Source organism: Pseudophryne corroboree, unplaced genomic scaffold (genome assembly GCF_028390025.1).
Source record: "Pseudophryne corroboree isolate aPseCor3 unplaced genomic scaffold, aPseCor3.hap2 scaffold_1920, whole genome shotgun sequence".
Lineage (NCBI taxonomy): Eukaryota > Metazoa > Chordata > Amphibia > Anura > Myobatrachidae > Pseudophryne > Pseudophryne corroboree.
Window position 1 is genome coordinate 23969 of NW_026968560.1, and position 61009 is coordinate 84977.

A 61009-nucleotide genomic window follows, 5' to 3' on the forward strand; every position below is an offset into this window, starting at 1 on the left:
CTGTGTCTCTTGTCAGTTTTGTAACACCCTGCATCTACTGCTGCCCCTCTTCATCTCGCATGCTCGCATTGGCGAGCAATGCTCTGCCTGTGTGAGCAATTGACCCCGGTGTCTGCGCACTCTCCTCACTACAGCCGCCTCAATGTCTTCTCATACAGGCAGCAAGTTGTCGGTTTGCGGGAGCCGGCGTAGCTGCAGTGGGAGTGTGTACAACATTGAGGCTACTTCTGCAGAACTTAAACACTGGATCCCCAGATAAGTTACCTCTGGCACCGGTTTTACTCCCAATATATCATAGCTGCTTATAAATGGGAAATACGGCACTATTCCTCTTTCATCCTATTTGTATTGTATAACAGAAACAAGTTGAAGTCTTGTGCATGACTTTGGCTTATTAGGTCAATAGATTGCACTGGGCTCATTACCAACAGTAGATTCATTGTCCAACATTGCTCTGCCAAAGTCCTGTATGTGACCTTCTACATGAGCAGCTCTGCATGTTACCTGATGCATTATTTCCATTCTATATGTTTAGTGGCCGTTTTACATGTGTGATAGCTCCATGCTGTTTCTGTTGTATAATCCCTTTGTATCATGTCCTTTGCAGCATCGACAAAATCTCCAAGGTCACCTGCCCGGTACTCATCATCCATGGGACTAAAGATGCGGTTGTGGACTTCTGCCATGGGCTGACAATGTATGAGCGCTGCCCAACTGCTGTAAAGCCTCTCTGGGTGGAAGGAGGAGGGCACACGGATTTACATAAGCACAGGCAATATCTAGTGAGACTCCAGAAATTCATCTCTCAGGAGCTGCCCAATATATGAATCCACCACCGCCCCTGTACAAGTACCATCTAATCCGGGGGACTGAGACCTCTCGATGGCACATTCCACCTAGGTGCATTATAGATCCATCAGATCCATCAGTCAAAGATATCGACCATGGACTGCAGGGAGCTAACATCCAGGATCTGACATATATATAATGCCTAATGCTCTCTTACAATACACCAATCTGAACTAACTCAAGGGTGTCTGTGTTATTTTTCCATAGCGTTGTCTCATTCAGGAACACAAGCTGTAAGCATGGGGGATATAGCTGCGAATATACAATGATAAATAGGCCCCATAGAAGGTTGCCAAATATCACATAATCTCAGGAGGAGAGGTGTGCTGAGCAACATTATCTGTCCAAGCCACAGGATCCCTCACTGTCCATAGCTGTGTTCTGATGTACGGGTGCAGAACCATTGTGCATAGGAACAGACAGCTCCAATAAAAGAATATGAACTACAGTTAGCTACAGTTGCTAAGGAAAATATCTAGACCTGCCATAGAATAACTGACAGAGATACCACTAGGACTAGTATAAATATGCATCTGTATAACTATATTCATCTGCTGTGCTGCATTTATACAAGTGAGATGACGCACCATATTCATCCTACCAAATGTACATAGACTGGAGTAACAGCAGTTACTAAGCCCTGGAGCAGGCCTCCGCACCCCCACATCTGCCCCACCGTTAGTGCGTGATATCACACTGATGTGCATATTTATGTAACTGCTACCTAATAAGAGTTAGATGGAGGGGGCTGGTGCCAGGGTGATATACTGCTGATATATTAGTATCAGTAAGTGCGGTATCTCTCAGTAGAGGTTTGTAATAAGCGGCCGTGAAATAAATGATCTTCTATTGAGGGCAGAAATTATCACCTGCCTGGAGTATATGGAGATTAAATAAATTCAATAAGTAACTGGGGAGACAGACTCCTGATTAATACAGATACTGTATACTACTGTTATAGATCGGGGTGATAGTCCCCTCCCTGTGTCAGACTATCAGAGGAGAGGCTATTACATTTGGATGGGGGGAGGGATTCAGGGGAAATTTGAGAAAAAATTACTTCACAGAAAGGGTATTGGACAAGTGGACTAGCCTCCCATCAGAGGTGGTAGAGGCTAAGACAGTAGAGCAATTTAGATAGATAGATAGATAGATAGATAGATAGATAGATAGATAGATAGATAGATAACTGTAGATATGAAGATAGATACTGTAGATATGAATATAGATAGAAATTGTAGATATGAAGATAGATAGATAGATAGATAGATAGATAGATAGATAGATAGATAGATAGATAGATAGATAGATAGAAACTGTAAATATGAATATAGATAGAAACTGTAAATATGAAGATAGATAGATAGATAGATAGATAGATAGATAGATAGATAGATAGATAATGTAGATATGAAGATAGATAGATAGATAGATAGATAGATAGATAGATAGATAGATAGATACACAGATACTGTAGATATGAATATAGATAGAAATGGTAGATATGAAGAAAGATAGATAGATAGATAGATAGATAGATAGATAGATAGAGACTGTAGATATGAAGATAGATAGATAGAGATAGATAGATAGATAGATAGATAGATAGATAGATAGATACTGTAGATATGAAGATAGTAAGATAGATAGGATACTGTAGATATGAAGATAGATACTGTAGATATGAAGATAGATAGATAGATAGATACTGTAGATAAGAAGATAGATAGATAACTGTAGATATGAAGATAGATAATGTAGATATGAATATAGATAGAAACTGTAGATATGAAGATAGATAGATAGATAGATAGATAGATAGATAGATAGATAGATAACTGTAGATATGAAGATAGATACTGTAGATATGAATATAGATAAATACTGTAGATAGATACTGTAGACCGGGCCCTTATAATAATATTATGTATATAAAGGTTGAGTGCTATACATGGAATCTATTGTTAATAAGCCCTCTAGGATTGTTTTAAAAATTACAGTGGAACGATGTGAATTGCTGTAATATAACTGGTACTGACTCAGTTATGCTATAGCGTTATATGGAACGTGTAATCATTATGTGCCATGACTAAGGATGGGTGCGTAATATATGGAAGTAGGCGCCAGTGCTCCTACTAACCCTCCCTGCCGTGTTGGAGGGACACGGAGGGCACAGCGCGCGCCACTCCTGTGTCCCTCCTGCATCATCTCCGGCGGCCGCGGGTCTAAAAGAAGAAGTGCCGGTTCGTGAGCCAATCAGAGCTCACGAACGGCACTTCGTTTATTAGACCCGCGGCCGCCGGAGATGATGCAGGAGGGACACAGGAGAGGCGCGCGCTGTGCCCTCCGTGTCCCTCCAACACAAACCAGCGGGGGAGCAGCGGCGGTGGGGGAGGGGGCATATATGGCACTGGGGGGATATGTGGCACTGGGGGTTGGGGGAATCTGGCACTGGGAGCATATCTGGCACTGGGGGGGAATAGCTGGCACTGGGGGCATATGTGGCACTGGGGGGGGGGATATCTGGCACTGGGGGCATATGTGGCACTGAGGGGGAATATCTGGCACTGGGGGCATATGTGGCACTGGGGGGGTATATGTGTACCTGGCACATAGGGGGGGGGGGGGCTATATTGTGCACTGGTGTCATGTGAGTACCTGGCACCGTGGGGTAATATCTGGCACTGGGGACATATGTGGCACTGGGAGCACAGCCCTAGCAACAAGCACTACCCCCTAGCAACGAGCATGACACCCAGTGCATGAAACCCCTGGCAACGAGCATGACACCCGGTGCATGAAACCCCTGGCAACGAGCATGACACCCAGTGCATGAAACACCTGGCAACGAGCATGACACCCAGTGCATGAAACACCTGGCAACGAGCATGACACCCAGTGCATGATACCCCTGGCAACGAGAATGACACCCTGAGCATGAAAACCCCTGGCAACGAGCAGGTAATTTAAAAGTAATTAGAAGCCTTACTGTAGGACTTAATGTGTAATGGGCATTACGGTGTGTGGCATAATGTATCACGGACATTGCGGTGTGTGTCATAATGTGTCACAGGCATTACGGTGTGTGGCATACTGTATCACGGGCATTGTGGTATAATGTCTCAGGGTCATTGCAGTGTGGCATAATGTATAACGGGCATTGCGGTGTGTAGCATAGGGTATAACGGGCATTGCGGTATGTGTCAGGCATTACGGTGTGTTGTATACTATATCACGGGCATTGTGGTATGTGGTATAATGTATCAGGGGCATTGCAGTGTGTAGCATAATGTATAACGGGCATTGCGATTCCTGTCATAATGTGTCAGGCATTACGGTGTGTTGTATACTATATCACGGGCATTGTGGTATGTGGTATAATGTATCAGGGGCATTGCAGTGTGTAGCATAATGTATAACGGGCATTGCGATTCCTGTCATAATGTGTCCGGGGCATTACGGTGTGTGGCATAATGTGTCGGGGGCATTATGGTGTGTGCATATTGTGTCATGTGCATTATTGTGTGTGGCATAATGTCTAAGGGCCATTGCAGTATGTGGCATAATGTATACTGGGCATTACTATAAGGAGGAAAAATTACAAATAATGTAAGGGGCATGAATCAGGATTATTTTTCTTTCCAGTGGTGGCTAACGTCTGGGCGTGCAGGTTGGAAAACTGGGGTATAACGTAGTCTTTTCCTGCAATGCCATGCCCCTTTATGTGAAGCCACGCCCATCCCAACGAAGCCACACACCCTATTTTGCGGCGCGCGACGAAGGCGCGCGCATATTTATAACTTTAATAGTGCCAGTTATGGGGGATGGGGGGGGGGGGCGCCGAAGAATTTTTTGGCTTGGGGGAGAAAAATTTCTAGTTACGCCACTGGTAGGCGCTGGTGCGCTCCTCCGCTGATTACCTGCAATCAGGGAATGGTGGAGAAGTGAGGGGCGCAGGGAGCCATACACACTACATATTTGGCCATAATCACACAGGTGACATTTCATATACAGTATGTGTGTGCTACATTTATTCTATAGATAAACATTATGTACAAACGTTATAGTAATGACCAATACATCTCTAATCTAGTAATATACAGTAACAATGACAGCTGGGTGCTGAGGCTGCAGCCCTGGTCAGGGACAGGTAGTGTCTGTGATGTCACAATGCAGCCCTGGTCAGTGACAGGTAGTGTCTGTGATGTCACAATCGTGTCATAACCTCATATCCACTTGGATGTTACTCAGAGAGAATAGTTGCTTCCCAGACATCAGTGTGAGAAGTCGCGTCTTTATCAGAGCTGTTAAGCTTTTATTTATAATTATTACTATTAGATTAGAATAGCTATATTAAGTATTTTATATAGAACTATTATTATAAGATCACTGCCCAGTGTCCAGAGTGTTAGGACCGGGCCCAACACCCCTCTTTGAGGATGTACGGCCTCTCGTGGAGGAGGCTGTTTTCGATCTTTTGCTGCCCACCTAGGCTGAACTGCATTATTGCCAAACTGGCCTTTCACCCCCCGGAGCCTACGTACACGCTACGTGAGATTGAGGCAGCCCCAGCACAGGACCTGGCGCAGGATGAGCAGGTGGACCCCACAATCTGTCTACCTCCCGTATGTAATCTGCAGCTATCAGAAGGGGCTAACTGGCCACACTCCCAGCAGAAGCTGGACGCTGTAGAGATGTTCCGCTGTACCACCAAGCGGGGGAATAGCCTGGCCTGTATGTACGTCCGCTGCGTCCCTGGGAGCCGCTACACACTCCTCTACTCTCACGACTGTGCTGTTGACCTAGGCAAGATGTGCAGACGCTACCTTGCCCTAGGCTCCAAGATCAAGTGCAATATATTCTCCTACGACTACTCCGGCTATGGGGTGAGCAGCGGAAAGCCAAGCGAGAAGAACGCATATGCAGACATCGAGGCAGCTTGGCTCGCCCTGAGGACCCGGTATGTATGATTGGGGTGTATGAGTCTTCCCCAGCCCCCACACAGCCTCTGCCTGACACCCTGCATGTGGTGTATGGGTGTCCTGTATGTATGTGGGGGATATGCTACAGTAAGGGCTACTATTTACTACGTAGGGTGAATGTATATGCTGTGTATTGTGCTCCTATTAGTTTATATACTCCTCTCCCCGCATGAACTGGTTATACAGTATAAATGTAATCGGTGTATTGGGACTTGCTTACATAAAGACAGTGGGTATATATTGCTGGCATTATAGGGTCTTAGCCAAAGGATGTAACTACTGCAGAAGCAGGGGGTGACACTTTCCTCTGCTCTCCTGCCTCATAGGACGCACTGCCATATGTACTGTGCTGTAAGAGTATGTTGCATTATTGGGCTCCCCATTCTATCTAGCAGCATAGAGGGGTTTCCTTCCAATGTGACTGGACGCTCCCCTCCCCTAGCTCCTTAGTGTTCCTAGCTGACTGGAACTAGGTAAATGTGCATAACCTATGTAGTCCTGTTCCACACATACACTGCCTATCACTCATATAAGTTATCCAGTCATTTACCTAGTTCAGATATCCAGCCTTTATATACAAGTTTCCCATAAGGAACCACAATAGAAGTGATGTAATTGGAGTTTGATAATTTTTCTGCTTTATCTCTACAGATATGGAGTCCCGGCGGAAAATATCATCCTGTATGGAGAGAGCATTGGGACAGCACCGGCAGTTGACCTTGCCACGCGCTACAAATGTGCAGCAGTAATACTGCACGGGGCGCTCATGTCAGGTGTGCGGATGGGCTATCCTAACGCCCGGAGGGCCTACTGTTGGGATGCCTTCACCAAGTAAGACATTGCTGTGTTTTTATATTAAGCTGTAGGTTACTTGTGGGGTTTAGTATGTGCTGGGAGCAAGCAGTACCAGGGTCAGCCCACGTACTGGATAACTGAATTGGCCCCTAGGTGCGCGTTGGCAGGCAAACAACAGGGGTATATCTACTAAATGTCCATTTCCATCAATTTTTATCTGTTGGAGATCCATCTGGATGGATGTTGTGTTCTAAAACACACATTTACTAACACATAATCTTTTTATATATTTTTTTCAATGTTAGTAAATGTGTGTTTTATCCCCCGGAATGCAACATCCATTTAGATTGATTTCTCTCAATTTGAAATTAATAAATATCGAACTTTAGTAAATACACCCCCAGCTCTGTTGGCCCAATCAGTTTGTATGTGTATCCCAGTGGGATGTCTTCAGCATTCCAATGGACGGGGTGCCGGCGGTCATGTGACCGACGCCGGAATGCCAACACCACTTGGTACACAGGCACTGGAATACCGACCACTGAAGGTAAGTATAGTGGAGAGCTTTAGTGTTAGGGCCCGCGGTGATTAGAGTTAGGCACTGGGGGGGTTTAGCCCTAGCTGCCAACCCCCCAAGGGTTATCCCTAGCCACCACCCCCAGGGAGTTAGCCCTAGCTGCCACACCCGGGAGGTTAGGGTAGGGATGAGTAAAAACACTTACCCCCTCCACCGATCTTCAATGTCAGAATGCCGGTGACGGTCATGTGACCACCGGTATCCCAACCACTGGGATAGCATACTGAACCCATCCCATCTTATACCGAATGCTAATCCAATTAGAGTACATGAGTCTTTTCTGATTGGAAAACTAACAGGATAATTCCCTACCAGAAACCTTTCTGGGGGGCTATGGCCCTGTGTCTCTTGTCAGTTTTGTAACACCCTGCATCTACTGCTGCCCCTCTTCATCTCGCATGCTCGCATTGGCGAGCAATGCTCTGCCTGTGTGAGCAATTGACCCCGGTGTCTGCGCACTCTCCTCACTACAGCCGCCTCAATGTCTTCTCATACAGGCAGCAAGTTGTCGGTTTGCGGGAGCCGGCGTAGCTGCAGTGGGAGTGTGTACAACATTGAGGCTACTTCTGCAGAACTTAAACACTGGATCCCCAGATAAGTTACCTCTGGCACCGGTTTTACTCCCAATATATCATAGCTGCTTATAAATGGGAAATACGGCACTATTCCTCTTTCATCCTATTTGTATTGTATAACAGAAACAAGTTGAAGTCTTGTGCATGACTTTGGCTTATTAGGTCAATAGATTGCACTGGGCTCATTACCAACAGTAGATTCATTGTCCAACATTGCTCTGCCAAAGTCCTGTATGTGACCTTCTACATGAGCAGCTCTGCATGTTACCTGATGCATTATTTCCATTCTATATGTTTAGTGGCCGTTTTACATGTGTGATAGCTCCATGCTGTTTCTGTTGTATAATCCCTTTGTATCATGTCCTTTGCAGCATCGACAAAATCTCCAAGGTCACCTGCCCGGTACTCATCATCCATGGGACTAAAGATGCGGTTGTGGACTTCTGCCATGGGCTGACAATGTATGAGCGCTGCCCAACTGCTGTAAAGCCTCTCTGGGTGGAAGGAGGAGGGCACACGGATTTACATAAGCACAGGCAATATCTAGTGAGACTCCAGAAATTCATCTCTCAGGAGCTGCCCAATATATGAATCCACCACCGCCCCTGTACAAGTACCATCTAATCCGGGGGACTGAGACCTCTCGATGGCACATTCCACCTAGGTGCATTATAGATCCATCAGATCCATCAGTCAAAGATATCGACCATGGACTGCAGGGAGCTAACATCCAGGATCTGACATATATATAATGCCTAATGCTCTCTTACAATACACCAATCTGAACTAACTCAAGGGTGTCTGTGTTATTTTTCCATAGCGTTGTCTCATTCAGGAACACAAGCTGTAAGCATGGGGGATATAGCTGCGAATATACAATGATAAATAGGCCCCATAGAAGGTTGCCAAATATCACATAATCTCAGGAGGAGAGGTGTGCTGAGCAACATTATCTGTCCAAGCCACAGGATCCCTCACTGTCCATAGCTGTGTTCTGATGTACGGGTGCAGAACCATTGTGCATAGGAACAGACAGCTCCAATAAAAGAATATGAACTACAGTTAGCTACAGTTGCTAAGGAAAATATCTAGACCTGCCATAGAATTACTGACAGAGATACCACTAGGACTAGTATAAATATGCATCTGTATAACTATATTCATCCAGGGCCGTCTTAACAGTAGTGTGGGCCCCTGGGCACAGCAACGCACTGGGGCCCCTATCCATCCTCCAACAGTAGGGGTGGGGGGTGCTATCAGTGGCAACTTTGATGTCCCGCGGGCGGTACGGGGTGATCTATCTTCCGCTAAGCATGTAGAACCTGGAGCAGTAATTTCTGCTAATTACTCCTTTACTGCACAGATGGGGCGGGAGGGAGAACACTAAACTGTAGAATGGGGCATTGTGCTGGATGAAGTGGCCCTGGTACATGACTTTCAGGGTGGTAGGGGGTGTTTAATACGTAGCGGAGGAGTGGATGGTTGTGCGGCTTAATATTTATCATTTTCTGGTGGGAGGGCAGCTTGCTTGACTGCAGATATCTCAAGTTCCTGGTAATAGATTTCTTAGATTTTAATAGGATAAAAAACTATAGAGACCCACCTTTCAGGAGGTGCTAGGGACTTGTAGATCAGAGTTCAGGAACTAGAGCAGTCCTCCAATGAAAATATAAAACTGCATACCAGGCGTGTGGAGCTGGAGCAGGGACCATCTGCTTGAAGGCGGATATCTCTGGTTCTGGGCATAGTAGGGCCAAGTTGCCATTGTCCGCTGAAAGGGGAGAGTCCCAGCATTTGGAGAATACCCTCGGAAAAACTCTATGTCAGACAGAACCTAAGATATCTGGCTTGGAAGAGCAACTAACAGGCTTGGATGGGGACCACTGCTTTGAAGTCGGATATCTCTGGTTTCCTAGGGCCGATTTTCAAAAATCTGGTACCCCTGGAAAGAGGGGACCCTCAGCTATTAGCCTAGAGCCCTTATACTCATGGGGCCCTTGGGCAAGAGCCCATTGAGCCCATACGAAAAAACGGCCCTGTATTCATCTGCTGTGCTGCATTTATACAAGTGAGATGACGCACCATATTCATCCTACCAAATGTACATAGACTGGAGTAACAGCAGTTACTAAGCCCTGGAGCAGGCCTCCGCACCCCCACATCTGCCCCACCGTTAGTGCGTGATATCACACTGATGTGCATATTTATGTAACTGCTACCTAATAAGAGTTAGATGGAGGGGGCTGGTGCCAGGGTGATATACTGCTGATATATTAGTATCAGTAAGTGCGGTATCTCTCAGTAGAGGTTTGTAATAAGCGGCCGTGAAATAAATGATCTTCTATTGAGGGCAGAAATTATCACCTGCCTGGAGTATATGGAGATTAAATAAATTCAATAAGTAACTGGGGAGACAGACTCCTGATTAATACAGATACTGTATACTACTGTTATAGATCGGGGTGATAGTCCCCTCCCTGTGTCAGACTATCAGAGGAGAGGCTATTACATTTGGATGGGGGGAGGGATTCAGGGGAAATTTGAGAAAAAATTACTTCACAGAAAGGGTATTGGACAAGTGGACTAGCCTCCCATCAGAGGTGGTAGAGGCTAAGACAGTAGAGCAATTTAGATAGATAGATAGATAGATAGATAGATAGATAGATAGATAGATAGATAGATAGATAGATAACTGTAGATATGAAGATAGATACTGTAGATATGAATATAGATAGAAACTGTAGATATGAAGATAGATAGATAGATAGATAGATACTGTAGATATGAAGATAGATAGATAGATAGATAGATAGATAGATAGATAGATAGATAGATAGATAGATCGATAGGATACTGTAGATATGAAGATAGATAGATAGATAGATAAATAGATAGATAGATAGGATACTGTAGATATGAAGATAGATAGATAGATAGATAGATAGATAGATAGATAGATAGATAGATAGATAGAATACTGTAGAACTGTAGATATGAAGATAGATAGATAGATAGATAGATAGATAGATAGATAGATAGATAGATAGATAGAAACTGTAAATATGAATATAGATAGAAACTGTAAATATGAAGATAGATAGATAGATAGATAATGTAGATATGAAGATAGATAGATAGATAGATAGATAGATAGATAGATAGATAGATAGATAGATAGATAGATAGATACACAGATACTGTAGATATGAATATAGATAGAAATGGTAGATATGAAGAAAGATAGATAGATAGATAGATAGATAGATAGATAGATAGATAGATAGATAGAGACTGTAGATATGAAGATAGATAGATAGATAGATAGATAGATAGATAGATAGATAGATAGATAGATAGATAGATAGATAGATACTGTAGATATGAAGATAGTAAGATAGATAGGATACTGTAGATATGAAGATAGATACTGTAGATATGAAGATAGATGATAGATAGATAGATAGATAGATAGATAGATAGATAGATAGATAGATAGATAGATAGATAGATAGATAGATAGATAGATACTGTAGATATGAAGATAGATAGATAGATAGATAGATAGATAGATAGATAGATAGATAGATAGATAGATAGATAGATAGATAGATAGATAGATAGATGATAGATAGATAACTGTAGATATGAAGATAGATAATGTAGATATGAATATAGATAGAAACTGTAGATATGAAGATAGATAGATAGATAGATAGATAGATAACTGTAGATATGAAGATAGATACTGTAGATATGAATATAGATAAATACTGTAGATAGATACTGTAGACCGGGCCCTTATAATAATATTATGTATATAAAGGTTGAGTGCTATACATGGAATCTATTGTTAATAAGCCCTCTAGGATTGTTCTAAAAATTACAGTGGAACGATGTGAATTGCTGTAATATAACTGGTACTGACTCAGTTATGCTATAGCGTTATATGGAACGTGTAATCATTATGTGCCATGACTAAGGATGGATGCGTAATATATGGAAGTAGGCGCTGGTGCGCTCCTCCGCTGATTACCTGCAATCAGGGAATGGTGGAGAAGTGAGGGGCGCAGGGAGCCATACACACTACATATTTGGCCATAATCACACAGGTGACATTTCATATACAGTATGTGTGTGCTACATTTATTCTATAGATAAACATTATGTACAAACGTTATAGTAATGACCAATACATCTCTAATCTAGTAATATACAGTAACAATGACAGCTGGGTGCTGAGGCTGCAGCCCTGGTCAGGGACAGGTAGTGTCTGTGATGTCACAATGCAGCCCTGGTCAGTGACAGGTAGTGTCTGTGATGTCACAATCGTGTCATAACCTCATATCCACTTGGATGTTACTCAGAGAGAATAGTTGCTTCCCAGACATCAGTGTGAGAAGTCGCGTCTTTATCAGAGCTGTTAAGCTTTTATTTATAATTATTACTATTAGATTAGAATAGCTATATTAAGTATTTTATATAGAACTATTATAATAAGATCACTGCCCAGTGTCCAGAGTGTTAGGACCGGGCCCAACACCCCTCTTTGAGGATGTACGGCCTCTCGTGGAGGAGGCTGTTTTCGATCTTTTGCTGCCCACCTAGGCTGAACTGCATTATTGCCAAACTGGCCTTTCACCCCCCGGAGCCTACGTACACGCTACGTGAGATTGAGGCAGCCCCAGCACAGGACCTGGCGCAGGATGAGCAGGTGGACCCCACAATCTGTCTACCTCCCGTATGTAATCTGCAGCTATCAGAAGGGGCTAACTGGCCACACTCCCAGCAGAAGCTGGACGCTGTAGAGATGTTCCGCTGTACCACCAAGCGGGGGAATAGCCTGGCCTGTATGTACGTCCGCTGCGTCCCTGGGAGCCGCTACACACTCCTCTACTCTCACGACTGTGCTGTTGACCTAGGCAAGATGTGCAGACGCTACCTTGCCCTAGGCTCCAAGATCAAGTGCAATATATTCTCCTACGACTACTCCGGCTATGGGGTGAGCAGCGGAAAGCCAAGCGAGAAGAACGCATATGCAGACATCGAGGCAGCTTGGCTCGCCCTGAGGACCCGGTATGTATGATTGGGGTGTATGAGTCTTCCCCAGCCCCCACACAGCCTCTGCCTGACACCCTGCATGTGGTGTATGGGTGTCCTGTATGTATGTGGGGGATATGCTACAGTAAGGGCTACTATTTACTACGTAGGGTGAATGTATATGCTGTGTATTGTGCTCCTATTAGTTTATATACTCCTCTCCCCGCATGAACTGGTTATACAGTATAAATGTAATCGGTGTATTGGGACTTGCTTACATAAAGACAGTGGGTATATATTTCAGGCATTATAGGGTCTTAGCCAAAGGATGTAACTACTGCAGAAGCAGGGGGTGACACTTTCCTCTGCTCTCCTGCCTCATAGGACGCACTGCCATATGTACTGTGCTGTAAGAGTATGTTGCATTATTGGGCTCCCCATTCTATCTAGCAGCATAGAGGGGTTTCCTTCCAATGTGACTGGACGCTCCCCTCCCCTAGCTCCTTAGTGTTCCTAGCTGACTGGAACTAGGTAAATGTGCATAACCTATGTAGTCCTGTTCCACACATACACTGCCTATCACTCATATAAGTTATCCAGTCATTTACCTAGTTCAGATATCCAGCCTTTATATACAAGTTTCCCATAAGGAACCACAATAGAAGTGATGTAATTGGAGTTTGATAATTTTTCTGCTTTATCTCTACAGATATGGAGTCCCGGCGGAAAATATCATCCTGTATGGAGAGAGCATTGGGACAGCACCGGCAGTTGACCTTGCCACGCGCTACAAATGTGCAGCAGTAATACTGCACGGGGCGCTCATGTCAGGTGTGCGGATGGGCTATCCTAACGCCCGGAGGGCCTACTGTTGGGATGCCTTCACCAAGTAAGACATTGCTGTGTTTTTATATTAAGCTGTAGGTTACTTGTGGGGTTTAGTATGTGCTGGGAGCAAGCAGTACCAGGGTCAGCCCACGTACTGGATAACTGAATTGGCCCCTAGGTGCGCTTTGTCAGGCAAACAACAGGGGTATATCTACTAAATGTCCATTTCCATCAATTTTTATCTGTTGGAGATCCATCTGGATGGATGTTGTGTTCTAAAACACACATTTACTAACACATAATCTTTTTATATATTTTTTTCAATGTTAGTAAATGTGTGTTTTATCCCCCGGAATGCAACATCCATTTAGATTGATTTCTCTCAATTTGAAATTAATAAATATCGAACTTTAGTAAATACACCCCCAGCTCTGTTGGCCCAATCAGTTTGTATGTGTATCCCAGTGGGATGTCTTCAGCATTCCAATGGACGGGGTGCCGGCGGTCATGTGACCGACGCCGGAATGCCAACACCACTTGGTACACAGGCACTGGAATACCGACCACTGAAGGTAAGTATAGTGGAGAGCTTTAGTGTTAGGGCCCGCGGTGATTAGAGTTAGGCACTGGGGGGGTTTAGCCCTAGCTGCCAACCCCCCAAGGGTTATCCCTAGCCACCACCCCCAGGGAGTTAGCCCTAGCTGCCACCCCCGGGAGGTTAGGGTAGGGATGAGTAAAAACACTTACCCCCTCCACCGATCTTCAATGTCAGAATGCCGGTGACGGTCATGTGACCACCGGTATCCCAACCACTGGGATAGCATACTGAACCCATCCCATCTTATACCGAATGCTAATCCAATTAGAGTACATGAGTCTTTTCTGATTGGAAAACTAACAGGATAATTCCCTACCAGAAACCTTTCTGGGGGGCTATGGCCCTGTGTCTCTTGTCAGTTTTGTAACACCCTGCATCTACTGCTGCCCCTCTTCATCTCGCATGCTCGCATTGGCGAGCAATGCTCTGCCTGTGTGAGCAATTGACCCCGGTGTCTGCGCACTCTCCTCACTACAGCCGCCTCAATGTCTTCTCATACAGGCAGCAAGTTGTCGGTTTGCGGGAGCCGGCGTAGCTGCAGTGGGAGTGTGTACAACATTGAGGCTACTTCTGCAGAACTTAAACACTGGATCCCCAGATAAGTTACCTCTGGCACCGGTTTTACTCCCAATATATCATAGCTGCTTATAAATGGGAAATACGGCACTATTCCTCTTTCATCCTATTTGTATTGTATAACAGAAACAAGTTGAAGTCTTGTGCATGACTTTGGCTTATTAGGTCAATAGATTGCACTGGGCTCATTACCAACAGTAGATTCATTGTCCAACATTGCTCTGCCAAAGTCCTGTATGTGACCTTCTACATGAGCAGCTCTGCATGTTACCTGATGCATTATTTCCATTCTATATGTTTAGTGGCCGTTTTACATGTGTGATAGCTCCATGCTGTTTCTGTTGTATAATCCCTTTGTATCATGTCCTTTGCAGCATCGACAAAATCTCCAAGGTCACCTGCCCGGTACTCATCATCCATGGGACTAAAGATGCGGTTGTGGACTTCTGCCATGGGCTGACAATGTATGAGCGCTGCCCAACTGCTGTAAAGCCTCTCTGGGTGGAAGGAGGAGGGCACACGGATTTACATAAGCACAGGCAATATCTAGTGAGACTCCAGAAATTCATCTCTCAGGAGCTGCCCAATATATGAATCCACCACCGCCCCTGTACAAGTACCATCTAATCCGGGGGACTGAGACCTCTCGATGGCACATTCCACCTAGGTGCATTATAGATCCATCAGATCCATCAGTCAAAGATATCGACCATGGACTGCAGGGAGCTAACATCCAGGATCTGACATATATATAATGCCTAATGCTCTCTTACAATACACCAATCTGAACTAACTCAAGGGTGTCTGTGTTATTTTTCCATAGCGTTGTCTCATTCAGGAACACAAGCTGTAAGCATGGGGGATATAGCTGCGAATATACAATGATAAATAGGCCCCATAGAAGGTTGCCAAATATCACATAATCTCAGGAGGAGAGGTGTGCTGAGCAACATTATCTGTCCAAGCCACAGGATCCCTCACTGTCCATAGCTGTGTTCTGATGTACGGGTGCAGAACCATTGTGCATAGGAACAGACAGCTCCAATAAAAGAATATGAACTACAGTTAGCTACAGTTGCTAAGGAAAATATCTAGACCTGCCATAGAATAACTGACAGAGATACCACTAGGACTAGTATAAATATGCATCTGTATAACTATATTCATCTGCTGTGCTGCATTTATACAAGTGAGATGACGCACCATATTCATCCTACCAAATGTACATAGACTGGAGTAACAGCAGTTACTAAGCCCTGGAGCAGGCCTCCGCACCCCCACATCTGCCCCACCGTTAGTGCGTGATATCACACTGATGTGCATATTTATGTAACTGCTACCTAATAAGAGTTAGATGGAGGGGGCTGGTGCCAGGGTGATATACTGCTGATATATTAGTATCAGTAAGTGCGGTATCTCTCAGTAGAGGTTTGTAATAAGCGGCCGTGAAATAAATGATCTTCTATTGAGGGCAGAAATTATCACCTGCCTGGAGTATATGGAGATTAAATAAATTCAATAAGTAACTGGGGAGACAGACTCCTGATTAATACAGATACTGTATACTACTGTTATAGATCGGGGTGATAGTCCCCTCCCTGTGTCAGACTATCAGAGGAGAGGCTATTACATTTGGATGGGGGGAGGGATTCAGGGGAAATTTGAGAAAAAATTACTTCACAGAAAGGGTATTGGACAAGTGGACTAGCCTCCCATCAGAGGTGGTAGAGGCTAAGACAGTAGAGCAATTTAGATAGATAGATAGATAGATAGATAGATAGATAGATAGATAGATAGATAACTGTAGATATGAAGATAGATACTGTAGATATGAATATAGATAGAAATTGTAGATATGAAGATAGATAGATAGATAGATAGATAGATAGATAGATAGATAGATAGATAGATAGATAGATAGATAGATAGAAACTGTAAATATGAATATAGATAGAAACTGTAAATATGAAGATAGATAGATAGATAGATAGATAGATAGATAATGTAGATATGAAGATAGATAGATAGATAGATAGATAGATAGATAGATAGATAGATAGATAGATAGATAGATAGATACACAGATACTGTAGATATGAATATAGATAGAAATGGTAGATATGAAGGAAGAAAGATAGATAGATAGATAGATAGATAGATAGAGACTGTAGATATGAAGATAGATAGATAGAGATAGATAGATAGATAGATAGATAGATAGATACTGTAGATATGAAGATAGTAAGATAGATAGGATACTGTAGATATGAAGATAGATACTGTAGATATGAAGATAGATAGATAGATAGATAGATACTGTAGATAAGAAGATAGATAGATAACTGTAGATATGAAGATAGATAATGTAGATATGAATATAGATAGAAACTGTAGATATGAAGATAGATAGATAGATAGATAGATAGATAGATAGATAGATAGATAGATAGATAGATAGATAGATAGATAGATAACTGTAGATATGAAGATAGATACTGTAGATATGAATATAGATAAATACTGTAGATAGATACTGTAGACCGGGCCCTTATAATAATATTATGTATATAAAGGTTGAGTGCTATACATGGAATCTATTGTTAATAAGCCCTCTAGGATTGTTTTAAAAATTACAGTGGAACGATGTGAATTGCTGTAATATAACTGGTACTGACTCAGTTATGCTATAGCGTTATATGGAACGTGTAATCATTATGTGCCATGACTAAGGATGGGTGCGTAATATATGGAAGTAGGCGCCAGTGCTCCTACTAACCCTCCCTGCCGTGTTGGAGGGACACGGAGGGCACAGCGCGCGCCACTCCTGTGTCCCTCCTGCATCATCTCCGGCGGCCGCGGGTCTAAAAGAAGAAGTGCCGGTTCGTGAGCCAATCAGAGCTCACGAACGGCACTTCGTTTATTAGACCCGCGGCCGCCGGAGATGATGCAGGAGGGACACAGGAGAGGCGCGCGCTGTGCCCTCCGTGTCCCTCCAACACAAACCAGCGGGGGAGCAGCGGCGGTGGGGGAGGGGGCATATATGGCACTGGGGGGATATGTGGCACTGGGGGTTGGGGGAATCTGGCACTGGGAGCATATCTGGCACTGGGGGGGAATAGCTGGCACTGGGGGCATATGTGGCACTGGGGGGGGGGATATCTGGCACTGGGGGCATATGTGGCACTGAGGGGGAATATCTGGCACTGGGGGCATATGTGGCACTGGGGGGGTATATGTGTACCTGGCACATAGGGGGGGGGGGGGCTATATTGTGCACTGGTGTCATGTGAGTACCTGGCACCGTGGGGTAATATCTGGCACTGGGGACATATGTGGCACTGGGAGCACAGCCCTAGCAACAAGCACTACCCCCTAGCAACGAGCATGACACCCAGTGCATGAAACCCCTGGCAACGAGCATGACACCCGGTGCATGAAACCCCTGGCAACGAGCATGACACCCAGTGCATGAAACACCTGGCAACGAGCATGACACCCAGTGCATGAAACACCTGGCAACGAGCATGACACCCAGTGCATGATACCCCTGGCAACGAGAATGACACCCTGAGCATGAAAACCCCTGGCAACGAGCAGGTAATTTAAAAGTAATTAGAAGCCTTACTGTAGGACTTAATGTGTAATGGGCATTACGGTGTGTGGCATAATGTATCACGGACATTGCGGTGTGTGTCATAATGTGTCACAGGCATTACGGTGTGTGGCATACTGTATCACGGGCATTGTGGTATAATGTCTCAGGGTCATTGCAGTGTGGCATAATGTATAACGGGCATTGCGGTGTGTAGCATAGGGTATAACGGGCATTGCGGTATGTGTCAGGCATTACGGTGTGTTGTATACTATATCACGGGCATTGTGGTATGTGGTATAATGTATCAGGGGCATTGCAGTGTGTAGCATAATGTATAACGGGCATTGCGATTCCTGTCATAATGTGTCAGGCATTACGGTGTGTTGTATACTATATCACGGGCATTGTGGTATGTGGTATAATGTATCAGGGGCATTGCAGTGTGTAGCATAATGTATAACGGGCATTGCGATTCCTGTCATAATGTGTCCGGGGCATTACGGTGTGTGGCATAATGTGTCGGGGGCATTATGGTGTGTGCATATTGTGTCATGTGCATTATTGTGTGTGGCATAATGTCTAAGGGCCATTGCAGTATGTGGCATAATGTATACTGGGCATTACTATAAGGAGGAAAAATTACAAATAATGTAAGGGGCATGAATCAGGATTATTTTTCTTTCCAGTGGTGGCTAACGTCTGGGCGTGCAGGTTGGAAAACTGGGGTATAACGTAGTCTTTTCCTGCAATGCCATGCCCCTTTATGTGAAGCCACGCCCATCCCAACGAAGCCACACACCCTATTTTGCGGCAAGCGACGAAGGCGCGCGCATATTTATAACTTTAATAGTGCCAGTTATGGGGGATGGGGGGGGGGGGGCGCCGAAGAATTTTTTGGCTTGGGGGAGAAAAATTTCTAGTTACGCCACTGGTAGGCGCTGGTGCGCTCCTCCGCTGATTACCTGCAATCAGGGAATGGTGGAGAAGTGAGGGGCGCAGGGAGCCATACACACTACATATTTGGCCATAATCACACAGGTGACATTTCATATACAGTATGTGTGTGCTACATTTATTCTATAGATAAACATTATGTACAAACGTTATAGTAATGACCAATACATCTCTAATCTAGTAATATACAGTAACAATGACAGCTGGGTGCTGAGGCTGCAGCCCTGGTCAGGGACAGGTAGTGTCTGTGATGTCACAATGCAGCCCTGGTCAGTGACAGGTAGTGTCTGTGATGTCACAATCGTGTCATAACCTCATATCCACTTGGATGTTACTCAGAGAGAATAGTTGCTTCCCAGACATCAGTGTGAGAAGTCGCGTCTTTATCAGAGCTGTTAAGCTTTTATTTATAATTATTACTATTAGATTAGAATAGCTATATTAAGTATTTTATATAGAACTATTATTATAAGATCACTGCCCAGTGTCCAGAGTGTTAGGACCGGGCCCAACACCCCTCTTTGAGGATGTACGGCCTCTCGTGGAGGAGGCTGTTTTCGATCTTTTGCTGCCCACCTAGGCTGAACTGCATTATTGCCAAACTGGCCTTTCACCCCCCGGAGCCTACGTACACGCTACGTGAGATTGAGGCAGCCCCAGCACAGGACCTGGCGCAGGATGAGCAGGTGGACCCCACAATCTGTCTACCTCCCGTATGTAATCTGCAGCTATCAGAAGGGGCTAACTGGCCACACTCCCAGCAGAAGCTGGACGCTGTAGAGATGTTCCGCTGTACCACCAAGCGGGGGAATAGCCTGGCCTGTATGTACGTCCGCTGCGTCCCTGGGAGCCGCTACACACTCCTCTACTCTCACGACTGTGCTGTTGACCTAGGCAAGATGTGCAGACGCTACCTTGCCCTAGGCTCCAAGATCAAGTGCAATATATTCTCCTACGACTACTCCGGCTATGGGGTGAGCAGCGGAAAGCCAAGCGAGAAGAACACATATGCAGACATCGAGGCAGCTTGGCTCGCCCTGAGGACCCGGTATGTATGATTGGGGTGTATGAGTCTTCCCCAGCCCCCACACAGCCTCTGCCTGACACCCTGCATGTGGTGTATGGGTGTCCTGTATGTATGTGGGGGATATGCTACAGTAAGGGCTACTATTTACTACGTAGGGTGAATGTATATGCTGTGTATTGTGCTCCTATTAGTTTATATACTCCTCTCCCCGCATGAACTGGTTATACAGTATAAATGTAATCGGTGTATTGGGACTTGCTTACATAAAGACAGTGGGTATATATTGCTGGCATTATAGGGTCTTAGCCAAAGGATGTAACTACTGCAGAAGCAGGGGGTGACACTTTCCTCTGCTCTCCTGCCTCATAGGACGCACTGCCATATGTACTGTGCTGTAAGAGTATGTTGCATTATTGGGCTCCCCATTCTATCTAGCAGCATAGAGGGGTTTCCTTCCAATGTGACTGGACGCTCCCCTCCCCTAGCTCCTTAGTGTTCCTAGCTGACTGGAACTAGGTAAATGTGCATAACCTATGTAGTCCTGTTCCACACATACACTGCCTATCACTCATATAAGTTATCCAGTCATTTACCTAGTTCAGATATCCAGCCTTTATATACAAGTTTCCCATAAGGAACCACAATAGAAGTGATGTAATTGGAGTTTGATAATTTTTCTGCTTTATCTCTACAGATATGGAGTCCCGGCGGAAAATATCATCCTGTATGGAGAGAGCATTGGGACAGCACCGGCAGTTGACCTTGCCACGCGCTACAAATGTGCAGCAGTAATACTGCACGGGGCGCTCATGTCAGGTGTGCGGATGGGCTATCCTAACGCCCGGAGGGCCTACTGTTGGGATGCCTTCACCAAGTAAGACATTGCTGTGTTTTTATATTAAGCTGTAGGTTACTTGTGGGGTTTAGTATGTGCTGGGAGCAAGCAGTACCAGGGTCAGCCCACGTACTGGATAACTGAATTGGCCCCTAGGTGCGCGTTGGCAGGCAAACAACAGGGGTATATCTACTAAATGTCCATTTCCATCAATTTTTATCTGTTGGAGATCCATCTGGATGGATGTTGTGTTCTAAAACACACATTTACTAACACATAATCTTTTTATATATTTTTTTCAATGTTAGTAAATGTGTGTTTTATCCCCCGGAATGCAACATCCATTTAGATTGATTTCTCTCAATTTGAAATTAATAAATATCGAACTTTAGTAAATACACCCCCAGCTCTGTTGGCCCAATCAGTTTGTATGTGTATCCCAGTGGGATGTCTTCAGCATTCCAATGGACGGGGTGCCGGCGGTCATGTGACCGACGCCGGAATGCCAACACCACTTGGTACACAGGCACTGGAATACCGACCACTGAAGGTAAGTATAGTGGAGAGCTTTAGTGTTAGGGCCCGCGGTGATTAGAGTTAGGCACTGGGGGGGTTTAGCCCTAGCTGCCAACCCCCCAAGGGTTATCCCTAGCCACCACCCCCAGGGAGTTAGCCCTAGCTGCCACACCCGGGAGGTTAGGGTAGGGATGAGTAAAAACACTTACCCCCTCCACCGATCTTCAATGTCAGAATGCCGGTGACGGTCATGTGACCACCGGTATCCCAACCACTGGGATAGCATACTGAACCCATCCCATCTTATACCGAATGCTAATCCAATTAGAGTACATGAGTCTTTTCTGATTGGAAAACTAACAGGATAATTCCCTACCAGAAACCTTTCTGGGGGGCTATGGCCCTGTGTCTCTTGTCAGTTTTGTAACACCCTGCATCTACTGCTGCCCCTCTTCATCTCGCATGCTCGCATTGGCGAGCAATGCTCTGCCTGTGTGAGCAATTGACCCCGGTGTCTGCGCACTCTCCTCACTACAGCCGCCTCAATGTCTTCTCATACAGGCAGCAAGTTGTCGGTTTGCGGGAGCCGGCGTAGCTGCAGTGGGAGTGTGTACAACATTGAGGCTACTTCTGCAGAACTTAAACACTGGATCCCCAGATAAGTTACCTCTGGCACCGGTTTTACTCCCAATATATCATAGCTGCTTATAAATGGGAAATACGGCACTATTCCTCTTTCATCCTATTTGTATTGTATAACAGAAACAAGTTGAAGTCTTGTGCATGACTTTGGCTTATTAGGTCAATAGATTGCACTGGGCTCATTACTAACAGTAGATTCATTGTCCAACATTGCTCTGCCAAAGTCCTGTATGTGACCTTCTACATGAGCAGCTCTGCATGTTACCTGATGCATTATTTCCATTCTATATGTTTAGTGGCCGTTTTACATGTGTGATAGCTCCATGCTGTTTCTGTTGTATAATCCCTTTGTATCATGTCCTTTGCAGCATCGACAAAATCTCCAAGGTCACCTGCCCGGTACTCATCATCCATGGGACTAAAGATGCGGTTGTGGACTTCTGCCATGGGCTGACAATGTATGAGCGCTGCCCAACTGCTGTAAAGCCTCTCTGGGTGGAAGGAGGAGGGCACACGGATTTACATAAGCACAGGCAATATCTAGTGAGACTCCAGAAATTCATCTCTCAGGAGCTGCCCAATATATGAATCCACCACCGCCCCTGTACAAGTACCATCTAATCCGGGGGACTGAGACCTCTCGATGGCACATTCCACCTAGGTGCATTATAGATCCATCAGATCCATCAGTCAAAGATATCGACCATGGACTGCAGGGAGCTAACATCCAGGATCTGACATATATATAATGCCTAATGCTCTCTTACAATACACCAATCTGAACTAACTCAAGGGTGTCTGTGTTATTTTTCCATAGCGTTGTCTCATTCAGGAACACAAGCTGTAAGCATGGGGGATATAGCTGCGAATATACAATGATAAATAGGCCCCATAGAAGGTTGCCAAATATCACATAATCTCAGGAGGAGAGGTGTGCTGAGCAACATTATCTGTCCAAGCCACAGGATCCCTCACTGTCCATAGCTGTGTTCTGATGTACGGGTGCAGAACCATTGTGCATAGGAACAGACAGCTCCAATAAAAGAATATGAACTACAGTTAGCTACAGTTGCTAAGGAAAATATCTAGACCTGCCATAGAATAACTGACAGAGATACCACTAGGACTAGTATAAATATGCATCTGTATAACTATATTCATCTGCTGTGCTGCATTTATACAAGTGAGATGACGCACCATATTCATCCTACCAAATGTACATAGACTGGAGTAACAGCAGTTACTAAGCCCTGGAGCAGGCCTCCGCACCCCCACATCTGCCCCACCGTTAGTGCGTGATATCACACTGATGTGCATATTTATGTAACTGCTACCTAATAAGAGTTAGATGGAGGGGGCTGGTGCCAGGGTGATATACTGCTGATATATTAGTATCAGTAAGTGCGGTATCTCTCAGTAGAGGTTTGTAATAAGCGGCCGTGAAATAAATGATCTTCTATTGAGGGCAGAAATTATCACCTGCCTGGAGTATATGGAGATTAAATAAATTCAATAAGTAACTGGGGAGACAGACTCCTGATTAATACAGATACTGTATACTACTGTTATAGATCGGGGTGATAGTCCCCTCCCTGTGTCAGACTATCAGAGGAGAGGCTATTACATTTGGATGGGGGGAGGGATTCAGGGGAAATTTGAGAAAAAATTACTTCACAGAAAGGGTATTGGACAAGTGGACTAGCCTCCCATCAGAGGTGGTAGAGGCTAAGACAGTAGAGCAATTTAGATAGATAGATAGATAGATAGATAGATAGATAGATAGATAACTGTAGATATGAAGATAGATACTGTAGATATGAATATAGATAGAAATTGTAGATATGAAGATAGATAGATAGATAGATAGATAGATAGATAGATAGATAGATAGATAGATAGATAGATAGATAGATAGAAACTGCAAATATGAATATAGATAGAAACTGTAAATATGAAGATAGATAGATAGATAGATAGATAGATAGATAGATAGATAGATAGATAGATAGATAGATAGATAATGTAGATATGAAGATAGATAGATAGATAGATAGATAGATAGATAGATAGATAGATAGATAGATAGATAGATACACAGATACTGTAGATATGAATATAGATAGAAATGGTAGATATGAAGAAAGATAGATAGATAGATAGATAGATAGATAGATAGATAGATAGATAGATAGATAGATAGATAGAGACTGTAGATATGAAGATAGATAGATAGATAGATAGATAGATAGATAGATAGATAGATAGATAGATAGATAGATACTGTAGATATGAAGATAGTAAGATAGATAGGATACTGTAGATATGAAGATAGATACTGTAGATATGAAGATAGATAGATAGATAGATAGATAGATAGATAGATACTGTAGATATGAAGATAGATAGATAGATAGATAGATAGATAGATAGATAGATAGATAGATAACTGTAGATATGAAGATAGATAATGTAGATATGAATATAGATAGAAACTGTAGATATGAAGATAGATAGATAGATAGATAGATAGATAGATAGATAGATAGATAACTGTAGATATGAAGATAGATACTGTAGATATGAATATAGATAAATACTGTAGATAGATACTGTAGACCGGGCCCTTATAATAATATTATGTATATAAAGGTTGAGTGCTATACATGGAATCTATTGTTAGTAAGCCCTCTAGGATTGTTTTAAAAATTACAGTGGAACGATGTGAATTGCTGTAATATAACTGGTACTGACTCAGTTATGCTATAGCATTATATGGAACGTGTAATCATTATGTGCCATGACTAAGGATGGGTGCGTAATATATGGAAGTAGGCGCCAGTGGCGTAACTACTGCCCCCGCAGCCCTCGCGGTGGCTTGGGGGCGAGGGGCTGCGGGGGCGCCACTGATTTAGCACAGATTGACATGCGGACGAGCGTCCGCATGTCAATCTGCTCCTACTAACCCTCCCTGCCGTGTTGGAGGGACACGGAGGGCACAGCGCGCGCCTCTCCTGTGTCCCTCCTGCATCATCTCCGGCGGCCGCGGGTCTAAAAGAAGAAGTGCCGGTTCGTGAGCCAATCAGAGCTCACGAACGGCACTTCGTTTATTAGACCCGCGGCCGCCGGAGATGATGCAGGAGGGACACAGGAGAGGCGCGCGCTGTGCCCTCCGTGTCCCTCCAACACAAACCAGCGGGGGAGCAGCGGCGGCGGGGGAGGGGGCATATATGGCACTGGGGGGAAATATCTGGCACTGGGGGCATATGTGGCACTGGGGGTTGGGGGAATCTGGCACTGGGAGCATATCTGGCACTGGGGGGGGAATAGCTGGCACTGGGGGCATATGTGGCACTGGGGGGGGGATATCTGGCACTGGGGGCATATGTGGCACTGAGGGGGAATATCTGGCACTGGGGGCATATGTGGCACTGGGGGGGTATATGTGTACCTGGCACATAGGGGGGGGGGGGCTATATTGTGCCCTGGGGTCATGTGAGTACCTGGCACCGTGGGGTAATATCTGGCACTGGGGACATATGTGGCACTGGGAGCACAGCCCTAGCAACAAGCACTACCCCCTAGCAACGAGCATGACACCCAGTGCATGAAACCCCTGGCAACGAGCATGACACCCAGTGCATGAAACCCCTGGCAACGAGCATGACACCCAGTGCATGAAACACCTGGCAACGAGCATGACACCCAGTGCATGAAACACCTGGCAACGAGCATGACACCCAGTGCATGATACCCCTGGCAACGAGAATGACACCCTGAGCATGAAAACCCCTGGCAATGAGCAGGTAATTTTAAAGTAATTAGAAGCCTTACTGTAGGACTTAATGTGTAATGGGCATTACGGTGTGTGGCATAATGTATCACGGACATTGCGGTGTGTGTCATAATGTGTCACAGGCATTACGGTGTGTGGCATACTGTATCACGGGCATTGTGGTATAATGTCTCAGGGTCATTGCAGTGTGGCATAATGTATAACGGGCATTGCGGTGTGTAGCATAGGGTATAACGGGCATTGCGGTATGTGTCAGACATTACGGTGTGTTGTATACTATATCACGGGCATTGTGGTATGTGGTATAATGTATCAGGGGCATTGCAGTGTGTAGCATAATGTATAACGGGCATTGCGATTCCTGTCATAATGTGTCAGGCATTACGGTGTGTTGTATACTATATCACGGGCATTGTGGTATGTGGTATAATGTATCAGGGGCATTGCAGTGTGTAGCATAATGTATAACGGGCATTGCGATTCCTGTCATAATGTGTCCGGGGCATTACGGTGTGTGGCATAATGTGTCGGGGGCATTATGGTGTGTGCATATTGTGTCATGTGCATTATTGTGTGTGGCATAATGTCTAAGGGCCATTGCAGTATGTGGCATAATGTATACTGGGCATTACTATAAGGAGGAAAAATTACAAATAATGTAAGGGGCATGAATCAGGAATATTTTTCTTTCCAGTGGTGGCTAACGTCTGGGCGTGCAGGTTGGAAAACTGGGGTATAACGTAGTCTTTTCCTGCAATGCCATGCCCCTTTATGTGAAGCCACGCCCATCCCAACGAAGCCACACACCCTATTTTGCGGCGCGCGACGAAGGCGCGCGCATATTTATAACTTTAATAGTGCCAGTTATGGGGGATGGGGGGGGGGGGGGGGCGCCGAAGAATTTTTTGGCTTGGGGGAGAAAAATTTCTAGTTACGCCACTGGTAGGCGCTGGTGCGCTCCTCCGCTGATTACCTGCAATCAGGGAATGGTGGAGAAGTGAGGGGCGCAGGGAGCCATACACACTACATATTTGGCCATAATCACACAGGTGACATTTCATATACAGTATGTGTGTGCTACATTTATTCTATAGATAAACATTATGTACAAACGTTATAGTAATGACCAATACATCTCTAATCTAGTAATATACAGTAACAATGACAGCTGGGTGCTGAGGCTGCAGCCCTGGTCAGGGACAGGTAGTGTCTGTGATGTCACAATGCAGCCCTGGTCAGTGACAGGTAGTGTCTGTGATGTCACAATCGTGTCATAACCTCATATCCACTTGGATGTTACTCAGAGAGAATAGTTGCTTCCCAGACATCAGTGTGAGAAGTCGCGTCTTTATCAGAGCTGTTAAGCTTTTATTTATAATTATTACTATTAGATTAGAATAGCTATATTAAGTATTTTATATAGAACTATTATTATAAGATCACTGCCCAGTGTCCAGAGTGTTAGGACCGGGCCCAACACCCCTCTTTTAGGATGTACGGCCTCTCGTGGAGGAGGCTGTTTTCGATCTTTTGCTGCCCACCTAGGCTGAACTGCATTATTGCCAAACTGGCCTTTCACCCCCCGGAGCCTACGTACACGCTACGTGAGATTGAGGCAGCCCCAGCACAGGACCTGGCGCAGGATGAGCAGGTGGACCCCACAATCTGTCTACCTCCCGTATGTAATCTGCAGCTATCAGAAGGGGCTAACTGGCCACACTCCCAGCAGAAGCTGGACGCTGTAGAGATGTTCCGCTGTACCACCAAGCGGGGGAATAGCCTGGCCTGTATGTACGTCCGCTGCGTCCCTGGGAGCCGCTACACACTCCTCTGCTCTCACGACTGTGCTGTTGACCTAGGCAAGACGTGCAGACGCTACCTTGCCCTAGGCTCCAAGATCAAGTGCAATATATTCTCCTACGACTACTCCGGCTATGGGGTGAGCAGCGGAAAGCCAAGCGAGAAGAACGCATATGCAGACATCGAGGCAGCTTGGCTCGCCCTGAGGACCCGGTATGTATGATTGGGGTGCATGAGTCTTCCCCAGCCCCCACACAGCCTCTGCCTGACACCCTGCATGTGGTGTATGGGTGTCCTGTATGTATGTGGGGGATATGCTACAGTAAGGGCTACTATTTACTACGTAGGGTGAATGTATATGCTGTGTATTGTGCTCCTATTAGTTTATATACTCCTCTCCCCGCATGAACTGGTTATACAGTATAAATGTAATCGGTGTATTGGGACTTGCTTACATAAAGACAGTGGGTATATATTGCTGGCATTATAGGGTCTTAGCCAAAGGATGTAACTACTGCAGAAGCAGGGGGTGACACTTTCCTCTGCTCTCCTGCCTCATAGGACGCACTGCCATATGTACTGTGCTGTAAGAGTATGTTGCATTATTGGGCTCCCCATTCTATCTAGCAGCATAGAGGGGTTTCCTTCCAATGTGACTGGACGCTCCCCTCCCCTAGCTCCTTAGTGTTCCTAGCTGACTGGAACTAGGTAAATGTGCATAACCTATGTAGTCCTGTTCCACACATACACTGCCTATCACTCATATAAGTTATCCAGTCATTTACCTAGTTCAGATATCCAGCCTTTATATACAAGTTTCCCATAAGGAACCACAATAGAAGTGATGTAATTGGAGTTTGATCATTTTTCTGCTTTATCTCTACAGATATGGAGTCCCGGCGGAAAATATCATCCTGTATGGAGAGAGCATTGGGACAGCACCGGCAGTTGACCTTGCCACGCGCTACAAATGTGCAGCAGTAATACTGCACGGGGCGCTCATGTCAGGTGTGCGGATGGGCTATCCTAACGCCCGGAGGGCCTACTGTTGGGATGCCTTCACCAAGTAAGACATTGCTGTGTTTTTATATTAAGCTGTAGGTTACTTGTGGGGTTTAGTATGTGCTGGGAGCAAGCAGTACCAGGGTCAGCCCACGTACTGGATAACTGAATTGGCCCCTAGGTGCGCGTTGGCAGGCAAACAACAGGGGTATATCTACTAAATGTCCATTTCCATCAATTTTTATCTGTTGGAGATCCATCTGGATGGATGTTGTGTTCTAAAACACACATTTACTAACACATAATCTTTTTATATATTTTTTTCAATGTTAGTAAATGTGTGTTTTATCCCCCGGAATGCAACATCCATTTAGATTGATTTCTCTCAATTTGAAATTAATAAATATCGAACTTTAGTAAATACACCCCCAGCTCTGTTGGCCCAATCAGTTTGTATGTGTATCCCAGTGGGATGTCTTCAGCATTCCAATGGACGGGGTGCCGGCGGTCATGTGACCGACGCCGGAATGCCAACACCACTTGGTACACAGGCACTGGAATACCGACCACTGAAGGTAAGTATAGTGGAGAGCTTTAGTGTTAGGGCCCGCGGTGATTAGAGTTAGGCACTGGGGGGGTTTAGCCCTAGCTGCCAACCCCCCAAGGGTTATCCCTAGCCACCACCCCCAGGGAGTTAGCCCTAGCTGCCACACCCGGGAGGTTAGGGTAGGGATGAGTAAAAACACTTACCCCCTCCACCGATCTTCAATGTCAGAATGCCGGTGACGGTCATGTGACCACCGGTATCCCAACCACTGGGATAGCATACTGAACCCATCCCATCTTATACCGAATGCTAATCCAATTAGAGTACATGAGTCTTTTCTGATTGGAAAACTAACAGGATAATTCCCTACCAGAAACCTTTCTGGGGGGCTATGGCCCTGTGTCTCTTGTCAGTTTTGTAACACCCTGCATCTACTGCTGCCCCTCTTCATCTCGCATGCTCGCATTGGCGAGCAATGCTCTGCCTGTGTGAGCAATTGACCCCGGTGTCTGCGCACTCTCCTCACTACAGCCGCCTCAATGTCTTCTCATACAGGCAGCAAGTTGTCGGTTTGCGGGAGCCGGCGTAGCTGCAGTGGGAGTGTGTACAACATTGAGGCTACTTCTGCAGAACTTAAACACTGGATCCCCAGATAAGTTACCTCTGGCACCGGTTTTACTCCCAATATATCATAGCTGCTTATAAATGGGAAATACGGCACTATTCCTCTTTCATCCTATTTGTATTGTATAACAGAAACAAGTTGAAGTCTTGTGCATGACTTTGGCTTATTAGGTCAATAGATTGCACTGGGCTCATTACTAACAGTAGATTCATTGTCCAACATTGCTCTGCCAAAGTCCTGTATGTGACCTTCTACATGAGCAGCTCTGCATGTTACCTGATGCATTATTTCCATTCTATATGTTTAGTGGCCGTTTTACATGTGTGATAGCTCCATGCTGTTTCTGTTGTATAATCCCTTTGTATCATGTCCTTTGCAGCATCGACAAAATCTCCAAGGTCACCTGCCCGGTACTCATCATCCATGGGACTAAAGATGCGGTTGTGGACTTCTGCCATGGGCTGACAATGTATGAGCGCTGCCCAACTGCTGTAAAGCCTCTCTGGGTGGAAGGAGGAGGGCACACGGATTTACATAAGCACAGGCAATATCTAGTGAGACTCCAGAAATTCATCTCTCAGGAGCTGCCCAATATATGAATCCACCACCGCCCCTGTACAAGTACCATCTAATCCGGGGGACTGAGACCTCTCGATGGCACATTCCACCTAGGTGCATTATAGATCCATCAGATCCATCAGTCAAAGATATCGACCATGGACTGCAGGGAGCTAACATCCAGGATCTGACATATATATAATGCCTAATGCTCTCTTACAATACACCAATCTGAACTAACTCAAGGGTGTCTGTGTTATTTTTCCATAGCGTTGTCTCATTCAGGAACACAAGCTGTAAGCATGGGGGATATAGCTGCGAATATACAATGATAAATAGGCCCCATAGAAGGTTGCCAAATATCACATAATCTCAGGAGGAGAGGTGTGCTGAGCAACATTATCTGTCCAAGCCACAGGATCCCTCACTGTCCATAGCTGTGTTCTGATGTACGGGTGCAGAACCATTGTGCATAGGAACAGACAGCTCCAATAAAAGAATATGAACTACAGTTAGCTACAGTTGCTAAGGAAAATATCTAGACCTGCCATAGAATAACTGACAGAGATACCACTAGGACTAGTATAAATATGCATCTGTATAACTATATTCATCTGCTGTGCTGCATTTATACAAGTGAGATGACGCACCATATTCATCCTACCAAATGTACATAGACTGGAGTAACAGCAGTTACTAAGCCCTGGAGCAGGCCTCCGCACCCCCACATCTGCCCCACCGTTAGTGCGTGATATCACACTGATGTGCATATTTATGTAACTGCTACCTAATAAGAGTTAGATGGAGGGGGCTGGTGCCAGGGTGATATACTGCTGATATATTAGTATCAGTAAGTGCGGTATCTCTCAGTAGAGGTTTGTAATAAGCGGCCGTGAAATAAATGATCTTCTATTGAGGGCAGAAATTATCACCTGCCTGGAGTATATGGAGATTAAATAAATTCAATAAGTAACTGGGGAGACAGACTCCTGATTAATACAGATACTGTATACTACTGTTATAGATCGGGGTGATAGTCCCCTCCCTGTGTCAGACTATCAGAGGAGAGGCTATTACATTTGGATGGGGGGAGGGATTCAGGGGAAATTTGAGAAAAAATTACTTCACAGAAAGGGTATTGGACAAGTGGACTAGCCTCCCATCAGAGGTGGTAGAGGCTAAGACAGTAGAGCAATTTAGATAGATAGATAGATAGATAGATAGATAGATAGATAGATAGATAGATAACTGTAGATATGAAGATAGATACTGTAGATATGAATATAGATAGAAATTGTAGATATGAAGATAGATAGATAGATAGATAGATAGATAGATAGATAGATAGATAGATAGATAGATAGATAGATAGAAACTGTAAATATGAATATAGATAGAAACTGTAAATATGAAGATAGATAGATAGATAGATAGATAGATAGATAGATAGATAGATAGATAGATAGATAGATAGATAGATAATGTAGATATGAAGATAGATAGATAGATAGATAGATAGATAGATAGATAGATAGATAGATAGATAGATAGATAGATAGATAGATAGATAGATAGATAGATACTGTAGATATGAATATAGATAGAAATGGTAGATATGAAGAAAGAAAGATAGATAGATAGATAGATAGATAGATAGATAGATAGATAGATAGAGACTGTAGATATGAAGATGGATAGATAGATAGATAGATAGATAGATAGATAGATAGATAGATAGATAGATAGATAGATAGATACTGTAGATATGAAGATAGTAAGATAGATAGGATACTGTAGATATGAAGATAGATACTGTAGATATGAAGATAGATAGATAGATAGATAGATAGACAGATAGATAGATACTGTAGATATGAAGATAGATAGATAGATAGATAGATAACTGTAGATATGAAGATAGATAATGTAGATATGAATATAGATAGAAACTGTAGATATGAAGATAGATAGATAGATAGATAGATAGATAGATAACTGTAGATATGAAGATAGATACTGTAGATATGAATATAGATAAATACTGTAGATAGATACTGTAGACCGGGCCCTTATAATAATATTATGTATATAAAGGTTGAGTGCTATACATGGAATCTATTGTTAGTAAGCCCTCTAGGATTGTTTTAAAAATTACAGTGGAACGATGTGAATTGCTGTAATATAACTGGTACTGACTCAGTTATGCTATAGCATTATATGGAACGTGTAATCATTATGTGCCATGACTAAGGATGGGTGCGTAATATATGGAAGTAGGCGCCAGTGGCGTAACTACTGCCCCCGCAGCCCTCGCGGTGGCTTGGGGGCGAGGGGCTGCGGGGGCGCCACTGATTTAGCACAGATTGACATGCGGACGAGCGTCCGCATGTCAATCTGCTCCTACTAACCCTCCCTGCCGTGTTGGAGGGACACGGAGGGCACAGCGCGCGCCTCTCCTGTGTCCCTCCTGCATCATCTCCGGCGGCCGCGGGTCTAAAAGAAGAAGTGCCGGTTCGTGAGCCAATCAGAGCTCACGAACGGCACTTCGTTTATTAGACCCGCGGCCGCCGGAGATGATGCAGGAGGGACACAGGAGAGGCGCGCGCTGTGCCCTCCGTGTCCCTCCAACACAAACCAGCGGGGGAGCAGCGGCGGCGGGGGAGGGGGCATATATGGCACTGGGGGGAAATATCTGGCACTGGGGGCATATGTGGCACTGGGGGTTGGGGGAATCTGGCACTGGGAGCATATCTGGCACTGGGGGGGGAATAGCTGGCACTGGGGGCATATGTGGCACTGGGGGGGGGATATCTGGCACTGGGGGCATATGTGGCACTGAGGGGGAATATCTGGCACTGGGGGCATATGTGGCACTGGGGGGGTATATGTGTACCTGGCACATAGGGGGGGGGGGGGCTATATTGTGCACTGGGGTCATGTGAGTACCTGGCACCGTGGGGTAATATCTGGCACTGAGGACATATGTGGCACTGGGAGCACAGCCCTAGCAACAAGCACTACCCCCTAGCAACGGGCATGACACCCAGTGCATGAAACCCCTGGCAACGAGCATGACACCCAGTGCATGAAACCCCTGGCAACGAGCATGACACCCAGTGCATGAAACACCTGGCAACGAGCATGACACCCAGTGCATGAAACACCTGGCAACGAGCATGACACCCAGTGCATGATACCCCTGGCAACGAGAATGACACCCTGAGCATGAAAACCCCTGGCAACGAGCAGGTAATTTAAAAGTAATTAGAAGCCTTACTGTAGGACTTAATGTGTAATGGGCATTACGGTGTGTGGCATAATGTATCACGGACATTGCGGTGTGTGTCATAATGTGTCACAGGCATTACGGTGTGTGGCATACTGTATCACGGGCATTGTGGTATAATGTCTCAGGGTCATTGCAGTGTGGCATAATGTATAACGGGCATTGCGGTGTGTAGCATAGGGTATAACGGGCATTGCGGTATGTGTCAGGCATTACGGTGTGTTGTATACTATATCACGGGCATTGTGGTATGTGGTATAATGTATCAGGGGCATTGCAGTGTGTAGCATAATGTATAACGGGCATTGCGATTCCTGTCATAATGTGTCAGGCATTACGGTGTGTTGTATACTGTATCACGGGCATTGTGGTATGTGGTATAATGTATCAGGGGCATTGCAGTGTGTAGCATAATGTATAACGGGCATTGCGATTCCTGTCATAATGTGTCCGGGGCATTACGGTGTGTGGCATAATGTGTCGGGGGCATTATGGTGTGTGCATATTGTGTCATGTGCATTATTGTGTGTGGCATAATGTCTAAGGGCCATTGCAGTATGTGGCATAATGTATACTGGGCATTACTATAAGGAGGAAAAATTACAAATAATGTAAGGGGCATGAATCAGGATTATTTTTCTTTCCAGTGGTGGCTAACGTCTGGGCGTGCAGGTTGGAAAACTGGGGTATAACGTAGTCTTTTCCTGCAATGCCATGCCCCTTTATGTGAAGCCACGCCCATCCCAACGAAGCCACACACCCTATTTTGCGGCGCGCGACGAAGGCGCGCGCATATTTATAACTTTAATAGTGCCAGTTATGGGGGATGGGGGGGGGGGGGCGCCGAAGAATTTTTTGGCTTGGGGGAGAAAAATTTCTAGTTACGCCACTGGTAGGCGCTGGTGCGCTCCTCCGCTGATTACCTGCAATCAGGGAATGGTGGAGAAGTGAGGGGCGCAGGGAGCCATACACACTACATATTTGGCCATAATCACACAGGTGACATTTCATATACAGTATGTGTGTGCTACATTTATTCTATAGATAAACATTATGTACAAACGTTATAGTAATGACCAATACATCTCTAATCTAGTAATATACAGTAACAATGACAGCTGGGTGCTGAGGCTGCAGCCCTGGTCAGGGACAGGTAGTGTCTGTGATGTCACAATGCAGCCCTGGTCAGGGACAGGTAGTGTCTGTGATGTCACAATCGTGTCATAACCTCATATCCACTTGGATGTTACTCAGAGAGAATAGTTGCTTCCCAGACATCAGTGTGAGAAGTCGCGTCTTTATCAGAGCTGTTAAGCTTTTATTTATAATTATTACTATTAGATTAGAATAGCTATATTAAGTATTTTATATAGAACTATTATTATAAGATCACTGCCCAGTGTCCAGAGTGTTAGGACCGGGCCCAACACCCCTCTTTGAGGATGTACGGCCTCTCGTGGAGGAGGCTGTTTTCGATCTTTTGCTGCCCACCTAGGCTGAACTGCATTATTGCCAAACTGGCCTTTCACCCCCCGGAGCCTACGTACACGCTACGTGAGATTGAGGCAGCCCCAGCACAGGACCTGGCGCAGGATGAGCAGGTGGACCCCACAATCTGTCTACCTCCCGTATGTAATCTGCAGCTATCAGAAGGGGCTAACTGGCCACACTCCCAGCAGAAGCTGGACGCTGTAGAGATGTTCCGCTGTACCACCAAGCGGGGGAATAGCCTGGCCTGTATGTACGTCCGCTGCGTCCCTGGGAGCCGCTACACACTCCTCTACTCTCACGACTGTGCTGTTGACCTAGGCAAGATGTGCAGACGCTACCTTGCCCTAGGCTCCAAGATCAAGTGCAATATATTCTCCTACGACTACTCCGGCTATGGGGTGAGCAGCGGAAAGCCAAGCGAGAAGAACGCATATGCAGACATCGAGGCAGCTTGGCTCGCCCTGAGGACCCGGTATGTATGATTGGGGTGTATGAGTCTTCCCCAGCCCCCACACAGCCTCTGCCTGACACCCTGCATGTGGTGTATGGGTGTCCTGTATGTATGTGGGGGATATGCTACAGTAAGGGCTACTATTTACTACGTAGGGTGAATGTATATGCTGTGTATTGTGCTCCTATTAGTTTATATACTCCTCTCCCCGCATGAACTGGTTATACAGTATAAATGTAATTGGTGTATTGGGACTTGCTTACATAAAGACAGTGGGTATATATCGCTGGCATTATAGGGTCTTAGCCAAAGGATGTAACTACTGCAGAAGCAGGGGGTGACACTTTCCTCTGCTCTCCTGCCTCATAGGACGCACTGCCATATGTACTGTGCTGTAAGAGTATGTTGCATTATTGGGCTCCCCATTCTATCTAGCAGCATAGAGGGGTTTCCTTCCAATGTGACTGGACGCTCCCCTCCCCTAGCTCCTTAGTGTTCCTAGCTGACTGGAACTAGGTAAATGTGCATAACCTATGTAGTCCTGTTCCACACATACACTGCCTATCACTCATATAAGTTATCCAGTCATTTACCTAGTTCAGATATCCAGCCTTTATATACAAGTTTCCCATAAGGAACCACAATAGAAGTGATGTAATTGGAGTTTGATCATTTTTCTGCTTTATCTCTACAGATATGGAGTCCAGGCGGAAAATATCATCCTGTATGGAGAGAGCATTGGGACAGCACCGGCAGTTGACCTTGCCACGCGCTACAAATGTGCAGCAGTAATACTGCACGGGGCGCTCATGTCAGGTGTGCGGATGGGCTATCCTAACGCCCGGAGGGCCTACTGTTGGGATGCCTTCACCAAGTAAGACATTGCTGTGTTTTTATATTAAGCTGTAGGTTACTTGTGGGGTTTAGTATGTGCTGGGAGCAAGCAGTACCAGGGTCAGCCCACGTACTGGATAACTGAATTGGGCCCTAGGTGCGCGTTGGCAGGCAAACAACAGGGGTATATCTACTAAATGTCCATTTCCATCAATTTTTATCTGTTGGAGATCCATCTGGATGGATGTTGTGTTCTAAAACACACATTTACTAACACATAATCTTTTTATATATTTTTTTCAATGTTAGTAAATGTGTGTTTTATCCCCCGGAATGCAACATCCATTTAGATTGATTTCTCTCAATTTGAAATTAATAAATATCGAACTTTAGTAAATACACCCCCAGCTCTGTTGGCCCAATCAGTTTGTATGTGTATCCCAGTGGGATGTCTTCAGCATTCCAATGGACGGGGTGCCGGCGGTCATGTGACCGACGCCGGAATGCCAACACCACTTGGTACACAGGCACTGGAATACCGACCACTGAAGGTAAGTATAGTGGAGAGCTTTAGTGTTAGGGCCCGCGGTGATTAGAGTTAGGCACTGGGGGGGTTTAGCCCTAGCTGCCAACCCCCCAAGGGTTATCCCTAGCCACCACCCCCAGGGAGTTAGCCCTAGCTGCCACACCCGGGAGGTTAGGTTAGGGATGAGTAAAAACACTTACCCCCTCCACCGATCTTCAATGTCAGAATGCCGGTGACGGTCATGTGACCACCGGTATCCCAACCACTGGGATAGCATACTGAACCCATCCCATCTTATACCAAATGCTAATCCAATTAGAGTACATGAGTCTTTTCTGATTGGAAAACTAACAGGATAATTCCCTACCAGAAACCTTTCTGGGGGGCTATGGCCCTGTGTCTCTTGTCAGTTTTGTAACACCCTGCATCTACTGCTGCCCCTCTTCATCTCGCATGCTCGCATTGGCGAGCAATGCTCTGCCTGTGTGAGCAATTGACCCCGGTGTCTGCGCACTCTCCTCACTACAGCCGCCTCAATGTCTTCTCATACAGGCAGCAAGTTGTCGGTTTGCGGGAGCCGGCGTAGCTGCAGTGGGAGTGTGTACAACATTGAGGCTACTTCTGCAGAACTTAAACACTGGATCCCCAGATAAGTTACCTCTGGCACCGGTTTTACTCCCAATATATCATAGCTGCTTATAAATGGGAAATACGGCACTATTCCTCTTTCATCCTATTTGTATTGTATAACAGAAACAAGTTGAAGTCTTGTGCATGACTTTGGCTTATTAGGTCAATAGATTGCACTGGGCTCATTACCAACAGTAGATTCATTGTCCAACATTGCTCTGCCAAAGTCCTGTATGTGACCTTCTACATGAGCAGCTCTGCATGTTACCTGATGCATTATTTCCATTCTATATGTTTAGTGGCCGTTTTACATGTGTGATAGCTCCATGCTGTTTCTGTTGTATAATCCCTTTGTATCATGTCCTTTGCAGCATCGACAAAATCTCCAAGGTCACCTGCCCGGTACTCATCATCCATGGGACTAAAGATGCGGTTGTGGACTTCTGCCATGGGCTGACAATGTATGAGCGCTGCCCAACTGCTGTAAAGCCTCTCTGGGTGGAAGGAGGAGGGCACACGGATTTACATAAGCACAGGCAATATCTAGTGAGACTCCAGAAATTCATCTCTCAGGAGCTGCCCAATATATGAATCCACCACCGCCCCTGTACAAGTACCATCTAATCCGGGGGACTGAGACCTCTCGATGGCACATTCCACCTAGGTGCATTATAGATCCATCAGATCCATCAGTCAAAGATATCGACCATGGACTGCAGGGAGCTAACATCCAGGATCTGACATATATATAATGCCTAATGCTCTCTTACAATACACCAATCTGAACTAACTCAAGGGTGTCTGTGTTATTTTTCCATAGCGTTGTCTCATTCAGGAACACAAGCTGTAAGCATGGGGGATATAGCTGCGAATATACAATGATAAATAGGCCCCATAGAAGGTTGCCAAATATCACATAATCTCAGGAGGAGAGGTGTGCTGAGCAACATTATCTGTCCAAGCCACAGGATCCCTCACTGTCCATAGCTGTGTTCTGATGTACGGGTGCAGAACCATTGTGCATAGGAACAGACAGCTCCAATAAAAGAATATGAACTACAGTTAGCTACAGTTGCTAAGGAAAATATCTAGACCTGCCATAGAATAACTGACAGAGATACCACTAGGACTAGTATAAATATGCATCTGTATAACTATATTCATCTGCTGTGCTGCATTTATACAAGTGAGATGACGCACCATATTCATCCTACCAAATGTACATAGACTGGAGTAACAGCAGTTACTAAGCCCTGGAGCAGGCCTCCGCACCCCCACATCTGCCCCACCGTTAGTGCGTGATATCACACTGATGTGCATATTTATGTAACTGCTACCTAATAAGAGTTAGATGGAGGGGGCTGGTGCCAGGGTGATATACTGCTGATATATTAGTATCAGTAAGTGCGGTATCTCTCAGTAGAGGTTTGTAATAAGCGGCCGTGAAATAAATGATCTTCTATTGAGGGCAGAAATTATCACCTGCCTGGAGTATATGGAGATTAAATAAATTCAATAAGTAACTGGGGAGACAGACTCCTGATTAATACAGATACTGTATACTACTGTTATAGATCGGGGTGATAGTCCCCTCCCTGTGTCAGACTATCAGAGGAGAGGCTATTACATTTGGATGGGGGGAGGGATTCAGGGGAAATTTGAGAAAAAATTACTTCACAGAAAGGGTATTGGACAAGTGGACTAGCCTCCCATCAGAGGTGGTAGAGGCTAAGACAGTAGAGCAATTTAGATAGATAGATAGATAGATAGATAGATAGATAGATAGATAGATAGATAGATAGATAGATAGATAACTGTAGATATGAAGATAGATACTGTAGATATGAATATAGATAGAAATTGTAGATATGAAGATAGATAGATAGATAGATAGATAGATAGATAGATAGATAGATAGATAGAAACTGTAAATATGAATATAGATAGAAACTGTAAATATGAAGATAGATAGATAGATAGATAGATAGATAGATAGATAGATAGATAGATAGATAGATAGATAGATAGATAATGTAGATATGAAGATAGATAGATAGATAGATAGATAGATAGATAGATAGATAGATAGATAGATAGATACACAGATACTGTAGATATGAATATAGATAGAAATGGTAGATATGAAGAAAGATAGATAGATAGATAGAGACTGTAGATATGAAGATAGATAGATAGATAGATAGATAGATAGATAGATAGATAGATAGATAGATAGATAGATAGATAGATAGATACTGTAGATATGAAGATAGTAAGATAGATAGGATACTGTAGATATGAAGATAGATGCTGTAGATATGAAGATAGATAGATAGATAGATAGATAGATAGATAGATAGATAGATAGATAGATAGATACTGTAGATATGAAGATAGATAGATAGATAGATAGATAACTGTAGATATGAAGATAGATAATGTAGATATGAATATAGATAGAAACTGTAGATATGAAGATAGATAGATAGATAGATAGATAGATAGATAGATAGATAGATAGATAGATAGATAACTGTAGATATGAAGATAGATACTGTAGATATGAAGATAGATAAATACTGTAGATAGATACTGTAGACCGGGCCCTTATAATAATATTATGTATATAAAGGTTGAGTGCTATACATGGAATCTATTGTTAATAAGCCCTCTAGGATTGTTTTAAAAATTACAGTGGAACGATGTGAATTGCTGTAATATAACTGGTACTGACTCAGTTATGCTATAGCGTTATATGGAACGTGTAATCATTATGCAGCCCTCGCGGTGGCTTGGGGGCGAGGGGCTGCGGGGGCGCCACTGATTTAGCACAGATTGACATGCGGACGAGCGTCCGCATGTCAATCTGCTCCTACTAACCCTCCCTGCCGTGTTGGAGGGACACGGAGGGCACAGCGCGCGCCTCTCCTGTGTCCCTCCTGCATCATCTCCGGCGGCCGCGGGTCTAAAAGAAGAAGTGCCGGTTCGTGAGCCAATCAGAGCTCACGAACGGCACTTCGTTTATTAGACCCGCGGCCGCCGGAGATGATGCAGGAGGGACACAGGAGAGGCGCGCGCTGTGCCCTCCGTGTCCCTCCAACACAAACCAGCGGGGGAGCAGCGGCGGCGGGGGAGGGGGCATATATGGCACTGGGGGGAAATATCTGGCACTGGGGGCATATGTGGCACTGGGGGTTGGGGGAATCTGGCACTGGGAGCATATCTGGCACTGGGGGGGAATAGCTGGCACTGGGGGCATATGTGGCACTGGGGGGGGGATATCTGGCACTGGGGGCATATGTGGCACTGAGGGGGAATATCTGGCACTGGGGGCATATGTGGCACTGGGGGGGTATATGTGTACCTGGCACATAGGGGGGGGGGCTATATTGTGCACTGGGGTCATGTGAGTACCTGGCACCGTGGGGTAATATCTGGCACTGGGGACATATGTGGCACTGGGAGCACAGCCCTAGCAACAAGCACTACCCCCTAGCAACGAGCATGACACCCAGTGCATGAAACCCCTGGCAACGAGCATGACACCCAGTGCATGAAACCCCTGGCAACGAGCATGACACCCAGTGCATGAAACACCTGGCAACGAGCATGACACCCAGTGCATGAAACACCTGGCAACGAGCATGACACCCAGTGCATGATACCCCTGGCAACGAGAATGACACCCTGAGCATGAAAACCCCTGGCAACGAGCAGGTAATTTAAAAGTAATTAGAAGCCTTACTGTAGGACTTAATGTGTAATGGGCATTACGGTGTGTGGCATAATGTATCACGGACATTGCGGTGTGTGTCATAATGTGTCACAGGCATTACGGTGTGTGGCATACTGTATCACGGGCATTGTGGTATAATGTCTCAGGGTCATTGCAGTGTGGCATAATGTATAACGGGCATTGCGGTGTGTAGCATAGGGTATAACGGGCATTGCGGTATGTGTCAGGCATTACGGTGTGTTGTATACTATATCACGGGCATTGTGGTATGTGGTATAATGTATCAGGGGCATTGCAGTGTGTAGCATAATGTATAACGGGCATTGCGATTCCTGTCATAATGTGTCAGGCATTACGGTGTGTTGTATACTATATCACGGGCATTGTGGTATGTGGTATAATGTATCAGGGGCATTGCAGTGTGTAGCATAATGTATAACGGGCATTGCGATTCCTGTCATAATGTGTCCGGGGCATTACGGTGTGTGGCATAATGTGTCGGGGGCATTATGGTGTGTGCATATTGTGTCATGTGCATTATTGTGTGTGGCATAATGTCTAAGGGCCATTGCAGTATGTGGCATAATGTATACTGGGCATTACTATAAGGAGGAAAAATGACAAATAATGTAAGGGGCATGAATCAGGATTATTTTTCTTTCCAGTGGTGGCTAACGTCTGGGCGTGCAGGTTGGAAAACTGGGGTATAACGTAGTCTTTTCCTGCAATGCCATGCCCCTTTATGTGAAGCCACGCCCATCCCAACGAAGCCACACACCCTATTTTGCGGCGCGCGACGAAGGCGCGCGCATATTTATAACTTTAATAGTGCCAGTTATGGGGGATGGGGGGGGGGGGGCGCCGAAGAATTTTTTGGCTTGGGGGAGAAAAATTTCTAGTAACGCCACTGGTAGGCGCTGGTGCGCTCCTCCGCTGATTACCTGCAATCAGGGAATGGTGGAGAAGTGAGGGGCGCAGGGAGCCATACACACTACATATTTGGCCATAATCGCACAGGTGACATTTCATATACAGTATGTGTGTGCTACATTTATTCTATAGATAAACATTATGTACAAACGTTATAGTAATGACCAATACATCTCTAATCTAGTAATATACAGTAACAATGACAGCTGGGTGCTGAGGCTGCAGCCCTGGTCAGGGACAGGTAGTGTCTGTGATGTCACAATGCAGCCCTGGTCAGTGACAGGTAGTGTCTGTGATGTCACAATCGTGTCATAACCTCATATCCACTTGGATGTTACTCAGAGAGAATAGTTTCTTCCCAGACATCAGTGTGAGAAGTCGCGTCTTTATCAGAGCTGTTAAGCTTTTATTTATAATTATTACTATTAGATTAGAATAGCTATATTAAGTATTTTATATAGAACTATTATTATAAGATCACTGCCCAGTGTCCAGAGTGTTAGGACCGGGCCCAACACCCCTCTTTGAGGATGTACGGCCTCTCGTGGAGGAGGCTGCTTTCGATCTTTTGCTGCCCACCTAGGCTGAACTGCATTATTGCCAAACTGGCCTTTCACCCCCCGGAGCCTACGTACACGCTACGTGAGATTGAGGCAGCCCCAGCACAGGACCTGGCGCAGGATGAGCAGGTGGACCCCACAATCTGTCTACCTCCCGTATGTAATCTGCAGCTATCAGAAGGGGCTAACTGGCCACACTCCCAGCAGAAGCTGGACGCTGTAGAGATGTTCCGCTGTACCACCAAGCGGGGGAATAGCCTGGCCTGTATGTACGTCCGCTGCGTCCCTGGGAGCCGCTACACACTCCTCTACTCTCACGACTGTGCTGTTGACCTAGGCAAGATGTGCAGACGCTACCTTGCCCTAGGCTCCAAGATCAAGTGCAATATATTCTCCTACGACTACTCCGGCTATGGGGTGAGCAGCGGAAAGCCAAGCGAGAAGAACGCATATGCAGACATCGAGGCAGCTTGGCTCGCCCTGAGGACCCGGTATGTATGATTGGGGTGTATGAGTCTTCCCCAGCCCCCACACAGCCTCTGCCTGACACCCTGCATGTGGTGTATGGGTGTCCTGTATGTATGTGGGGGATATGCTACAGTAAGGGCTACTATTTACTACGTAGGGTGAATGTATATGCTGTGTATTGTGCTCCTATTAGTTTATATACTCCTCTCCCCGCATGAACTGGTTATACAGTATAAATGTAATCGGTGTATTGGGACTTGCTTACATAAAGACAGTGGGTATATATTTCTGGCATTATAGGGTCTTAGCCAAAGGATGTAACTACTGCAGAAGCAGGGGGTGACACTTTCCTCTGCTCTCCTGCCTCATAGGACGCACTGCCATATGTACTGTGCTGTAAGAGTATGTTGCATTATTGGGCTCCCCATTCTATCTAGCAGCATAGAGGGGTTTCCTTCCAATGTGACTGGACGCTCCCCTCCCCTAGCTCCTTAGTGTTCCTAGCTGACTGGAACTAGGTAAATGTGCATAACCTATGTAGTCCTGTTCCACACATACACTGCCTATCACTCATATAAGTTATCCAGTCATTTACCTACTTCAGATATCCAGCCTTTATATACAAGTTTCCCATAAGGAACCACAATAGAAGTGATGTAATTGGAGTTTGATCATTTTTCTGCTTTATCTCTACAGATATGGAGTCCCGACGGAAAATATCATCCTGTATGGAGAGAGCATTGGGACAGCACCGGCAGTTGACCTTGCCACGCGCTACAAATGTGCAGCAGTAATACTGCACGGGGCGCTCATGTCAGGTGTGCGGATGGGCTATCCTAACGCCCGGAGGGCCTACTGTTGGGATGCCTTCACCAAGTAAGACATTGCTGTGTTTTTATATTAAGCTGTAGGTTACTTGTGGGGTTTAGTATGTGCTGGGAGCAAGCAGTACCAGGGTCAGCCCACGTACTGGATAACTGAATTGGCCCCTAGGTGCGCGTTGGCAGGCAAACAACAGGGGTATATCTACTAAATGTCCATTTCCATCAATTTTTATCTGTTGGAGATCCATCTGGATGGATGTTGTGTTCTAAAACACACATTTACTAACACATAATCTTTTTATATATTTTTTTCAATGTTAGTAAATGTGTGTTTTATCCCCCGGAATGCAACATCCATTTAGATTGATTTCTCTCAATTTGAAATTAATAAATATCGAACTTTAGTAAATACACCCCCAGCTCTGTTGGCCCAATCAGTTTGTATGTGTATCCCAGTAGGATGTCTTCAGCATTCCAATGGACGGGGTGCCGGCGGTCATGTGACCGACGCCGGAATGCCAACACCACTTGGTACACAGGCACTGGAATACCGACCACTGAAGGTAAGTATAGTGGAGAGCTTTAGTGTTAGGGCCCGCGGTGATTAGAGTTAGGCACTGGGGGGGTTTAGCCCTAGCTGCCAACCCCCCAAGGGTTATCCCTAGCCACCACCCCCAGGGAGTTAGCCCTAGCTGCCACACCCGGGAGGTTAGGGTAGGGATGAGTAAAAACACTTACCCCCTCCACCGATCTTCAATGTCAGAATGCCGGTGACGGTCATGTGACCACCGGTATCCCAACCACTGGGATAGCATACTGAACCCATCCCATCTTATACCGAATGCTAATCCAATTAGAGTACATGAGTCTTTTCTGATTGGAAAACTAACAGGATAATTCCCTACCAGAAACCTTTCTGGGGGGCTATGGCCCTGTGTCTCTTGTCAGTTTTGTAACACCCTGCATCTACTGCTGCCCCTCTTCATCTCGCATGCTCGCATTGGCGAGCAATGCTCTGCCTGTGTGAGCAATTGACCCCGGTGTCTGCGCACTCTCCTCACTACAGCCGCCTCAATGTCTTCTCATACAGGCAGCAAGTTGTCGGTTTGCGGGAGCCGGCGTAGCTGCAGTGGAAGTGTGTACAACATTGAGGCTACTTCTGCAGAACTTAAACACTGGATCCCCAGATAAGTTACCTCTGGCACCGGTTTTACTCCCAATATATCATAGCTGCTTATAAATGGGAAATACGGCACTATTCCTCTTTCATCCTATTTGTATTGTATAACAGAAACAAGTTGAAGTCTTGTGCATGACTTTGGCTTATTAGGTCAATAGATTGCACTGGGCTCATTACCAACAGTAGATTCATTGTCCAACATTGCTCTGCCAAAGTCCTGTATGTGACCTTCTACATGAGCAGCTCTGCATGTTACCTGATGCATTATTTCCATTCTATATGTTTAGTGGCCGTTTTACATGTGTGATAGCTCCATGCTGTTTCTGTTGTATAATCCCTTTGTATCATGTCCTTTGCAGCATCGACAAAATCTCCAAGGTCACCTGCCCGGTACTCATCATCCATGGGACTAAAGATGCGGTTGTGGACTTCTGCCATGGGCTGACAATGTATGAGCGCTGCCCAACTGCTGTAAAGCCTCTCTGGGTGGAAGGAGGAGGGCACACGGATTTACATAAGCACAGGCAATATCTAGTGAGACTCCAGAAATTCATCTCTCAGGAGCTGCCCAATATATGAATCCACCACCGCCCCTGTACAAGTACCATCTAATCCGGGGGACTGAGACCTCTCGATGGCACATTCCACCTAGGTGCATTATAGATCCATCAGATCCATCAGTCAAAGATATCGACCATGGACTGCAGGGAGCTAACATCCAGGATCTGACATATATATAATGCCTAATGCTCTCTTACAATACACCAATCTGAACTAACTCAAGGGTGTCTGTGTTATTTTTCCATAGCGTTGTCTCATTCAGGAACACAAGCTGTAAGCATGGGGGATATAGCTGCGAATATACAATGATAAATAGGCCCCATAGAAGGTTGCCAAATATCACATAATCTCAGGAGGAGAGGTGTGCTGAGCAACATTATCTGTCCAAGCCACAGGATCCCTCACTGTCCATAGCTGTGTTCTGATGTACGAGTGCAGAACCATTGTGCATAGGAACAGACAGCTCCAATAAAAGAATATGAACTACAGTTAGCTACAGTTGCTAAGGAAAATATCTAGACCTGCCATAGAATAACTGACAGAGATACCACTAGGACTAGTATAAATATGCATCTGTATAACTATATTCATCTGCTGTGCTGCATTTATACAAGTGAGATGACGCACCATATTCATCCTACCAAATGTACATAGACTGGAGTAACAGCAGTTACTAAGCCCTGGAGCAGGCCTCCGCACCCCCACATCTGCCCCACCGTTAGTGCGTAATATCACACTGATGTGCATATTTATGTAACTGCTACCTAATAAGAGTTAGATGGAGGGGGCTGGTGCCAGGGTGATATACTGCTGATATATTAGTATCAGTAAGTGCGGTATCTCTCAGTAGAGGTTTGTAATAAGCGGCCGTGAAATAAATGATCTTCTATTGAGGGCAGAAATTATCACCTGCCTGGAGTATATGGAGATTAAATAAATTCAATAAGTAACTGGGGAGACAGACTCCTGATTAATACAGATACTGTATACTACTGTTATAGATCGGGGTGATAGTCCCCTCCCTGTGTCAGACTATCAGAGGAGAGGCTATTACATTTGGATGGGGGGAGGGATTCAGGGGAAATTTGAGAAAAAATTACTTCACAGAAAGGGTATTGGACAAGTGGACTAGCCTCCCATCAGAGGTGGTAGAGGCTAAGACAGTAGAGCAATTTAGATAGATAGATAGATAGATAGATAGATAGATAGATAGATAGATAGATAGATAACTGTAGATATGAAGATAGATACTGTAGATATGAATATAGATAGAAATTGTAGATATGAAGATAGATAGATAGATAGATAGATAGATAGATAGATAGATAGATAGATAGATAGATAGATAGATAGATAGAAACTGTAAATATGAATATAGATAGAAACTGTAAATATAAAGATAGATAGATAGATAGATAGATAGATAGATAGATAGATAGATAGATAGATAGATAGATAGATAGATAGATAGATAGATAGATAATGTAGATATGAAGATAGATAGATAGATAGATAGATAGATAGATAGATAGATAGATAGATAGATAGATAGATAGATAGATAGATACACAGATACTGTAGATATGAATATAGATAGAAATGGTAGATATGAAGAAAGATAGATAGATAGATAGATAGATAGATAGATAGATAGATAGATAGATAGATAGATAGATAGATAGATAGATAGATAGATAGAGACTGTAGATATGAAGATAGATAGATAGATAGATAGATAGATAGATAGATAGATAGATAGATAGATAGATAGATAGATAGATAGATACTGTAGATATGAAGATAGTAAGATAGATAGGATACTGTAGATATGAAAATAGATGCTGTAGATATGAAGATAGATAGATAGATAGATAGATAGATAGATAGATAGATACTGTAGATATGAAGATAGATAGATAGATAGATAGATAACTGTAGATATGAAGATAGATAATGTAGATATGAATATAGATAGAAACTGTAGATATGAAGATAGATAGATAGATAGATAGATAACTGTAGATATGAAGATAGATACTGTAGATATGAAGATAGATAAATACTGTAGATAGATACTGTAGACCGGGCCCTTATAATAATATTATGTATATAAAGGTTGAGTGCTATACATGGAATCTATTGTTAATAAGCCCTCTAGGATTGTTTTAAAAATTACAGTGGAACGATGTGAATTGCTGTAATATAACTGGTACTGACTCAGTTATGCTATAGCGTTATATGGAACGTGTAATCATTATGTGCCATGACTAAGGATGGGTGCGTAATATATGGAAGTAGGCGCCAGTGGCGTAACTACTGCCCCCGCAGCCCTCGCGGTGGCTTGGGGGCGAGGGGCTGCGGGGGCGCCACTGATTTAGCACAGATTGACATGCGGACGAGCGTCCGCATGTCAATCTGCTCCTACTAACCCTCCCTGCCGTGTTGGAGGGACACGGAGGGCACAGCGCGCGCCTCTCCTGTGTCCCTCCTGCATCATCTCCGGCGGCCGCGGGTCTAAAAGAAGAAGTGCCGGTTCGTGAGCCAATCAGAGCTCACGAACGGCACTTCGTTTATTAGACCCGCGGCCGCCGGAGATGATGCAGGAGGGACACAGGAGAGGCGCGCGCTGTGCCCTCCGTGTCCCTCCAACACAAACCAGCGGGGGAGCAGCGGCGGCGGGGGAGGGGGCATATATGGCACTGGGGGGAAATATCTGGCACTGGGGGCATATGTGGCACTGGGGGTTGGGGGAATCTGGCACTGGGAGCATATCTGGCACTGGGGGGGAATAGCTGGCACTGGGGGCATATGTGGCACTGGGGGGGGGGATATCTGGCACTGGGGGCATATGTGGCACTGAGGGGGAATATCTGGCACTGGGGGCATATGTGGCACTGGGGGGGTATATGTGTACCTGGCACATAGGGGGGGGGGGGGCTATATTGTGCACTGGGGTCATGTGAGTACCTGGCACCGTGGGGTAATATCTGGCACTGGGGACATATGTGGCACTGGGAGCACAGCCCTAGCAACAAGCACTACCCCCTAGCAACGAGCATGACACCCAGTGCATGAAACCCCTGGCAACGAGCATGACACCCAGTGCATGAAACCCCTGGCAACGAGCATGACACCCAGTGCATGAAACACCTGGCAACGAGCATGACACCCAGTGCATGAAACACCTGGCAACGAGCATGACACCCAGTGCATGATACCCCTGGCAACGAGAATGACACCCTGAGCATGAAAACCCCTGGCAACGAGCAGGTAATTTAAAAGTAATTAGAAGCCTTACTGTAGGACTTAATGTGTAATGGGCATTACGGTGTGTGGCATAATGTATCACGGACATTGCGGTGTGTGTCATAATGTGTCACAGGCATTACGGTGTGTGGCATACTGTATCACGGGCATTGTGGTATAATGTCTCAGGGTCATTGCAGTGTGGCATAATGTATAACGGGCATTGCGGTGTGTAGCATAGGGTATAACGGGCATTGCGGTATGTGTCAGGCATTACGGTGTGTTGTATACTATATCACGGGCATTGTGGTATGTGGTATAATGTATCAGGGGCATTGCAGTGTGTAGCATAATGTATAACGGGCATTGCGATTCCTGTCATAATGTGTCAGGCATTACGGTGTGTTGTATACTATATCACGGGCATTGTGGTATGTGGTATAATGTATCAGGGGCATTGCAGTGTGTAGCATAATGTATAACGGGCATTGCGATTCCTGTCATAATGTGTCCGGGGCATTACGGTGTGTGGCATAATGTGTCGGGGGCATTATGGTGTGTGCATATTGTGTCATGTGCATTATTGTGTGTGGCATAATGTCTAAGGGCCATTGCAGTATGTGGCATAATGTATACTGGGCATTACCATAAGGAGGAAAAATTACAAATAATGTAAGGGGCATGAATCAGGATTATTTTTCTTTCCAGTGGTGGCTAACGTCTGGGCGTGCAGGTTGGAAAACTGGGGTATAACGTAGTCTTTTCCTGCAATGCCATGCCCCTTTATGTGAAGCCACGCCCATCCCAACGAAGCCACACACCCTATTTTGCGGCGTGCGACGAAGGCGCGCGCATATTTATAACTTTAATAGTGCCAGTTATGGGGGATGGGGGGGGGGGCGCCGAAGAATTTTTTGGCTTGGGGGAGAAAAATTTCTAGTTACGCCACTGGTAGGCGCTGGTGCGCTCCTCCGCTGATTACCTGCAATCAGGGAATGGTGGAGAAGTGAGGGGCGCAGGGAGCCATACACACTACATATTTGGCCATAATCACACAGGTGACATTTCATATACAGTATGTGTGTGCTACATTTATTCTATAGATAAACATTATGTACAAACGTTATAGTAATGACCAATACATCTCTAATCTAGTAATATACAGTAACAATGACAGCTGGGTGCTGAGGCTGCAGCCCTGGTCAGGGACAGGTAGTGTCTGTGATGTCACAATGCAGCCCTGGTCAGTGACAGGTAGTGTCTGTGATGTCACAATGCAGCCCTGGTCAGTGACAGGTAGTGTCTGTGATGTCACAATCGTGTCATAACCTCATATCCACTTGGATGTTACTCAGAGAGAATAGTTGCTTCCCAGACATCAGTGTGAGAAGTCGCGTCTTTATCAGAGCTGTTAAGCTTTTATTTATAATTATTACTATTAGATTAGAATAGCTATATTAAGTATTTTATATAGAACTATTATTATAAGATCACTGCCCAGTGTCCAGAGTGTTAGGACCGGGCCCAACACCCCTCTTTGAGGATGTACGGCCTCTCGTGGAGGAGGCTGTTTTCGATCTTTTGCTGCCCACCGAGGCTGAACTGCATTATTGCCAAACTGGCCTTTCACCCCCCGGAGCCTACGTACACGCTACGTGAGATTGAGGCAGCCCCAGCACAGGACCTGGCGCAGGATGAGCAGGTGGACCCCACAATCTGTCTACCTCCCGTATGTAATCTGCAGCTATCAGAAGGGGCTAACTGGCCACACTCCCAGCAGAAGCTGGACGCTGTAGAGATGTTCCGCTGTACCACCAAGCGGGGGAATAGCCTGGCCTGTATGTACGTCCGCTGCGTCCCTGGGAGCCGCTACACACTCCTCTACTCTCACGACTGTGCTGTTGACCTAGGCAAGATGTGCAGACGCTACCTTGCCCTAGGCTCCAAGATCAAGTGCAATATATTCTCCTACGACTACTCCGGCTATGGGGTGAGCAGCGGAAAGCCAAGCGAGAAGAACGCATATGCAGACATCGAGGCAGCTTGGCTCGCCCTGAGGACCCGGTATGTATGATTGGGGTGTATGAGTCTTCCCCAGCCCCCACACAGCCTCTGCCTGACACCCTGCATGTGGTGTATGGGTGTCCTGTATGTATGTGGGGGATATGCTACAGTAAGGGCTACTATTTACTACGTAGGGTGAATGTATATGCTGTGTATTGTGCTCCTATTAGTTTATATACTCCTCTCCCCGCATGAACTGGTTATACAGTATAAATGTAATCGGTGTATTGGGACTTGCTTACATAAAGACAGTGGGTATATATTTCTGGCATTATAGGGTCTTAGCCAAAGGATGTAACTACTGCAGAAGCAGGGGGTGACACTTTCCTCTGCTCTCCTGCCTCATAGGACGCACTGCCATATGTACTGTGCTGTAAGAGTATGTTGCATTATTGGGCTCCCCATTCTATCTAGCAGCATAGAGGGGTTTCCTTCCAATGTGACTGGACGCTCCCCTCCCCTAGCTCCTTAGTGTTCCTAGCTGACTGGAACTAGGTAAATGTGCATAACCTATGTAGTCCTGTTCCACACATACACTGCCTATCACTCATATAAGTTATCCAGTCATTTACCTACTTCAGATATCCAGCCTTTATATACAAGTTTCCCATAAGGAACCACAATAGAAGTGATGTAATTGGAGTTTGATCATTTTTCTGCTTTATCTCTACAGATATGGAGTCCCGGCGGAAAATATCATCCTGTATGGAGAGAGCATTGGGACAGCACCGGCAGTTGACCTTGCCACGCGCTACAAATGTGCAGCAGTAATACTGCACGGGGCGCTCATGTCAGGTGTGCGGATGGGCTATCCTAACGCCCGGAGGGCCTACTGTTGGGATGCCTTCACCAAGTAAGACATTGCTGTGTTTTTATATTAAGCTGTAGGTTACTTGTGGGGTTTAGTATGTGCTGGGAGCAAGCAGTACCAGGGTCAGCCCACGTACTGGATAACTGAATTGGCCCCTAGGTGCGCGTTGGCAGGCAAACAACAGGGGTATATCTACTAAATGTCCATTTCCATCAATTTTTATCTGTTGGAGATCCATCTGGATGGATGTTGTGTTCTAAAACACACATTTACTAACACATAATCTTTTTATATATTTTTTTCAATGTTAGTAAATGTGTGTTTTATCCCCCGGAATGCAACATCCATTTAGATTGATTTCTCTCAATTTGAAATTAATAAATATCGAACTTTAGTAAATACACCCCCAGCTCTGTTGGCCCAATCAGTTTGTATGTGTATCCCAGTGGGATGTCTTCAGCATTCCAATGGACGGGGTGCCGGCGGTCATGTGACCGACGCCGGAATGCCAACACCACTTGGTACACAGGCACTGGAATACCGACCACTGAAGGTAAGTATAGTGGAGAGCTTTAGTGTTAGGGCCCGCGGTGATTAGAGTTAGGCACTGGGGGGGTTTAGCCCTAGCTGCCAACCCCCCAAGGGTTATCCCTAGCCACCACCCCCAGGGAGTTAGCCCTAGCTGCCACACCCGGGAGGTTAGGGTAGGGATGAGTAAAAACACTTACCCCCTCCACCGATCTTCAATGTCAGAATGCCGGTGACGGTCATGTGACCACCGGTATCCCAACCACTGGGATAGCATACTGAACCCATCCCATCTTATACCGAATGCTAATCCAATTAGAGTACATGAGTCTTTTCTGATTGGAAAACTAACAGGATAATTCCCTACCAGAAACCTTTCTGGGGGGCTATGGCCCTGTGTCTCTTGTCAGTTTTGTAACACCCTGCATCTACTGCTGCCCCTCTTCATCTCGCATGCTCGCATTGGCGAGCAATGCTCTGCCTGTGTGAGCAATTGACCCCGGTGTCTGCGCACTCTCCTCACTACAGCCGCCTCAATGTCTTCTCATACAGGCAGCAAGTTGTCGGTTTGCGGGAGCCGGCGTAGCTGCAGTGGGAGTGTGTACAACATTGAGGCTACTTCTGCAGAACTTAAACACTGGATCCCCAGATAAGTTACCTCTGGCACCGGTTTTACTCCCAATATATCATAGCTGCTTATAAATGGGAAATACGGCACTATTCCTCTTTCATCCTATTTGTATTGTATAACAGAAACAAGTTGAAGTCTTGTGCATGACTTTGGCTTATTAGGTCAATAGATTGCACTGGGCTCATTACCAACAGTAGATTCATTGTCCAACATTGCTCTGCCAAAGTCCTGTATGTGACCTTCTACATGAGCAGCTCTGCATGTTACCTGATGCATTATTTCCATTCTATATGTTTAGTGTCCGTTTTACATGTGTGATAGCTCCATGCTGTTTCTGTTGTATAATCCCTTTGTATCATGTCCTTTGCAGCATCGACAAAATCTCCAAGGTCACCTGCCCGGTACTCATCATCCATGGGACTAAAGATGCGGTTGTGGACTTCTGCCATGGGCTGACAATGTATGAGCGCTGCCCAACTGCTGTAAAGCCTCTCTGGGTGGAAGGAGGAGGGCACACGGATTTACATAAGCACAGGCAATATCTAGTGAGACTCCAGAAATTCATCTCTCAGGAGCTGCCCAATATATGAATCCACCACCGCCCCTGTACAAGTACCATCTAATCCGGGGGACTGAGACCTCTCGATGGCACATTCCACCTAGGTGCATTATAGATCCATCAGATCCATCAGTCAAAGATATCGACCATGGACTGCAGGGAGCTAACATCCAGGATCTGACATATATATAATGCCTAATGCTCTCTTACAATACACCAATCTGAACTAACTCAAGGGTGTCTGTGTTATTTTTCCATAGCGTTGTCTCATTCAGGAACACAAGCTGTAAGCATGGGGGATATAGCTGCGAATATACAATGATAAATAGGCCCCATAGAAGGTTGCCAAATATCACATAATCTCAGGAGGAGAGGTGTGCTGAGCAACATTATCTGTCCAAGCCACAGGATCCCTCACTGTCCATAGCTGTGTTCTGATGTACGGGTGCAGAACCATTGTGCATAGGAACAGACAGCTCCAATAAAAGAATATGAACTACAGTTAGCTACAGTTGCTAAGGAAAATATCTAGACCTGCCATAGAATAACTGACAGAGATACCACTAGGACTAGTATAAATATGCATCTGTATAACTATATTCATCTGCTGTGCTGCATTTATACAAGTGAGATGACGCACCATATTCATCCTACCAAATGTACATAGACTGGAGTAACAGCAGTTACTAAGCCCTGGAGCAGGCCTCCGCACCCCCACATCTGCCCCACCGTTAGTGCGTGATATCACACTGATGTGCATATTTATGTAACTGCTACCTAATAAGAGTTAGATGGAGGGGGCTGGTGCCAGGGTGATATACTGCTGATATATTAGTATCAGTAAGTGCGGTATCTCTCAGTAGAGGTTTGTAATAAGCGGCCGTGAAATAAATGATCTTCTATTGAGGGCAGAAATTATCACCTGCCTGGAGTATATGGAGATTAAATAAATTCAATAAGTAACTGGGGAGACAGACTCCTGATTAATACAGATACTGTATACTACTGTTATAGATCGGGGTGATAGTCCCCTCCCTGTGTCAGACTATCAGAGGAGAGGCTATTACATTTGGATGGGGGGAGGGATTCAGGGGAAATTTGAGAAAAAATTACTTCACAGAAAGGGTATTGGACAAATGGACTAGCCTCCCATCAGAGGTGGTAGAGGCTAAGACAGTAGAGCAATTTAGATAGATAGATAGATAGATAGATAGATAGATAGATAGATAGATAGATAGATAGATAGATAGATAGATAACTGTAGATATGAAGATAGATACTGTAGATATGAATATAGATAGAAATTGTAGATATGAAGATAGATAGATAGATAGATAGATAGATAGATAGATAGATAGATAGATAGATACTGTAAATATGAATATAGATAGAAACTGTAAATATGAAGATAGATAGATAGATAGATAGATAGATAGATAGATAGATAGATAGATAATGTAGATATGAAGATAGATAGATAGATAGATAGATAGATAGATAGATAGATAGATAGATAGATAGATAGATAGATAGATAGATACACAGATACTGTAGATATGAATATAGATAGAAATGGTAGATATGAAGAAAGATAGATAGATAGATAGATAGATAGATAGATACTGTAGATATGAAGATAGATAGATAGATAGATAGATAGATAGATAGATAGATAGATAGATACTGCAGATATGAAGATAGTAAGATAGATAGGATACTGTAGATATGAAGATAGATACTGTAGATATGAAGATAGATAGATAGATAGATAGATAGATAGATAGATAGATAGATAGATAGATAGATACTGTAGATATGAAGATAGATAGATAGATAGATAGATAGATAGATAGATAGATAGATAGATAACTGTAGATATGAAGATAGATAATGTAGATATGAATATAGATAGAAACTGTAGATATGAAGATAGATAGATAGATAGATAGATAGATAGATAGATAGATAGATAGATAACTGTAGATATGAAGATAGATACTGTAGATATGAATATAGATAAATACTGTAGATAGATACTGTAGACCGGGCCCTTATAATATTATTATGAATATAAAGGTTGAGTGCTATACATGGAATCTATTGTTAATAAGCCCTCTAGGATTGTTCTAAAAATTACAGTGGAACGATGTGAATTGCTGTAATATAACTGGTACTGACTCAGTTATGCTATAGCGTTATATGGAACGTGTAATCATTATGTGCCATGATTAAGGATGGGTGCGTAATATATGGAAGTAGGCGCCAGTGGCGTAACTACTGCCCCCGCAGCCCTCGCGGTGGCTTGGGGGCGAGGGGCTGCGGGGGCGCCACTGATTTAGCACAGATTGACATGCGGACGAGCGTCCGCATGTCAATCTGCTCCTACTAACCCTCCCTGCCGTGTTGGAGGACACGGAGGGCACAGCGCGCGCCTCTCCTGTGTCCCTCCTGCATCATCTCCGGCGGCCGCGGGTCTAAAAGAAGAAATGCTGGTTCGTGAGCCAATCAGAGCTCACGAACGGCACTTCGTTTATTAGACCCGTGGCCGCCGGAGATGATGCAGGAGGGACACAGGAGAGGCGCGCGCTGTGCCCTCCGTGTCCCTCCAACACAAACCAGCGGGGGAGCAGCGGCGGCGGGGGAGGGGGCATATATGGCACTGGGGGGAAATATCTGGCACTGGGGGCATATGTGGCACTGGGGGTTGGGGGAATCTGGCACTGGGAGCATATCTGGCACTGGGGGGGAATAGCTGGCACTGGGGGCATATGTGGCACTGGGGGGGGGGATATCTGGCACTGGGGGCATATGTGGCACTGAGGGGGAATATCTGGCACTGGGGGCATATGTGGCACTGTGGGGGTATATGTGTACCTGGCACATAGGGGGGGGGGCTATATTGTGCACTGGGGTCATGTGAGTACCTGGCACCGTGGGGTAATATCTGGCACTGGGGACATATGTGGCACTGGGAGCACAGCCGTAGCAACAAGCACTACCCCCTAGCAACGAGCATGACACCCAGTGCATGAAACCCCTGGCAACGAGCATGACACCCAGTGCATGAAACCCCTGGCAACGAGCATGACACCCAGTGCATGAAACACCTGGCAACGAGCATGACACCCAGTGCATGAAACACCTGGCAACGAGCATGACACCCAGTGCATGATACCCCTGGCAACGAGAATGACACCCTGAGCATGAAAACCCCTGGCAACGAGCAGGTAATTTAAAAGTAATTAGAAGCCTTACTGTAGGACTTAATGTGTAATGGGCATTACGGTGTGTGGCATAATGTATCACGGACATTGCGGTGTGTGTCATAATGTGTCACAGGCATTACGGTGTGTGGCATACTGTATCACGGGCATTGTGGTATAATGTCTCAGGGTCATTGCAGTGTGGCATAATGTATAACGGGCATTGCGGTGTGTAGCATAGGGTATAACGGGCATTGCGGTATGTGTCAGGCATTACGGTGTGTTGTATACTATATCACGGGCATTGTGGTATGTGGTATAATGTATCAGGGGCATTGCAGTGTGTAGCATAATGTATAACGGGCATTGCGATTCCTGTCATAATGTGTCAGGCATTACGGTGTGTTGTATACTATATCACGGGCATTGTGGTATGTGGTATAATGTATCAGGGGCATTGCAGTGTGTAGCATAATGTATAACGGGCATTGCGATTCCTGTCATAATGTGTCCGGGGCATTACGGTGTGTGGCATAATGTGTCGGGGGCATTATGGTGTGTGCATATTGTGTCATGTGCATTATTGTGTGTGGCATAATGTCTAAGGGCCATTGCAGTATGTGGCATAATGTATACTGGGCATTACTATAAGGAGGAAAAATTACAAATAATGTAAGGGGCATGAATCAGGATTATTTTTCTTTCCAGTGGTGGCTAACGTCTGGGCGTGCAGGTTGGAAAACTGGGGTACAACGTAGTCTTTTCCTGCAATGCCATGCCCCTTTATGTGAAGCCACGCCCATCCCAACGAAGCCACACACCCTATTTTGCGGCGCGCGACGAAGGCGCGCGCATATTTATAACTTTAATAGTGCCAGTTATGGGGGATGGGGGGGGGGGGGGGGGGGGCGCCGAAGAATTTTTTGGCTTGGGGGAGAAAAATTTCTAGTTACGCCACTGGTAGGCGCTGGTGCGCTCCTCCGCTGATTACCTGCAATCAGGGAATGGTGGAGAAGTGAGGGGCGCAGGGAGCCATACACACTACATATTTGGCCATAATCACACAGGTGACATTTCATATACAGTATGTGTGTGCTACATTTATTCTATAGATAAACATTATGTACAAACGTTATAGTAATGACCAATACATCTCTAATCTAGTAATATACAGTAACAATGACAGCTGGGTGCTGAGGCTGCAGCCCTGGTCAGGGACAGGTAGTGTCTGTGATGTCACAATGCAGCCCTGGTCAGTGACAGGTAGTGTCTGTGATGTCACAATCGTGTCATAACCTCATATCCACTTGGATGTTACTCAGAGAGAATAGTTGCTTCCCAGACATCAGTGTGAGAAGTCGCGTCTTTATCAGAGCTGTTAAGCTTTTATTTATAATTATTACTATTAGATTAGAATAGCTATATTAAGTATTTTATATAGAACTATTATTATAAGATCACTGCCCAGTGTCCAGAGTGTTAGGACCGGGCCCAACACCCCTCTTTGAGGATGTACGGCCTCTCGTGGAGGAGGCTGTTTTCGATCTTTTGCTGCCCACCTAGGCTGAACTGCATTATTGCCAAACTGGCCTTTCACCCCCCGGAGCCTACGTACACGCTACGTGAGATTGAGGCAGCCCCAGCACAGGACCTGGCGCAGGATGAGCAGGTGGACCCCACAATCTGTCTACCTCCCGTATGTAATCTGCAGCTATCAGAAGGGGCTAACTGGCCACACTCCCAGCAGAAGCTGGACGCTGTAGAGATGTTCCGCTGTACCACCAAGCGGGGGAATAGCCTGGCCTGTATGTACGTCCGCTGCGTCCCTGGGAGCCGCTACACACTCCTCTACTCTCACGACTGTGCTGTTGACCTAGGCAAGATGTGCAGACGCTACCTTGCCCTAGGCTCCAAGATCAAGTGCAATATATTCTCCTACGACTACTCCGGCTATGGGGTGAGCAGCGGAAAGCCAAGCGAGAAGAACGCATATGCAGACATCGAGGCAGCTTGGCTCGCCCTGAGGACCCGGTATGTATGATTGGGGTGTATGAGTCTTCCCCAGCCCCCACACAGCCTCTGCCTGACACCCTGCATGTGGTGTATGGGTGTCCTGTATGTATGTGGGGGATATGCTACAGTAAGGGCTACTATTTACTACGTAGGGTGAATGTATATGCTGTGTATTGTGCTCCTATTAGTTTATATACTCCTCTCCCCGCATGAACTGGTTATACAGTATAAATGTAATCGGTGTATTGGGACTTGCTTACATAAAGACAGTGGGTATATATTGCTGGCATTATAGGGTCTTAGCCAAAGGATGTAACTACTGCAGAAGCAGGGGGTGACACTTTCCTCTGCTCTCCTGCCTCATAGGACGCACTGCCATATGTACTGTGCTGTAAGAGTATGTTGCATTATTGGGCTCCCCATTCTATCTAGCAGCATAGAGGGGTTTCCTTCCAATGTGACTGGACGCTCCCCTCCCCTAGCTCCTTAGTGTTCCTAGCTGACTGGAACTAGGTAAATGTGCATAACCTATGTAGTCCTGTTCCACACATACACTGCCTATCACTCATATAAGTTATCCAGTCATTTACCTAGTTCAGATATCCAGCCTTTATATACAAGTTTCCCATAAGGAACCACAATAGAAGTGATGTAATTGGAGTTTGATCATTTTTCTGCTTTATCTCTACAGATATGGAGTCCCGGCGGAAAATATCATCCTGTATGGAGAGAGCATTGGGACAGCACCGGCAGTTGACCTTGCCACGCGCTACAAATGTGCAGCAGTAATACTGCACGGGGCGCTCATGTCAGGTGTGCGGATGGGCTATCCTAACGCCCGGAGGGCCTACTGTTGGGATGCCTTCACCAAGTAAGACATTGCTGTGTTTTTATATTAAGCTGTAGGTTACTTGTGGGGTTTAGTATGTGCTGGGAGCAAGCAGTACCAGGGTCAGCCCACGTACTGGATAACTGAATTGGCCCCTAGGTGCGCGTTGGCAGGCAAACAACAGGGGTATATCTACTAAATGTCCATTTCCATCAATTTTTATCTGTTGGAGATCCATCTGGATGGATGTTGTGTTCTAAAACACACATTTACTAACACATAATCTTTTTATATATTTTTTTCAATGTTAGTAAATGTGTGTTTTATCCCCCGGAATGCAACATCCATTTAGATTGATTTCTCTCAATTTGAAATTAATAAATATCGAACTTTAGTAAATACACCCCCAGCTCAGTTGGCCCAATCAGTTTGTATGTGTATCCCAGTGGGATGTCTTCAGCATTCCAATGGACGGGGTGCCGGCGGTCATGTGACCGACGCCGGAATGCCAACACCACTTGGTACACAGGCACTGGAATACCGACCACTGAAGGTAAGTATAGTGGAGAGCTTTAGTGTTAGGGCCCGCGGTGATTAGAGTTAGGCACTGGGGGGGTTTAGCCCTAGCTGCCAACCCCCCAAGGGTTATCCCTAGCCACCACCCCCAGGGAGTTAGCCCTAGCTGCCACACCCGGGAGGTTAGGGTAGGGATGAGTAAAAACACTTACCCCCTCCACCGATCTTCAATGTCAGAATGCCGGTGACGGTCATGTGACCACCGGTATCCCAACCACTGGGATAGCATACTGAACCCATCCCATCTTATACCGAATGCTAATCCAATTAGAGTACATGAGTCTTTTCTGATTGGAAAACTAACAGGATAATTCCCTACCAGAAACCTTTCTGGGGGGCTATGGCCCTGTGTCTCTTGTCA

At 45.2% G+C, this 61009-nt stretch overlaps 9 protein-coding genes across 9 annotated transcripts in view; all 9 read left to right on the forward strand.

The window, feature by feature from the left end:
- The window catches only part of LOC135004344 (alpha/beta hydrolase domain-containing protein 17C-like), a 3081-nt gene extending 2254 nt beyond the window's left edge, over window positions 1–827 (forward strand). The window contains exon 3 of the mRNA XM_063951804.1: window positions 608–827. Within this exon, the coding sequence (XP_063807874.1) occupies window positions 608–827 (220 nt within the window). The remainder of the gene's footprint in view (window positions 1–607) is intronic.
- Window positions 828–5288: 4461 nt separating this feature from the next.
- On the forward strand, window positions 5289–8369 carry LOC135004343 (alpha/beta hydrolase domain-containing protein 17C-like). Its single transcript, XM_063951803.1, has 3 exons — window positions 5289–5809; window positions 6483–6662; window positions 8150–8369. Exons 1-3 carry the CDS (start codon window positions 5289–5291, stop codon window positions 8367–8369), a joined length of 921 nt encoding a protein of 306 aa, XP_063807873.1.
- Window positions 8370–12330: 3961 nt separating this feature from the next.
- LOC135004346 (alpha/beta hydrolase domain-containing protein 17C-like) lies at window positions 12331–15411 on the forward strand. The gene is made up of 3 exons (XM_063951807.1): window positions 12331–12851; window positions 13525–13704; window positions 15192–15411. The coding sequence occupies exons 1-3, from the start codon at window positions 12331–12333 to the stop codon at window positions 15409–15411; spliced, it is 921 nt and encodes a 306-aa protein (XP_063807877.1).
- A 4482-nt stretch (window positions 15412–19893) lies between these two features.
- On the forward strand, window positions 19894–22974 carry LOC135004348 (alpha/beta hydrolase domain-containing protein 17C-like). The gene is made up of 3 exons (XM_063951809.1): window positions 19894–20414; window positions 21088–21267; window positions 22755–22974. The coding sequence occupies exons 1-3, from the start codon at window positions 19894–19896 to the stop codon at window positions 22972–22974; spliced, it is 921 nt and encodes a 306-aa protein (XP_063807879.1).
- Window positions 22975–27671: 4697 nt separating this feature from the next.
- LOC135004341 (alpha/beta hydrolase domain-containing protein 17C-like) lies at window positions 27672–30752 on the forward strand. The gene is made up of 3 exons (XM_063951801.1): window positions 27672–28192; window positions 28866–29045; window positions 30533–30752. The coding sequence occupies exons 1-3, from the start codon at window positions 27672–27674 to the stop codon at window positions 30750–30752; spliced, it is 921 nt and encodes a 306-aa protein (XP_063807871.1).
- Window positions 30753–35439: 4687 nt separating this feature from the next.
- On the forward strand, window positions 35440–38520 carry LOC135004347 (alpha/beta hydrolase domain-containing protein 17C-like). Its single transcript, XM_063951808.1, has 3 exons — window positions 35440–35960; window positions 36634–36813; window positions 38301–38520. The coding sequence occupies exons 1-3, from the start codon at window positions 35440–35442 to the stop codon at window positions 38518–38520; spliced, it is 921 nt and encodes a 306-aa protein (XP_063807878.1).
- A 4605-nt stretch (window positions 38521–43125) lies between these two features.
- LOC135004350 (alpha/beta hydrolase domain-containing protein 17C-like) lies at window positions 43126–46206 on the forward strand. Its single transcript, XM_063951810.1, has 3 exons — window positions 43126–43646; window positions 44320–44499; window positions 45987–46206. The coding sequence occupies exons 1-3, from the start codon at window positions 43126–43128 to the stop codon at window positions 46204–46206; spliced, it is 921 nt and encodes a 306-aa protein (XP_063807880.1).
- A 4771-nt stretch (window positions 46207–50977) lies between these two features.
- Window positions 50978–54058, forward strand: LOC135004339 (alpha/beta hydrolase domain-containing protein 17C-like). The gene is made up of 3 exons (XM_063951799.1): window positions 50978–51498; window positions 52172–52351; window positions 53839–54058. Exons 1-3 carry the CDS (start codon window positions 50978–50980, stop codon window positions 54056–54058), a joined length of 921 nt encoding a protein of 306 aa, XP_063807869.1.
- A 4682-nt stretch (window positions 54059–58740) lies between these two features.
- Window positions 58741–60114, forward strand: LOC135004342 (alpha/beta hydrolase domain-containing protein 17C-like; the record flags this gene model as incomplete). Its single annotated transcript, XM_063951802.1, has 2 exons — window positions 58741–59261; window positions 59935–60114. Coding segments are annotated over exons 1-2 (701 nt in total), but the record flags the coding sequence as incomplete, so codon positions are not given.
- Window positions 60115–61009: the final 895 nt, after the last annotated feature.

Coding starts and splice junctions, on each gene's coding strand:
- LOC135004343 (XM_063951803.1), top strand. CDS start 5,289: ATGTACGGCCTCTCGTGGAGGAGGCTGTTTTCGATCTTTTGCTGCCCA. Junction 5,810..6,482: donor TGGCTCGCCCTGAGGACCCG/GTATGTATGATT, acceptor TTATCTCTACAG/ATATGGAGTCCCGGCGGAAA. Junction 6,663..8,149: donor TGTTGGGATGCCTTCACCAA/GTAAGACATTGC, acceptor TGTCCTTTGCAG/CATCGACAAAATCTCCAAGG.
- LOC135004346 (XM_063951807.1), top strand. CDS start 12,331: ATGTACGGCCTCTCGTGGAGGAGGCTGTTTTCGATCTTTTGCTGCCCA. Junction 12,852..13,524: donor TGGCTCGCCCTGAGGACCCG/GTATGTATGATT, acceptor TTATCTCTACAG/ATATGGAGTCCCGGCGGAAA. Junction 13,705..15,191: donor TGTTGGGATGCCTTCACCAA/GTAAGACATTGC, acceptor TGTCCTTTGCAG/CATCGACAAAATCTCCAAGG.
- LOC135004348 (XM_063951809.1), top strand. CDS start 19,894: ATGTACGGCCTCTCGTGGAGGAGGCTGTTTTCGATCTTTTGCTGCCCA. Junction 20,415..21,087: donor TGGCTCGCCCTGAGGACCCG/GTATGTATGATT, acceptor TTATCTCTACAG/ATATGGAGTCCCGGCGGAAA. Junction 21,268..22,754: donor TGTTGGGATGCCTTCACCAA/GTAAGACATTGC, acceptor TGTCCTTTGCAG/CATCGACAAAATCTCCAAGG.
- LOC135004341 (XM_063951801.1), top strand. CDS start 27,672: ATGTACGGCCTCTCGTGGAGGAGGCTGTTTTCGATCTTTTGCTGCCCA. Junction 28,193..28,865: donor TGGCTCGCCCTGAGGACCCG/GTATGTATGATT, acceptor TTATCTCTACAG/ATATGGAGTCCCGGCGGAAA. Junction 29,046..30,532: donor TGTTGGGATGCCTTCACCAA/GTAAGACATTGC, acceptor TGTCCTTTGCAG/CATCGACAAAATCTCCAAGG.
- LOC135004347 (XM_063951808.1), top strand. CDS start 35,440: ATGTACGGCCTCTCGTGGAGGAGGCTGTTTTCGATCTTTTGCTGCCCA. Junction 35,961..36,633: donor TGGCTCGCCCTGAGGACCCG/GTATGTATGATT, acceptor TTATCTCTACAG/ATATGGAGTCCAGGCGGAAA. Junction 36,814..38,300: donor TGTTGGGATGCCTTCACCAA/GTAAGACATTGC, acceptor TGTCCTTTGCAG/CATCGACAAAATCTCCAAGG.
- LOC135004350 (XM_063951810.1), top strand. CDS start 43,126: ATGTACGGCCTCTCGTGGAGGAGGCTGCTTTCGATCTTTTGCTGCCCA. Junction 43,647..44,319: donor TGGCTCGCCCTGAGGACCCG/GTATGTATGATT, acceptor TTATCTCTACAG/ATATGGAGTCCCGACGGAAA. Junction 44,500..45,986: donor TGTTGGGATGCCTTCACCAA/GTAAGACATTGC, acceptor TGTCCTTTGCAG/CATCGACAAAATCTCCAAGG.
- LOC135004339 (XM_063951799.1), top strand. CDS start 50,978: ATGTACGGCCTCTCGTGGAGGAGGCTGTTTTCGATCTTTTGCTGCCCA. Junction 51,499..52,171: donor TGGCTCGCCCTGAGGACCCG/GTATGTATGATT, acceptor TTATCTCTACAG/ATATGGAGTCCCGGCGGAAA. Junction 52,352..53,838: donor TGTTGGGATGCCTTCACCAA/GTAAGACATTGC, acceptor TGTCCTTTGCAG/CATCGACAAAATCTCCAAGG.